Raw genomic sequence first — 69,281 nt, 5'->3', positions numbered from 1 at the left:
TTGGTTCTTTAAGATTTAAAAAACCGAGGAAGATCAACCACAAAGCTCCAACATTGGGGAACAAAAAGTCTCAATTTGGAGAGGATAATGGACTGCCTGGATGTAATCACACACTCCCCAAGAAACGCTGCATCTTTGAGCCAAACCAGGGTGTTTGACTTGAATTCATTAGTACCTTTTGTTCCTCCCACCACTATTCTCTCTGCATTTGTTTACACAAAGAAAATCCCCCCCTTCCCATTCTCCAGCTCTTCTCTCATGTTAGAGGAACATTATGGGATATTTATAGCTCAGCTGAGTTTGCTAAATGCCTTCTAGGAAAATAGTTCATCAAACTGTCTATTTTGACTCTTTGTTTAATCTCTCTTGCCCATCTGTTCCCACTGCCATTGCTGGAAGCCTGGCACCACAAGAGTCCAGAAGAACACAGCTCACCTTGTGGACATCACCTGGGTTTAGCAGGGTGATCTCTACCCCTACAGCTGGCTTTGTGGACATCCCTTTGCTGTCACTGCACAGCAGAATGTCCTTGGTGCCACAGCACAGCAGAACCTTTGCTGCCATTGCACACCTGCAGCCATGCTGGGAGCTAAACCAGTCCCCAGGTAACCAGGGCCACCTCAGCTGAATGCCCCATTGCTGGGACTTGGAGTGGCCACAGGGCAGCTCACATGGGAATAAAGGGACTTTCAGATACGTTTGCCTCATTCTGAAGGAAATTCTAGTTGCTTGGAGCAGTTCTGTTTGGAGAAGAGATGATGCACCCTCTCTGCAGGAGGGGAAAGGAAATTTTTGCTGGCTGCACCCATTTACAGCACTCTGGGCAAGGCAGAAGCAGAGCCCTCAGTGTGCCACCAGCCAGGAAAGAACAGCCCCTGGCACAGAGCACTTCACTGCACACCTCCTTGTTCATTGGAAGCCTGGCAAACTTCACAAACTTTGAAGAAAACTCCTGGTGTTTGCAGGCTGTGGGAGCCAGCTGTAACACTTGCAAAGCAGGGAAGGAGATTCCTCCAAGAATCCCACAGCAACACAGGAGGAGCAGCCTGATGCTGGAAGCCTCTGCTTTTCACCACCAGTCATATTCAGACAGTTTTAGAAAGGTGACAGCAGTGCCAACCTCCCTGTCCCCAAGGTGGCTGCAAACCACATCTGTGCCAGAGCATCTGACTGGTGCCCCTCAGAGCAGAACTTTTGCTTGCCACCTGAGAACAGGGCTCCAAGGCACCTGCCAATCTCCCCACATCCCCACCTATGACCTGAAACCTCTGCTCCCCTTTCTCTTCCTATACAGGAGGGAAACATCTGAGATCACTGTGGGTTTATTGTCAGATTTGGCAGCCTTTTCGTATTTGCTTGGATTGAGATAGAAATTGAATTTGGTTTTCTCCCGCTGACTCAGTTATTTGTTAAAGGAATAAGCATGTGGTAAAGGATTAGAGAGGGTAAAGAGAGTTCTCTTCCAGGCCTTTGCACGGGTGGGATTCACCATACCCTGCCCCATGTTTTTCTGGTGTGGCTTTGCATCACCAATGACTTTGCAAGCTTGTTCTCCACACTGTCGGGGCACAGCTGGATGAGAGATTTTTTTTTTCATGGCAAACTTGTGCTGCTTCCCCCAGACTCTACAATCTTTTTGTGCAGAGGAAATCTAACCAACAGTGAAATAATTTTCTAAATCCACTCCTCAGCCATATCCTTCCCCATCCCTCAGTCCCCATCAGTTACTTTGCTGGCAACAGTGCAAAGCATTTCTGGGGCTCCTCAGCTGTGGCTGCAGTGATCTCCCTGCCTAAAGAGTTGTCAAGCTCCCTTCACCCTTCTGTCTTCCATTGTGCTGACCAGGAGCAGTACATGATGCTCTTTGCATCCCAGCAGCATCCCTCCCACCTCCCTGCTCCCAGAGGCACCATGCTGAACCACCATCAGCCCCACAGGGACTGTGGCCAGGGAAGAGGGCAGCACATCTGGCATTAACCCCTGTATATACCCTCCAGATCTATATTCCTTATTCCAGAACTGCTACTTCATCCAGGATCTGGAACCCTTGGCTTCCTCCAGTGCCCCTAGCCCACCCTGGGGGCAAACCAAGCTCCCCTCAAACCTGAAACATTCTGCACAAAGCAGAGCCCAGCCCTAGCTCCCTAATATCCCTCCTCCATGGCACTCAAGGCAAGTTTTCACGGAAAACCCATAAAATTTTCCTGTCCCTGGCACTTGACAGGGGCTGCAGGTCCTCACAGCATCCCTGAAGCCACAGCACACTCTGCAGGCACTCACACTGCAGCACCAGCCCCAAACCCTCCACCAGCTCCAAGCCCTGGCCATCCCATGTGTCCCCAAGGATGGTGGCACTGGGCTGAAGTGGGGATTCATGTCCACAGCTCTGTGCAGAATCAGGGGCCACACAGAGGCCATGCTCCCAGGTACCAGTAAAGGCATCAAACAGAGCCCATTGCATCATCCTCCCACCTGCCCCCACAGTTCTGCCTCCCCACTGCACCCCTGATGTGCAAACCACTGGGCACTCACTCCCCACAGCTCCCCAGCAGCAGGATCTGCCCCTTCCAGCACTCACCCCAGCTGCAGGGCTCCAGCACAGCTCCACTAATTGTATCACCACAAACATGGTTTATAGTGATGCCACTGCCGTGTGTCAGCTCTTCTAAATCACCCTACACAGCAGGCTCCATCCCTTACCAGTGCATTAGCCCCTCTCCCAGCCCTCTGCTAGGGCTAGAGGTGCTGGGACATCTCCCTCAGCAGCAAACAACCTGGGAGGGAAGCTTGCAAAGAGCTGCCTGGCAGGAATGGGGCTGGAGACCAGCTTCCAGCAAGGAAACCTCCACAGCAGCCAGACAGGAGGTCAGCCCCTTCACACATCCTGAAACAGGTCATTTAGGAGGAGGAAAAAAACCCAAACCAAACCAAACCAAACAAATGAAAAGCCATCAAACGCACACCCTAAGATAAAAGAAATGAAGAACTTCACAGTTCAACAAACGGGAGAAAAACAACAGGCACGCAACCCAAAGTTCCTTTCAACTCAGCTGCCACATCAGTCCCCACAGAGTGGTGGGTTTTTTTAATACGCTGCTCATCTCTTCCAGGACATGCCCAGTTCATGTTCCCAACTCCTTCAGGCAGACACCCCACTTAACAAGCCCACATCAAGCTGGATACAGAGCATCTGTGGCTTCCAACCCCCTCACCTGACCCAAAATGTCCTTACATCTGTGGTTTCACCTGCAGGAACCATCTAGCATCTCCCTGTTCCGGTGCCATACGCCCTGGTGCAGGGAAGGAGGCCAGAGCTTGCCAGAAAGTGGCAGCACTTCTGAGCAGAGCTCCTGCAAAATCCCCATCCCTTCCCGCATGATGTGCAGGAGGAGCAGCCGCAGCCTTCCCACCTCGGAGGAAAGGAGCCATGAGGCAGACAGAGTCTCAGGGTGATGAAGCACTGCAGTGCAGGCTGCCAGGACTCAGCCAGGGTGCTCCTGAAGAGCATCCAGCAGCCTCAGTTGTGGGAATCTGCTGTTGAAGCCCCAGGCAGTGGTGAAGCCCTTGGATGCAGCTCCTATGGCCAGGAGAGCCACTGTGGGGTGTCCCAAGGCTGGACCCATCCCACTGATGGCTGCTGTGGGGTCACTCTTAACCTCTGAGGAGCCACCTTTCAAAAAAAAACGTGTGTGTGGTTCCTGGGTAGAAGGGGGATGATGTGGGCCCTGGGGAGCTGGGGAAATCTGGCTCCAGCAAGTGCAGACGCAGCCAAGGGGGACACATGGGATGCCAGCTCACTGCCTGCAGGGCCTGAGCCTTCATAGGTGCAGTCATGGGGCTCAAACCCACTGCTCTGGCAGTACTTTGAGGTGCTGGGGTCCCCTGGGCTGCTGCATCCTCCCTGCTGGAGATGCACCCCATCCACAGCATCAGTATCAGCATCCCTCCCCAGAGGTGGCCCCATGCTGCCCACATCCCAGCCAGCATCACCCAGAGGCATCTTCAGGGCACTGTGCCTAAAATCTGTCCCAGAAATGGAAAACTAAACAGCTAAAGCAGCACATCTCAGCCACTTTGGGACTGTGTTGCTAAAGCTGCTGGTTGTGGCCTCTCAGCTGGCCCTGTCCACCCCTCATGTCTCAGCTGGGCTGAGCCTCCATTCAAGCACGTGTGCCTCTCACAGGTATTTAAAAATAGAAATAATAATAACAACCTCTTCTCTCTTTCCTGCCTGGCTGGAGAAACAGCATAATGAGTTAATAAGGGGTTTAATTTGCTGTGTAGCTGTGTGAAAAACTTCCAGAGGGCAAGTTAAGTCAAAGCAACCAGCCTTAGAGGTAGGCTGAGAGGGTGGTATCCACACTATGTCCAGCCATATCCCACCAGCCCCACTCTGCTTCCAGCCTTAGCAAGGATTTCCAGGCCAGGCCTGAGGAGCTTCTTTTGGTGGGAAAATAATTGTGTCCCAGTGGAAAAGCTGAGGGGAAAAATCAACATTTTCTGGTCTGCCAAACAATTTTTGCCCACTGTAGAAGAACAGCCGGACCTCAAGCAAGATGCTGCTGGCCTCAGACATGGGGATCTCCCCATCTCTGCACCAAGATGTAGGGGATACTCCCAGTGTTCTCTAGCCCTGGGGAAAGGCAAGGATGGTTCACAGACACTCAAACACAGTGGCAATGACTCCTGAACATGCATTCCAGAGTTTCTCCAAGTGCACTGGGCTTGTCCACCTGGGGAGACACCCATCACCTTCCACTGCCTGTCTCTCCTGCACCCCTGTCCCAGCTGTAGCAGCAGGACCTGGTCCTTCAGCACCCAGTTCCTTTGGCCAGCAAGCAACTGCCCAGGGCATGCACTGTCCCAGCAAGCTCCTTCCTGATCTAAACCATCCTGGCAGTTAGGGTTTATCCATAGCAACATTTCAAAAGGCACAAAAGGGGCCTTTATGTGGGGTCACTGCCACACTGCAGAAGAGGCTTCAGCACTCCTCATCCCCAGGACCCAGGCAGGGGACAAGGACCCTGTCTGTGATGGCAGCAGAGCACAACAGGCTGGAGGACAAACCTGCATCCACACAGATGGGCACACAGACCACACCAGCAGGTCCTCTTTACTGTCCTTTACTCCTTTTCCACCATCATGTTGGCTCTGGATCATATCACACAGCACTGCTCAATTTAATGCATGGCTCTACCAAGCCCTTGTAGACATATCTCCTTGACCCTGCTGAAAACCAACTGATTTCCCAGGAAGAAGGGTCAGTGCTGGGCTGCTGATGGCGCCAGAACCCAGGGGAGCTGCTGGAAGATGCCAGAAGAGCCAAAGTCTTCTCCCCAGCAAACCAAGGCAAAGCCATAGCAAACAGGTCTGTCTTCCCATATGGCAGCTCTCTGAATCCTGTTTGGGTGTCACTATAGGTAACTCCCTGCTTGACATCTTGTCAGAGATGGAGGAGGGAGGCACCATTTCAAGAAAAGACAAAAGGGCCCTTTCTTCATCAGCACTAACCTCAGGCAGCTCTTGAGAAAAATTCTGGGCAATTAGTCGAGCGTAAGAAGATTTATAATTGAAATCTAGTTTGTAACACTACAGGCAGCTCCCTCGAAAGACATTCTCAGAGACCAAAAAAAAAAAAGGGGGGGGGATGGTGGTGGAGAAAGAATAGAGAGAGAATAGAGAGAGACAGGAGGGGAGAAGGAACTGGTTAAAGAGTTTTAAAATCTTGCCGAAAACTCCATTTAGTTTAACATTGCATGATAGCTTTCATAATTCAGAACAAAGTGCAAAGCTCTTTAATGAGGCCATTAATGACCCTTTAATTTACTCCACCAGGGCTGAATTCATAAAACATTTATGTTCCATTTACACAGGATTTTCCTGAGACTCTTTGGGGCAAGTCATCATCATAGAGCAGGCAGGATAAACCAGAGGGCTCTTCTCTTCTGTTCCCTCTCTTCTTCACCCTGGCACTGAAGCTCCACATGGGTCTTTTAATTCTGCTGAAGAAGCTGTAGGGACCCAGGAGGGAGATGAGCCACTTCTGACCCTTCTGCATGGTAAATAGATGCAGAGCTCTCTCCTCTCTTTCTGCTTTAGGAACAATAGAACCTTTTTAAGATCTATCTGGGGCATTAAGCCAGCCTTAATTTTTTTTTTTTTTTTAATCATTACAGCCCAGCTCCAGTTCATTGCTCACTTGCCCACTGGGAGAGGTCTCATTTGCTCTTGGGGCAGCACTTTTGGCATAGGAGCACCTGAGGAAGAGATGTCCCACCAGCTTTCCAGGCTACTTCCCACCCCTTTGGGTGGTGATGGAGGAGGCTCAAAGGGAGGTCTGGAGGAGGTTGCTGAGGCTGGAAATGCTGCCAGCCCTATGTGCCAGGGAGCAGGGGTGCATGCTGGGCTGCTGATAAAGGTGGGAGCTGAGATTATTCCAAGATCTCCTGTCCCTGCAGCTGTGGGAAGATCAGAGAGCTGTCAAGGCATAAATGGGACTGAACCCTTGGGTGGAACAGGTCTGGTTCATTGCCCCCATTCAGCAACCTGTGAAGGCCACACATGATCTGCAGGTGATTGCTTGGTCTGTCTCTTGACCCAAACCAAGCTACCTGTCTCTCAGTGGTTCTTCTGTTACAAATTGCAAGCAAGGAGAGAAACCTAGGAATGGGTAACTGCTTGTATTGGCTGTGATGTCTTTCATTAAAAAACAAAACAAAAAAAATAAAAAACCAACCAAACCAAAACAAAAAAAGCAACAAAAAACCTCTTCCTAGTTTATTCCAAAGACCTCACACACATTCTGTCAGAAAATGCCACTTTCAAAGTATCTTCAGATAAAAAGAACCATTAATCATTGCAACTGTGTTCACAGCATCTTAGGTTTGCTTTTACCAGCCTTCTTATCTACTTACTCAACTTCAGGATGCTTAAACACTTCCAGTCTGCTTGTGTCCCTCTAAGGAGGGTTTTTTGCACCAGCAGACACAACATTCATGGCAAACTCAGAACAGAGGTGCCAGATGGCAAGACTCAGTCCCCCAAAAGCCTCCTCAGAGAGAGATAGGGAAAAAGTTCTCAGGCTATTGGCAGAGGAAAAATTTTGAGCCTGTTGGAGAGCACCTCAAGAGACAAGGTTTCCAGTATCTATAAATGGCAGGAAGAGTCCATGCCTGGAGGTCTGCAGAGCTGGGTCTCCCTGCAGCATGTGTCTGGTAAGGAGTGGGGGACACAGTCTCAGGGGAAGCTTTATTTTCCACTTACCATCTCCCTCTCAAATTCAGGCTGGGTTGGCATTCTCATTTCCCTCTTCACCCCTGACTTTGCTAAGGAAGGTCGGGAACCTGATGGACCATCAAGGTACTGACACCACTGTATGGTTCAAGAGTCATCCTTCTCCTTTCACAGCTAAAAGGACTTCTGATGCTGATGCCCTCAGAAAGGACACATCATGAGGAGCATCAATATATTTGAAATCTTGTCAGCACTCATCAGGAGAAGGCTACATGCACACTGGTTTGTTATTGTAGGGTCTCTTGTGTGCACCAGATTCTCTTCACCAGGCCTGTGGTTGTAAGGTCATTTTTTACTTCAGGGAAAGGAACCAGAGAAGGAGATTGCTTGACCTACCTGGTTTATTCATGCAGAACTGCTTTTCAGCATAGGGTCAAGTTTGTCAGAACAAGTACATCACAAAAAGAAATTATGGACAAAAGAAATTTTAAACATGGACAAGAAAAAAATAACAGGAAACCCACAGACAGACACTCCAACAGTGAGAAAAAAAGACACTATTTTTCATACATTCCAAGTGATTTTGGACTCTCACACTCAGAAAAGATCTGAGCACTAAAAGCACTGGTCCCACCCAGTTCAAATCCAAAGGGCCCAGTGTCAGTGAACACGAGGGGACAGAACCTGCAGCAAGATGAGGCAAAATGGAAGGAGCTGCCCAAGGGACCAGCACACCCAGCACTCTGCCTGCCATAGAGAGGTGCTCTCCATCCCAGTGCTGAGGTGAGATGTGCCCAGAGGGATGCATCTAATCTTTGAGGACCACAGAGGCAGAAGAAGCAAAATTCTCTTGCTGAAATCACCTCCCAAAGTAAAATAGAGGCAGGAAGTACAAGAGCAGCAGCACTGAGGGGATCCTATGAATGGAGCTGTCTGGCCCCTCGGCTGGGGTCATTTCTGGGGTGCTGTCCTGCTCAATGAGGGTTGGCTGACAGACAGCAGGGACAGGAGCCAGGTCTGAGCAGCACAGGAACCTCCTGCTGTCAGGCAGAACAGAACTGCCTGCAGACCCAGATGCTCTGGGGGCTCTCATTCCCTTTGGCTCCATCACCAAAAGCTCTGGACTGCTCTAGGAATAAGTTGCCTCAGCTGAATTGTTATCTTATTTCCAGAAACATTAACACAGGGATCCCATCCAAACTGGACCCTGAATTGTTTACTAAGTATGCCATCTAGTTAGAAACACATGGGCTCTTCTTGTTACATTTCACTGGGAAAAAAAATCCAGAAAACAATGCCTTAAATTAAAGAAAAAAATAGTCAGTAAAAGTCAGACATTGCACTCACACACATGCAACGCTCTAACATCTCTTAAGCATTCAGTTCCCTCCTTCTCCATCCAGGTTTCCAGCTCAGCACATCCCTGCTTACAAAGACCATTTCTAAGGAAGCCCACAGCCAAGGGCTTTGGTTTGCCACACAGGTCCAGAATTGCAGCCTGTGAAGCACAGGCAGGCTCTTCAAACTGCCTACATCTGCACCAATTTCTTAACACTTCCAGGTAACTCATGCACCTCCTGGGCTCCAAGAGCTACTGCCCTTGAGGGCATGCAGTACTTGAAGCCAAAAGACACACTACCTTTATGAGGATCTTTTTTTATTTCAGGAAAAAAGCAGAAATCCACAGTTTCAGCCACACTGAAAGTCCCCTGTGCATGAGTGACCTCAGCTCCTCTGAGCAGCCCAAGATCTCACTCCCCCCCTATACCTGAGTGCACAGACACCTGAGGATCCTCACGCATCCACTTTCCTTCTGCTCCTTTAAAACCCTCGGGAGAGGGCAGCTAAAACATTTGAAGTCTCATTTTGATTCACTTTGACAGGTCCCAGGAGGTGAGCCAATGCTCAGGAAGTGTCTGTCCTCCTGGTGGTGGCGATGCTGTCTGAAAACCAAGGTGGTTTCACAGCTCCAAACCCAAGAGCAGGCCAGTGGGAAAGCCCTGTTTTCCTCAGCACAGCTGCTGGATCTTATAATCAAGACTATCTGATACACTGATGTCATGCTGGTAATGGTATAACTCTATATCAGCCTAATGGCACAATGGGTTTACAAAAGGAGCAGTACACACAGAAATACGCATTCATGCTCGCTAATCCCCCGTAAGCCTGTAATCCTGATTCTTTCCATTTCAAATAATAAGTGCAGATCTATTAAGACCCTATCACTAGCTGCATGCTAAATTCCCCTCTTCCTGCTTGGAATCTGGTGCGTATTCTACACATAGTGGGGCAGGGGTAGACTCACCATCCCCAAAAGCCCTCAGCCCCTTGGAATGGTCACACTGCACACTTGAAAATCTCACCCTGGGGTTTTTCCCTCACCTGTAACAGAGGGTGCACATTGAAGCAGCCACAGCTTTTCTACCAGTCTCTTTATGGAAGGTCTGAAGATGCCTTCTGGAGGGTATTTCTGCATCAAAATGAAACACACTTACTCACAGGTATGCCTGTGAGCAAGGTGATACCCCATGTCAGTATTTAACACCTTCCTTCAGCCATCCCTGGAAGAGCTTTCACCCCCTTCTTGCCAGCTGTGTCCTAGCACTACCAAATCCCCACCTCCACCAGCATCCCCAGACACAGATACTTTCAGGGAGTTTTGGTCTCAAACAGCATTTTAGAACCATTCCTCAGCCACCTCATACACACAGCCTGGAAATAACCCTTCCAGGAGTGATAGGGTAATAGTCACTAATTACACAATTAATTTATTCTTTGGAACTAATAAAAAAAAAATGAACCTGTGTTAGAAAGGAGAAAAAAATCTAATGATTCGTTTAACTCAAACTACAACATCCTGAAGAACCAGGTAATTTTAAGGATACAGACAATTCTGAGACTGTATAATCAGCAATTAATTACCTACAGAAATGACACTTTCTTCTCTTGAAAGTTATTAAATTTTCCTCTTATTTGTGTTACTTGTGTTTTTTTTCCCTTGCATGCAACTGCTTTCAGGGCACACAAATCAGAGGAGCAGATTGCTGCATGGCTGTGTGTGTGATCCCATACCTGCAGGCAGAGGTGCCACATCCTCATCCCTTGCATCTCAATCCCCATCAAGGAGCAACCTCAGATCTCCCTCCCCAGCCTCCTTCTGCCTGTGACAGCCACTGTCTGAACAGACAGCAGAGCAAAAGAGGGCAGCAGTGCAAATTGTGACTCCAGCCACAAAGAGCCACAGGGACAGAGCTGCCAGGCAGAACAGTTACAGCCTTCTGTAGAAGGAGTCAAGGAACAGACTGTTAGCCCAGCACTATATATATATTATGCTTATATATCCTTATGTTAACCAATGTTATATATATATTTTAAGTATTCATGTATTCATAGCTATAAAGCCCTTCTCTCTATTTGAGCTAAATTGTAAAACCATGACCTATTGTCCCAGAAGGCTTTTTATTCATGTTAACTGGGTACTGAGATTATTGCACTCCTTGGTAGTAGGTGCAGAAGCATTCTGAAGGAGACAGGAGAAGACAAATGGTCCTGTCAAGGCTCAGCAAAGAAACCAAAAACCAAGCAGCTCTGCAGCACTGTTGGCTTTGCATCTGACTTTTGGGAGAAGGATGGAGTGTCTTTGTCCCCTCCAAGGTGCTCTTCTACCCTTCCCTGCTCCCTGGAGAAAGCGTGCCTGTTCACCTTGTACCCTGCAAACAGTGGGACTTGTCACTGGCTCCCTGGTACCCACAGGAGCCTCCAGCCCCACCAGAGAGCCCAGTTACACCTTGGCAGCTGCCAATTAATATTCAAAAGAAAGCACAACTTCCTTGGAAAAAGCTCTATGCGAGAAACCTGGCAGGGAGCTCCTGCAACTTTGTTCTTCCCTTCCCAGCTAGGACATCACTTCAAATCATGTTAGTGAGATCAACAGGCCCCCTGCTCAGATCTTCACCTTTCTCTGAGGCCTGGGGAACCCCTCTGGCTGCTGGCTTCAAGTCTCATGGTCACACTGGCACAATCAGTAGGATGTTCCCAGCCTGTCTGTCTGCATTCCCAGTACACACTAAGGAGACCTCCCAGCTCCTCAAGAGATGTGTTACCTCCACACTGTGTCAGGAAGAAATCAGGACAAGGTTGGCCTGGGCACTGGTGCTGGGATGCACAGTGGTGATGAGAGATGATGGTGTCCCCTCCCTGGCTCTGGCACTTTGATGCAGGCAGGGTGGAAGCAGCAGTGAGTTGGCTGTTGGCTGTTATGCTGGTGCCAGATGGTGGATGAGATTAAAAGAATTTCATTTTCAAATAATCCATAAACCTGGCTGAGCTAATGTAGTTTCATATGCATTATCTTGTAATCCCAGGGAAGAGAATGTTTCAGAGCAAAGAGCCTTATTCTCCCTCCCTGCAAGGACTCTAACAAGCTATAGATAATCCTCTTTTTGTTGGAAGGTGCTTACAGCAGACCTACAACACCCAGAGTGTGGCACAGGGGCTGCAGCTCTGCACTGGTGCCTGGGAAGAGGACAGCCAGACACACAGCAATGCAGGGGCTGCATTGCCCTGAGCTTCATAGGAGTGGGAGCAGCACACAGCAAAGCCCAGGGACACCTTGAACTCAGACCCCTGGCAAAAAAGGGAAGATAAAGGATGGATGTTGCCATTCCTTCCCCTAACAGTGCGTGGGAGCTCATGCTGCATCATTGGGCTAAATTGCACACATCCCTTGTAACTAAACCCACTTTTATACCAAATCTGAGGGAGAAATCCCCAATGTCCAATGCTGTGTCACCCTGGGGAGAGGATCAGGGCTGAGTCCAAGGCTCTAGCAATGTGTGGTTCTCACAAGGTAAGTGACAGCACAAGGCTGAAACCTGCATGCTGCTGTTAACCCCTTAGCTGCCCTCTCCAAAGCACATGCTGCACAGCCAGGCCATAGGAGATTCATCCCCTGGGATTTCTTGACTCTTCCTTGCCTGGGTCAGACACCTGCAATCACTTTTTGTCCCTCTCACTATCCTATACAGATGCACCCCTTCTGCTAGCCCATCCCTCCCTGACCCTTGCACAGCACCCTGGGCAGCCCTCAGCACCTCCCTGCCAGCCATCTGCAGATGCTGCCTGCCTGCTTCCTCCTTTTCTCTGGTCTAGGGACTCTTTTGAGCCTCCAGATACTTGTTAAGCCTCCATGGAGCAAAGACAACCTTCTGCAAATCGGTGGGATCATACAGTAACCATGGTACTGAGCTTGGGCACAGTGGCTAAAAACTGGTGATCATTATTCCATGCTCCAGGTTCCTATGGTGGAAGATGTGAAAGCTGGAGCAGAAGGTGATTCTAAGGGTGAAATGGAAGGAAAGCTCCACGGACGGGATTTCCCAGTCACTGCCTGCCATCTAGTGCTAGCACCAAGCTGCTTCACAGGCAGCAAGCAACAACCACCTCCAACCTCAGGGGAATTCAGCTCTTAAACTGGAGTCAGCATCATTTGCTCATCAGGCTCCCAGCACTGAGGAGTTTTCCACTGTGCTCCTCACTCTGAGCCAGGGCCAGGGAGAGGTTTTGGAGTCAAACAGCCCAAATACTTGGAAAAGCAGTCCGGGGAATGAGCAAAGATGATGTTGTGTTGCCTGGGTTGCAAACGTGTTGTCCAGCTTCAGAGAGCTAACTAAATGCAACGCATCTTGCTGCGTGGCACGTTGTTACCTTCAAGGTTGTGTCGTTGCCATCAGCAGCTCTGATCAAAGTGGTGCACACAGATAGGCTAAAAACAGGGAGACAAATGAAAGCATGAGGGGAAGGGGTGAAGGGTGAGGTTTGTCATCTGTGCAGACTGAAAACCCACAGAAAAACAGGAAACAACAAAATCAAGTAACAAGGGCTTTGTGAGTCATTCTAGTGTCTGGAGACACTTTTGGATCTCATCTGGTTCAGCCTCTGGGCAACCACTGGAGCAAGAGCACAGTCCCTATAAGACACTTGTAGACATTGGGTTAGAACCAATAGCAGGTGATTTGGAGGGTTTTATAGGTCTTCAGGCAATCTCAGGGGGCTGATGCTTTCCTTCCTCACCCTTCACTTGGAGCATACCCATACTCACAGCCCTGTCAGCTTTTAGCACCTCTGAAAGGGCTCTGATACTTACCTACTCACAAGGGCAGGAGACAGCAGGCAAGACAGCTACAGCTCACCACAGTCCTGTTACCAGCAGGGGAAATGAAGGAATCTGAAATCCAGAAGGATCTGGGATTAGCAAGGTCTGTCCTGCTCATTGTGTCCAGCCTGACAGATCAGGAGCCTCTAGCACACTGATAGAAGGTCACCTTCTGCTGTGCCACATCCCCTTCTTCAGTGAAGAGGACAAGACTGGACATTGAGCTGTGAGTAGGAGTGCTCCCCATGGGTGCCCCCTCCAGCAGTCACCCATCCTGCACACTGAAACAGGGAACTCACTGCTATTCCATGCAGGGCACTGGTGGGATCAGACACCAAATTCCGAGCCTGTCTCTTCACCAAGACCCTTATCACTTGGCTGCCCACTCCCCATCACTGCTTTCATCCATTTCATCCCATGCCATTTGCTAACACCATGGCCTGGGAAACAGCTGCTGCTTCACAGAGGGGCATGTTGGGTCTGACCCAAATGGGCTGTACTCCTCCTTTGGAAAAGGCAGGCAGGGCAGGGCAGCAGCTTACAAACAGGCAGAACCAGATTTACTGATTAGCACATGGCTCCAATTTCCTCCAGTGCTTCCAGAAAAGCAATAGGCGACATTAACAAAAGGATTACTCAGAATTCAAAAGCAAATGGGATTTGTGACCCATTATATTAACTGGGGACTAGGGAAAGCTCTACAGAGGGAGAACACTGCCAGCAGGTCACCAAACCAATTATTAAGAGCTCACAGATCACGAAGCTAGATATATACACACATCAAGATAAATTTCTATTCGCCTGCAGAAGCAGGACACAGGCTGAGCCGCCCTCCGAACCCCGTGTGCTTTTTCTATGTGCCCATTAAACCTGGATTATATCTTGTTACTTTCCCCAATAACTCACTTCTCCCACAGGTTTAATGCTATGGAATAGCATTTGGGAGGGTAAAACCTGAAAGGAGAAATATAATGGGCATAATTACTTTGATAGATGAGAGAGAGCAGAAAGCAGGCAGGCAGCACGCAGGGCAGGAGCACTCACGCTCACCCCTGACATCTCTCACCATCCTCCCAGCAGCAGCCTGGTGCTCCTGCCCCAACATCCCCAGCATTCTTCTGCCCTGAGTCTTGAGAGAGACAGAAGCCCTTAGACATGAGATGACTGGCCTCCAACATCAGCTCTCACCCTGATCTCCAGCAGAGATCAGCTCAAGCTGCAAACTGTTGGCTGTTAAATCTTTTCCTAAACTTCTGTCTTGGTAAGATGTGATAGTGGATGTTCATGGCAGTCATGTAAAGGCTCCTGCTAGCACACTGTCCTTCTTCTGTATGTCCTGTGATGGTGAGCCCTAAAGCTTTATATACACTGCATAAAGGCTTCATTGCCTTGTCTGGGTTTTGAAGGAGCTTCATTTTAAAGTTGCTGACTAACCCTTCACATTTCGATAGAGAAATGCCCCCGGGTCTCCAATCATTGCCTATGAAGTCCTGCCAAAGGGTTTTATAACCTCCAGATCTGTTAGGGAAAAGTAGCCTTGACAGCAAATCTGTATCCAGGACTACCTGAAGGGGCTTTCTGCTGTCAGCATTTTGTACTCACCTCACAAATTCTTGGCTTTGCTTGTCGAGGGCTTGGTGTTAAGGACTGCATATTATCCGCAAAGCTTCTGGAACAATTTTACCCCGAGTCCAAAGTTCCTCCTATTTTAATATTCATTCTCACTTTTGCAGAGATTCACCCAAGTTCTGACTTCTGCCTGTCCCACTCTGTCCTTCCAGTGTGCTGGTTACACCAAACCAGAGTGATGATTTCACAAGAAAAGGAAGATAAAAGGTATCTTCAAACCAGAAGAATGAGACCTGACACACTCATAACACTGGTGATCTCAGACTTCCTACAATGTGTTCTGCTGGGTCTCCAGGATGCCACAAGCAGGCACGGGCAACTCTTACATAAACACCAGGCACTGCCAGGAAAACCCTCTAAACAGACAGATCCCTTCCAATCCAAACACAGAAGCTTGAATAGAACAAAAGCAAAGTGACTGATGCTGCTGGATACCCCTTATCCTCCAGGATAGGGATTGAGTCAAGAGGCTGCCCCAGCTGGAACTCCAACCCACCATGAGCCAGGCCACACCTTGCCCTGGCAGAGAGGGATGCTCCAGGGTGCTCACTGCATAAGAACATCTCTCCTGCTCTAACAAGCTCATGGTTGTACAAGGGAGCAATAGCACCTCTCTTCCTACAGGTTTTCTGAGAGCAGGAAGCGTGCCCATGGCTATGGCAGCCTCCTCTGCCTCTGTATGTATTTATCTTCCAAATGTTGGTTGCTCAGAGCCAGCCAGGGGCAGCAACAAATAACAACATCCTATTAGGGGAGAAAGCATGTGATTCTGAACAGTTCACAGAGTTACTGTACCAGCAAACAGGAGCAGGGCTCTGCTATGAGAGCACTAATCCCAAAAACTGCAGACTGGGAGGGATATCAGCTAGGGAAGATACTTTGTAGGGGAAATACAGGAAAGCTCAACCTGTGAAGCTGAAAAGTGGTTTCATTAGGACTTGTTACCTCTCCTTCACTGAAGGGGAGTACTAGCATCCAATTTGTCACAAAGAAAACCTTCATCTCTCTCTCCTGCCATGGTGGCTTGAGCAATTACTTAGATACAGGACTTTTAGACTGCAACTGATCCTTCCTTTTGTTTCTGCTCCTGGAGGCTTTTAGCAGCAGCTGCTGGACTGCATCACACTAGGGAAAGGTCATTTTGATATGTTTCCTTCCCCACTTCAGGGAGGAAGGATCTGGCTTCTGTGTAGCACAGAATGGAAGTGTCCTCTGCTGAAAAAGGCTTTGAGGAACAGGGAATCCTTGCAGGCTGACTGCTCTGCAACTTCCTCCCCAGTGTGTGCAGTCAGGGGAAGAGAACACTCAGACACTGGCAGCCACAGCACTGATCTTGCATTGGAATTCTTAGGTGAACCCCACAGTGCTGCTCCCAAAGTGAGGAGCCACAGGTCCTTTCCAAAACACCTCTCTCTGGAACACATTTCAGGAGAGCTCTTTGACTGATCTGACTGTGCCTTGCTCTGAGGAGCCACAGCAAACTTGGAGCCTTCCCAGGAACTTGCTGCGGCTTCAGGTTTGTGTAGAGAGATGTCACAAGAGGAGGCCTTTATCAAGGTGAGAAAAACCCTTCTGGCTTTGGGTGCAAACAAATTCCAAACTCCCCCAGCACCCAGGCAAACACTTGCCTGGTTCTCAGTCACGTTTGGAAGTGGAGTTTTGTGCTCAAGACAAGTGAAATGCTCCCTCTGCTCTTTGTGCTGGACCACAGGAGGCAGACTGCTGCTGCATCAGCTCTCTCCCAGTCATGACTTGACAGGCTGCTTCTGATCCAGGAGACAGAAAAGCTCTCTCTGAAAAGGTTTTAAGGCTTTGTGCTATCCTTTCAGTAGTTTACAGTCAAAGTATATCCCACCAGCCTGCCTGATCAAACTTCAGCAGCTCTGCAAGGAGTGTGAGTACAGGTTTGCACTGAGTGGAAAGACAACCACATTCCCAAAGGAAAGTACCAGCATCATTGATCTACCACAGGACCTCTGGGAGTACTGGGGAGATGAGAAGGTATAAACCATCCTCTCTGCTAGGAAACCTGCATGATATCCTCCTGCTTTTTCTCTCACCAAAGCCAGAGCTGGAGGAAACAGGCCACAGAGAAGAACCAAGAAAAAGCTTGCAGGATCTGGGATTATTTGCTATCGCTGGCTGAGGGTTTTTAAATTAAATCAACTGCAAGTGAAAAAAAAAAAAAAAGCTACAGCCTGCAAGTAGCAATTTGTGTTTTAAGTGGTAAGAAAACAACTTCAGCTTCCAGAAAAGACCAAGCTTCTGGCACACCTGTTACCTGCATTTTTTTTGCCTTGACTTGAGCCCAAAGAAAAAAAATTTAAAATGTAGGAGGCTGTTGATTCTGATCTTTCCACTGCTGAAGGGAGCTACACCTCCCACAGCACAGACAACACCCAAAGACTTGTAGCTTGAGCTAGCCAGAGCCTGGCTCTGCAAATAACAGCCTTTCAGTACAGCCTCTTCTCCTGGTTTTGAGAACAAGTAAGCACATATTGAACAGCATTTTATATACTTTGAAAGTTTTGTCCCAGCAATACACAAACTGCCTCTAACATGGAAAATGGGGCAGAGGGCTTGGCAAAGGGCATGTCCTAAGCCTGTGCCTGCAAAGCTCTGCTCAGGGGCTGTGTGCTACAGAGCCAACAACAGCCTGAAGTAGGGAAGCAGAGAAAAGCCTAATCCTGAACTCAGCCCCAGCCTGAGGGGAAGGACTCCCCTCCAGAGGAGCTTCCAATCCTGGAGAAGGCAATAGCCTCTCCTCTGACAGTGCTGACCTCAGACTGGAAAAAAAAAAAAATCTTCAGTTTTTCAGGCATGTATTCTGCTCTGGATTTATTTCCTCTTCACAAGTGCTCTCAACTGCAAGCTCAGCCTCCTCGCCAGGCCTGCAAGGGTGCTTCAAGAAACCAAGTTTTGCTTTGTTGGTAATCTATGGCAAGCCTGCAGCTCCTAAACTGCCCAGCATCAGAAAACAGAAGGCTGTTTATCCCAATAGCTTGTGGAATGATTAAGGATAGTTTTAATTTGATGCCTGCAGCTCAACAGCTCCCAAAGGATTGATAAAAAAATATATAAAGCAATCTTCAGTTCCACCTCTGGAGGCTGAACTCTCCTCCAGTGATTAACAACAGCTATTTCCTCCTCTCTCCTTGCTGCTAAGAAGCTGATTCTACACAAGGTCTAGCCAGCATCGGGCCCACACTCTGTCTAGCAAACAGTGACACAAGAGAAAAATCCTCCAAAACCAGAATAGGCTCCAGGCAAGTGAGATAGCATTGTATAAGCCCAGGATGGATATTCTAACAAAGAAATTGGGATTAAAGGGTCAGGCTACCTGAAGCAGACGTGGCTGGGCTGGGTTAGCAGTGCTAGCCTAATGCAGCCTAACACAGCAGCAGCAGGAGCCAAGATCTCCCCTGAGCTTGAGGCTGCTCCCAGGAGGCAGCAACATTGCAGCAGCCTTCCCCCAGCAGCCAAAGTTTGCCTCTCAGCCCAGCGAGAGAGAGCTGCTGCTCAAGCATTCCCCTCTTTCAGTGCCTGTTGCTACAGCTTGAGGTTGAAGAGGAGGGCAGCGTGGGTGAGGAAGCAGCACTCATCTGAATAAAGAGCTGCTGCCTACTCCTCAGGCATCTGTGTCTTCCACAGCCTCTGCACATCATGAACTCCAGGCCAGAGGCAGCTACAACAGAGATTAAACATAAATTAACTGTGAATATCCCGACTTGCAGCTCCCCAGAAACCCACGTGGTGTCCAGAAGGGCCTGTTCCCACCTGGACACACAGATAACCCTCTAGTGCTGCTCTTATGAAAGGTGCCAGAAAGAAGCATTAGCTGCTGCTTAGAAGAAACCACTTGAGCTCCAGACTATGACAGGAGGCTGGTGAGAGGAGTGAGCGTCCCAACTATCACAGCCCCAGGGAAGTGCACACTTGGGAGAACAAAAGATCATAACACATATTTCCAGAAGAGGTTGAGGAGGATTCAACAAGAGCAAAGAAATGCCTGAGGAAAGCTTCGCTTCCTAGTTTAAGTTTTAATATTTATTTAGTACAGGCCCGGTGAAGAGAACTCAGAAATGAGGCAAAGGCAAATTATCCTCCAGAGTCTAAGTTAACATCTCATACACACAGACCATGCAAAACAGCAGCTGTGCTCCTTCTCCCTGGAGTGATGTTCCCACATCTTCCCCACCTGCTGGAGCACAGCCTATTGTTTATAAATCCAGAAGGAACTTATTGACTTTTTTCAGGTATTCTGACTTCAAGTAATCTCCCAGCTCATCCTTTGTGACCCACAAGTAGTCTTTCTTCAGCTTTGCTTGTGACAAATCACTGCTCTGGAGGAAGGCTTTGAAGAAGAATACTTTGGCTCCCACGTTATCCTCAGTCCTGATGGCCCTGGGGAATTTATATTTGTAAATCCCATATGGTGCATTCCCCAGGATTTTGGCTTGAATGTGATCTCCTGCAAGACCCCAGCAACACAAGAGAAAGAAAACAGAAAACAAGATGTAAGAACACAGAGCAACAGCAACTGCTCTCCTGTAGTAACAGACAAGACAGCATAAGTCACTCCTTGTATCCAGTTCAGACTGACTGTTCCCTCTTCTGAGCAGACACACTGTCAGTTGGAAGCCTTTTCTCATGAAAAAACAATTTGTCCTGGAGTCCAGTGAGTCCTCTGAGTGACAGAGGGAGGAAAAGGGGTATCAGGCTTTGCCACCTCACATTGAAAACCAAAGACGTGGGTTTGCCATCACCCATCTGCCCCAAAAGCTGCTGCCAAGACACAAGACAGAAAGAGAAGCCATGCTCCAACCTCAGACCACCAGGGCCAGACCTGGCACCACAGCTGCTGGCAGCCACAGATCCCAATTTACAATCTGCCAGCCCAGTCAGCCCCCCCCCACACTGCAGTCACCCTGCAAGGGTGCACAGTTATAGAGCTGATTACCCCACTTCTTGCCAGAAAGCCCACCCTATGAGGCTCCATCTTTCTGCCATGAAATGCCTCTTCTCAGCAGACAGGAAGTGATTTCAACACAACAGATGGCAGCTATCCCTCAGGTAGGACAAGGGAAAAAAATCAACTGGGAATAAAGGAGAAAGGACCAGACAGACAGTGAGGTACCCACCCAAAAACGTAGCCATGGCTCGCTCAGCTGTGTTTCGCAGCGTCTCTCCAGGCTGCCATTCCACTTGAGGCAGGAGCCACAGCTCCTGGTTACCAATTTTCTGTTTCACCAGAAACATCAGGTTCCTGTCCAGCCTCCTGTTCAACGACATTCGATTGTTTTTTTTATCAGCATCTGCAAAAAATAAACAAATGCCCTGTTACATTTCTGAATGAAATTTATAGCAAGCAGCCTGGACTTCTAGCTTGGCAAAAATTAACAAAAGCATTAGGGAGATTTTGGGAAAGAAGAGACCAAACATTTCTTTTGCCTGGAAACAACATCCATTTTCATCATTTTGCTCTGGTAAGGTTGAACACACACATCTGCAGCATGACAACATTAATTCCTTTATCAGCCAGTTAATTGCTCATGTGCCAACAGTGCTGCCAGAGTCAAGCCTCTCTTTAAAATAACTAAAAAGTCAGCAAATACCTTCCCTCCACTGAATTGCACTCCGCTTTTTATGACACACAATTGGGGTGTTCTCATCCACCACAAACTTCAGCCTGTACCTGTTATCCGTGGAGCAGCTTTGAATTTCAGCAACTTTTGTTCCCACTTTTCCTCCAGATCCTGAGCCATGATGACCTTTCTGCCAGGTGCTTCATCATCGTAAGGGCTTTCCTTCCTCTTCTTGAGCAGCTCTTCCTCCTCCAGCTTTCGGATTTCGTGATCTGAATAATGGCTTTTCTCCACCTCGATCTAGTGGGCCAGCAGAGAGAATCACAGAATGCTTTTAGTTGGAAGAGACTTTAAGGACCATCTTAACTTCCCAACCCCTCTCCATGGGCAGGGACACCTCCCTCTGGACCAGGTAGCTCCAAGTCCCACACAACCTGCCTTAAATTCTACTTAACAAGCAGAATTAAATTATTTCTCCATCACTGAATGCAAGATGACAAAGAATTCTCCCGAGAATGACTTCCCTGCTGGGACAGAGCCTCGGGGACACCAACAGCACTGAGGAAGAGCATAAAACATGACTGCCAGAGCAACAAGGACGGCATCACGGCGAGAAGAAACATCACCCAAGGTGCCTCCAGAGGGTCGTAGCGTTCCCCAACCGGGGCTGGTAGTCGTGGCCGGTCCCCGGCAGCGCCTCAGGCCACGTCTACCAGCCCCAGGTGCTCTCCCCTGAGGAGGCCATTTTTCCATCCTCATGCCCCCCAACACCCCCCTTCTACCTGCCCCATGAGGGCCGCCATCTCTTCCTCCTCCTTCTCCAAAGGCTGCGTGATGCGGGGCAGCCGCAGCAGGCACATAGCCCCGAAAAGTCGCCAAGGTCGAGGGGCAGCAGCTGTGGAAATCCACCGACCCCAACCCGCCGCCTGGGGCTTCCTGGGCACCGCCATGGCGCAGCCGCGCAACGCGCTGCCCGCCGCCATCTTCCCTCTTCCTCCCTCCCGTCCTCCTCCGCGGTTACCGGGAAAGCACTGAAGGGGAAGCGCCATGAGCCTGGCGGTCGCCTGGCAGCGGCTGCTGGGAGCGGGGCGGGGGTGAGTGGCGAGGAGGGGGGTAAGGAGGGGGGTGAGCGGCGGGGACAGGAGTGAGGAGGGGGGTAAGCGGCGGGGACGGGCTGCCGTGAGGGGGAAGAGCGGTATGGGGCTCCCTCACTCCCGGCAGTGGGGTTCGACATCCCCCCCCTCACACACTCACCCGGGACTTGCGGCTCTCCCCTCGCAGACAGCCCGGGGGAGGCTGCGGTCTCCTCACCGTTCCTTTCCCGTAGGGGCCCTACGGCCGCCCTGTGCCGGGCCCTGTGCACGGGTTCCTCGCGGCTGCAGGAGGTGGCGAAGGAGACGCCGAAGGAGGCGGAGAACCGGAGCGTGCCCGACCTGAGGTGAGGGGCACGGGGCTGGAGGGTGCGGGGGGAGGGGGTGTCTCCTCTGCTGGATCTGTCACCCTTGGGTTTTTCAGCCCAGGAGTTCAAGCGGGTGACCTGACTCAATCACGGGCTCAGTTTCGTGTCTTGCAGAGAGTCGATTCTTCCTCTCCTTCTTCTTTCTTCCTCTCCTTCCTTCTTCCTCTTTCTTTCTTCCTCTCTTTTCCTCCTTCCTTTCTCAATACAAAATAAATCTTTGCACAGTTTACAACTCAGCTGATGAGGGCGTTCTGGAGAACAGTCTTGACTTCTGGAGCCCATTACAGGAAAGACATGGATATGCTGGAGCGCGTCCAGAGAGGGGCCATGAGGATGATCAGAGGGCTGGAGCACCTCTCTTGGGAGGACAGAAGGAGAGAGTTGGGGTTACTCAGTTTGGTTCAGACTGGTTATTAGGAAAAATTTCTTCACCAAAAGAGTGGTGAAGCATTGGAACAGGTTGCCCAGGGAGATGGTGGAGTCACCATCCCTGGGAATGTTCAAAAAACAGATAGACATGGTGCTTCAGGAGATGATTCGGTGGTTATGGCGGTGTAGAAATGATGATCTGAAAGGTCCTTTCCAACTTTTGATTCTATTCTATGATTCTACAGTTTAAAGACTGAGTGCTTTATAACTCTTGTTTTGCTTCTCAGTCCTTCAATCCTGCAGCGGAGCTTCTTAAGATGGGATGGAAAGGTGTATGAAGAGATCCCAATAGCTCACATCAAAGCTACGTACAACAAGTAAGCAATCAAGCCACTCAATCCCTGCTCTCAAGGAGAATAAAAGCTGACAAAACTCCCTGGGCTTCAGCCAGTTACTATTTTTGAGCAATAGGCTCAAAGGAAAAAAAAAAAAAGTCAGGAGGTTGGTGTTAATGACTGGGAAAATAATAATACTAAATCCAGGCCTCAGTGCTGCTTGGGAAGCATAACTGTCGTTATAGGGTTCTTAACAACAATAAGACTGTTACTACACTTTTTTGAGTACATTCCGATGTGAATAATTAGATGCCAACTGCTTTAATGGCAGGTTACTTCCAGCCCTCTGCTCTAGCACTATTACTTTACAGCTGTTGAAAAAATTGCCATATTTTCCAGGAGAGATTGTTGTGTTTCTTTAGTGATCCCTGCTTTGTTGTTTTACTGCTTCTTAAAGCTTTTTCAAGTTCTGGAAATGTTTTGTGCTTTTGTTAACAAATGGAAGAGTTAAAATGCAGCGAGACGTGGTTCTGAAAGGACTGAGCAGTATCTCAGGTACACATGGAAAAGTACACCTTATCTAGAAAGGTGTTGCCACCTTTCCCCCTAGAAGGTCACTGCTGGGGGGTCTGTAGCTGTTTGTGTAAGTGGGTACCTCGAAAGAGAGTGCTGAGCTAGGGTGGCTTGGAGAAGGGAGACAGAGTTCTGTGGTGAGCCAAGCTGGTAAGCTGAATGCAAGAAACTGGAGAATAAAGCTGCTTCTGTCTTGCTTCTTTCTTTTGCCCTTCTCTTTCTCTGTAGCACCCACATCCAGGTGGTCAGCTTTGACAACATGCCGTTTGCTCGTACGTCCTGTGGCACAGAAGGCTTCCAGAATGCCAAGAAGGGAACTGCCATTGCAGCACAGACTGCAGCCATAGCAGCAGCAGTGGTGAGTCCTCACCTGATTATCCTCACCCCCCACTGCCTGAGCACATACCTTGCTTGTTGGCATCACTCCAGAGCTCTGTTCTTGAGCACTCAAGCAGCAGGCTGCTGCTTGCTTGTTTCCCTAGCTTCAACTTACACAGTGCTCATCTTCAGACACAGCATGTTTGAAACAGCAGTTTAAAATGTCCAGTGGGTGACTGAGCTTAGCAGGTTGGGATGGGGAAATGCAACTCAGAGCCAATACTTTTGCACCTCCAGTTTGCATAGCTCCTTTCCAAGTCTCAACCATTTTGGAAATGTAGCCCCTGAACCAGCAGCAGTTCAATTTTTGCTCTGTGGGGGAGTGAGAAGCAGTTGTAATTACTGACTGAATGTTTTGTATTTCCTCTCTGTCACAGGAGAACTGAGCTTCTGACAGCAATTCAGTCAGGTGATGTCCTTGCAGGTGTAGTTTCCAGCTGCATACGGTTACTGTAATTGTTCCTAAATACCATGTAGGTGTCCAGGTGGCAGGAGAAGATGAGAATGGCTGTGTCACAGTTCTCATTAAAGCAGAATGATGAAGCAAGGTTAAGCTCAAAGTCCTTACCTTAATTTAGACGAAGTCTCACCAGCCTTTCATATCAGAGGTGTTTGGTACCACTGCTGGCCAGCAGCTTATTGTTGACGAATTTAATAACATCTTCACTATTAGTCTGTTCTCATCAGTGTCTCTTAACAGCTGCGTGGCTGTGCTTGGCCAGATTTATTCTGTCATTGTTGAAGTTGGTACATTATTGCACCTGAACACAAAAAGCAAGAGACCCCGAGGAGCTCCATCCACGTGGTGGCAGCACTGCTATGCTTTACAGACTGTTTTTCATTTTCCATTTGCAAGCCCATAGAATTTTTTGCACTAAAGGTGTGGACTCCTGGATGGCAAATTTAAAGCTTGCCTGCTTTTCTCATTTACCCTCTAGAAGAAATCCACTGATCACAAGAAAGGAGTCACTGCATTAGAGAAAAGCAAACAGCCTTGAGTTAGTCCTTGTTGGTCTTTTGCCAGTCAAGTCAAGTATCTATGGATGTGTAAATTTCTGCCCTGGTTTTAGGTCTTAGATAGTTTGATCTTGAAGCTTTCCCTGTATGAGAGTTGACACCCTGGCACAGACATTCTCTTGAAATTGCTGTGGCTGTATCCAGGCTTCTTTTTCTCCTAATGTCTTTGTGCAATAATCTCCATATTTTTCTTTCGTATCCATTACTACCTAGTGTGGGGTTTTTTGTTTTTTTTTTTATTCTATGATAGTGAGTCAAAAAGGAATGAAAGACTCCTGGGGATGCAGAGCAGCAGTAGTTACATCAAAGAGAACTAACCAGCAGTTCTTTTCACAGAAAGCACGTGGGAAGGGTGTATCGCACGTACGAGTCATGGTGAAAGGACTGGGACCAGGACGTAAAGTAGGTGTCAGTTTCTCTTCATGTTTTTCCTTCCCGGGCATCATGCAGTTTTTTAAAATTCAAGCTGGTCTTGTGACTTAAAAACATTAATTTTTTTTTTTTTTTGTGATGTAGAAGAATTTGTAACTTAAGTGCCTAGAAATTAAATTTTAGAATCATTAGAACTTTAGTGTAGTATCACTTTGGAGGCAAGATAAAAGCTGTATTTGGAACTTTCTCATTTAAAGCAGGAAAATCAATGGGCATACTGAAAGGAGTGGAGCAGATAGGTTTAAAGTGTTCCTTCTGGTACGAATTATTTAAGATACTTACGAAGCAGAATCACTGGAACAAGTTGATCATTTCACAGGGGACCAAACTGTTCCCCCTGAGTTGTTTTCCTTCTCTGCTGTTCAGTCTGTTGGTAACAGTGTGTCATCTGCTGTCTTTTGCTTCCAGGCTGCCATCAAGGGTTTGACTATGGGAGGACTGAAGGTCATCTCCATCACAGACAACACCCCGATCCCGCACAACGGCTGCCGCCCACGGAAAGCCAGGCGCATGTGAGAGTGGAAGAGGCAGACAGCTTTCCATGTCAGCTCATGCCACAGGGACTGCTTGAATGTTGCTCCTGAGACAGAGTCTGGACAGCCACCCTCCCTGGAAATACTTGAAGAGGGAAGCTTGAAGAAGAAGGACCATCTTGAGCCTGAAAAGCTCAGGTGGTAGAAGCTGCTGGTAAAAGCAAGAATATGTGTAAACCCTTAGTGGGAAGCCTCCTGTGTACAAAGTTTGTTGATTAAAATGTTGGTCTTTTGACAGCCATTCCTGCTGTGTTCTCAGAAGTATTTTACATTATTACTACTGCCTCTCAGCCGCTCTCTTACCACCATATGTGGCTCTTGTCTAGCCCTCAGTGCTATTATGGCACTTACAAGGTGGAAGGGGAGCTTGAGGACTGGATCCCTTTCTAATCCTCTGTAGTAAACTCTGTGGGGTCATATCATCTTCCTTCCCTATTTCTCTCACTGCACACATGTGGAAATAAGGTATGTGGTAACTCTGCCCCTTCCCCCTGCCTTGCAGAGCTCAGTGTGCTGGTTTAGAGGTGACTCTCCCTCTTAGCACACACATTTTTCCACAGCTTTGTTGTGACCCTTTCTTTCACCCAAGCTGTAGCTGGCCTGCCAGTGATATTGGCAAATGGAATATGCCAGTTCTTCTAAAGAGGCTGGGATCCTGGCAGTTTTGATGATTGTCATCTCTTTAGTCCTGCCTTGTGCACCGTGAACTGGATTTTCTGAGGTCCTGGGTAAAGCAAGCAGGGTGTTAGTAGGCCTGAGGAACAACAAAATGCTGTCAAGGAGATTTAAAACACTTAAGTCCTGAACTGTACCTCAGTATATCCACAGGCAGCATGAGCTTGTCAGGTGCCTGTGATGTATTATTGCTGTCCCAGCTCCATCCAGAGAGGATTTCTGCCAAGCAAATATGTCTGAGGCTCTCTGGAGCATTAACCAGGGAAGGTAACAGCAGTAACTGTCTACAGGATTGATCTCCTGGATGGCAGAGCCTAGCAAAGGGCAGCTCCTTGAAATATACACTGCCAGAGAAGCCCTGGCCATACACAGCATAAGCTGGGCAAGTATTTCACCTGTGAACAGAGTGGGGTTTGCTGCAGCCAGCAGTTCTATCACAAACCCAGAATCTTCCTTTCTGTTATTGCTGTCGTTCCTCCTTAGTTTCTTAAATTGCATAATTAACTATTCCTCTTTAGAGAAAGGGTACCATGGCAACAAGGCAGTGAACCTCCTTCATGGGGCTGAATGGCACACGGCAGGTTTTGAAAGAAATCAGTCTGCTTAGAAGAGGCTGTTGAGTTGCATTTGACAGAAGAAAACAAGATTGGGATCAATCCCCTTACCTTACTCCAACTGTTTGAATTTGTATAGAGGGTAGGTTACCTTAAAGGGAAGTTCCTTTAACTGTCACAGATTTGACAGCCAGGTTCTTTCATAGATGTCTGACACTGGAAGAGCTTCCCCCTTGCTCCAGAAATGTGGCTGAACTTCTAGTGACTTCATATTCCTCTTTTTTAAGAAGACACCAGGTCAGCTACAAACTGCAAAGACCTAATTCTCCCAAGTATCAGGGCAAGTAGCTGGGGAAAGCATGGGTGAACACCAACTGGTTTCTGTGCTGAGCAGGGACCAGACCTGAGAAGAAAGGAGGAGCATCAGTCCACCCCAGCAGCCTTGTCACCAGGGTACTGTCAAACACCTAGAAAACCAAACACTACCATTCTCTACCATGAGCTGCTTGCTGCATCACTGCAGCAGAAGTGTCCATATCAGATAAAGATGACAGAATAAATTGAAAAATAAGATTAGGAAGAGATTTGCAGTCCTTATGAAATTCAAGGAAGAGTAGGTGGATGACTCAAGAGACACAAAAAAAGGAGAAGATGTCTTTGTCTTATTCAAACTCGGAATCAAAGGGTACACCCTTTGAAAAGGCCACTCCTTAACCCTCAGTTTCTGGGCACTTGTGAACATTTTAGGAAGCCTACCAATACACCACCACTGCTTCTACAGGGGGAAGTTTTATCTTAGTTTATACCCAGCCTAGTTCTGGTACCTACCCCTATTTCTTCCCCCAGCTGACATTTTAATAGAACTCTCTGCCCTGAACAGCAGAGGCTGACACTACTTCCCATGGTTCAGTGGCTGGATCTGCACAGTACCATGCAATATTCATTTGTCTTGCAAGCCCCCAGCTCCACCTACCTTCCCTGAGCTCTAGCATGGTGCATCAGCTGTGCCTAAGCCAGATTTTTCTTCTCACCTTCTCTCCTGCACCCCAAAGCCATATCCCACCTCGAGGCTCAGTCTGAGCTGTTTATACCACAGCACTTCCCAGGCCTCTGGGGCAGCATCAGTGAGGAGGGGAGCTGCACAAAGCAAGCTCTCCAACCTCAGGCAAGGGCTCAGTTGCTCCATCCTGCACACGCTGTACAGTGAAAGAAGTCTTAAAACTCTATTGTCATTCATCTTGCAGGGAATTAACAGACACCGATAGCACTTAATGATTTCCTTACCCTTCAGATGAAACTGTTAATTAAGGGCCTGGTTTTAGTCAAGCCGCTGGTGTTTACCACTTCTAATTGCTTTTTCTTGATGCCTGGGTAGAATATTGTTTTCTCCTGGCTCACATTCCTCCTGAGCAGCAATTACTTCACTCCTCAGTGGCATGGCCACAGCATTACCACCCTCATTTGGGTCACATCCACTCCTTTTGGGCTTCCTCGCTGACTTTGGGACATTTTTCTCTCCACTCTCTCCCAATTCCCTCCTCTCAAAGAAGCCTTGTTCTGTGAAACAAGCTCAAAAGCTGCTACCCACCCCAAAGCTTCATCCTGGTTTGACCCTGGACTCTCTGGGGTTTTTCCCTCTGTTTTAAAGTACCACCTGGATCATTTTTCATCATATAGGGGGTGAAACACAAACCAGTGTTCTGACTTACAGATAAAACGCTGCCTGAGGTCTCTTCACCCCTTAATGAGTGCCATACCACCTTGGGGAGTTAGTCTAACTCAGTTACCCTTCCCTTGGACAGGGATGGCACCTGGTGACTTGGAAAAACAGCCTCCAGCCTTCTCCCTAATAGTATATTATTCTGCAAAGAGGAATTATTCCCCTATCCCCAGCAACAAGGTCTTTCTACATAGAGCTGCAGCTTTATCTGCTGAATTGGTGATTTACTATTTCTGATGTGAGCATCTCAGTGACAAGAGCCAGGCGGCCAATTTCGATCCCTTTGTGAGATTCAATTAAACCATTAATTAAGTGATGTCAGTGTCCTTTAACAGCCGACTGTATACACAAGCAAGGAAGGAGAAGGGGACAGACCCTGCAGTGCTAATAAACTGTAGCAGCAGGGGTGGTTTACTGCAGCCCAGCTGCAGCTGTTGGGGACATCTGTGCAGTTTTTGCTGGCTTTCCCTCTGGTATAGGAATACCTGGCCCAAGATGTGCAAAAAGTGGGTCAGTGAGGAGGTGTTTATAACCCAAGAGTACCTCTCGGGAGCTTCTGAGAAGCAGCAGTTAAAGTCAGGTTATGTTTTTGCACTCAAACTTTGGCAAATAATCACTGTGCTGCTTTCACACCTGACATCCCTGCCTAGCCCCTCTCCTCCTCCCAGCTGCCCCTCCAACCTCAGCCCAAAAAGAGATCGAGGACCCTGAGACTGTATTTGTGCTTTTCAGTGTTCTCCTCTCCCCTCAAGAGGCATTAATGGATACTCAACAGTAGAGAGAACTGCTCAGAGGTTGGACTAATGAACTGCCTAATAGCATCCAAGTTCTCCTGCTGATGGTGAAGCAGGGCTGTGAGATCCTCTTGGGGAGCTGCAGAAGGAAGCCAAATCTCAATGTTATTCCCTGTTTCTGAAGCCAATCACCCCTCCTCTGCTGTGCTCTTCAAGCTCACACTGTGCTAACCCCACTTGTCAGTGTCATCTCCCTTCTCTGGAGTTCACAACTCTTTTCTTCTGCCCACATATGCTCAGAGCTGGAGGCTTTGCACAGATCCAGGACCCAGACTCAAACCTCTCAGCAGCTACAAAGCCCTAACAACCACTCCTTGGGATAGCTGCTCCCAACAGCAGCTTCACTTGTTTTTCTGGAAAAAGGAGGTGGGAAAAAGGATTGGATGTGAGGGACTGAATGCAAAGTGAGGATGCAGGCAACTAAATGGTAGATCAGGAAAGGGAAAGAACGAGGAGACAAAAATGCAGGAAGAGAAAACACATTAAAAAAACCCCCAACATTTCCTAAGGCTAAAATCTCCCACCTGGTGGTCCAAGAGACAGCACAGATTAGGAGAATGCAAGGAAGGGCTCTCCCATAGCAGGTGTGTTTCAGCATCATTCCCCTTTTCTGCTCTCCCTGCCAGACCTCCACACCAGAGGCATGGGGTGGCCTTGTTCAGCAGCCCTCCCTGCCAGCAGACCAGCTCTTGGGGGCTTTCACTTCACCATCTGAAAGAAGGCACAAAGACCACCCTAAAGCTGTGTTTAGAAAATGCTCCAAAGCCTCTTCAAGTGGCAGTAACAGTCCTTGAGACCTTCCCTTTTCAAGCTGGCTCCAAAATTCCCTCCTTTGTGCTTTGCAACTTAATTTTACAAACCAAACTTTAAGCTGGAGTGGCTGGGATTGATGTCCACTGTAACTCCTGGCCACATCACTTAAGAATTCCAGCTTTTAGCCCCTGCTCCCTCTGTGCAGCAGGCCAAGGCTTCCCACTGCACATAGGACTCTAGGTAATAAATAAACCTTGGGGCCCTGAGCTAGAGAAAGACACATATTTCATTGCCCATCCCCTTCTACAGGTCCCAAGATGAGGTGGTGAAATAGGACTTACCTCTCCATGCACCAGCCTTCAGGCAAACAACAGGCTCTCCTAATTGCCCACAGTGGATCTCACACAGCCCCTTACTGAGATATAGATGCTGCCTTCCATTTCTGTTCCTGCTGAATCCACAGAAGCACATTACTAATATCCTGAGCTGCCAGGGTCAAACCAAGGAATGTAAGTGACTTTAGACAGCCCACCCCCCGGGGCTACTCTAGAATGCCAACAGCTGGGAAGCAGCCTGCTGGGAGATGCTCTGAAAGGATCTACCTTTGCATATGGCTGTAAAACCACCCCTGTTTACTGAAATCCCTGCAAGAGAAGTGCAGCTGGCTCAGGAGATCCCCTTCCTCACGATCCTGCAGCCAAGGGTGGTTGCACTTGTCACCAAAGGGCCAGCGTTGAACTGGGGCAAACCCTACGGGGTCACAGCCATGCAGCAGAGCTGCTCTTCCCAGCCCTTGAAGCCAGCGGGTCAGCACCAACACCTCCTTCAAACCTGAGCCCTCTCTGGAGAAGAAGCCAGCGTGGGCAGAGCCACTGTCTGGGGAGATAAGGGGTAGAAGGCAGGAGGAGGAGGAGGACAGATTAACTCAGACTTTGTTGCTAAAGCCAGCCAAGCTGCGCTGCATGATTGTGTTGTTGAAACAACATTTGTCTGCCCTATGTTACAGGAGACCTTGTTTGGCTGCCAGCTGCCCCTTCTCCTTTACAAAGGGGGGATTTTATTAGCATTAAGGACTCACTGGTCAGGGCTGAGCCAGTGACCTACCTACACTGCCACAGGTATCAGCACGTCTGAACCTTATCCTGGCCTCGGGCCCCAAAAAATAGGGCAGCAGCAATGAAAACCATCCCTGACAGCCAGAGACACGCGAGGGGGGTGACGCCAGTGTTCTGGGAGATGTCCCCACTGTGGGGACAGCGCCCACGCTGCCAGATCCCACGGGATACGGGTCCAGCCCAGCAGCATGAGCCAGGGCTCCCTGCTTGTTGCCCCTCACTCCACATCTCCACACTCGCTATTTGAACCTTTTTCCCCCCAGACCAGTTGCTGGGCGCTGCAAGGCCGTTTCCATGCGGACGGCTGCTTCTCCCGGTTGCCGTGGCGACAGCGCTGGGCGCCAGCCGGCTGGAGGCGGGAGGGTGAGGACCATCCCTGCCTGGTGCTCTCCAAGGGCAGCGGGTACACCTAATCCAACACTGCTCCATTTTATGCCTTTGAGGAGCACCGAGGAGCTACCAAATGACCAGCTCTGCAGCAGCAAACCTTGGAGGGATGCCCACTACTCTTATTAATACCCTAAAATGATGGGGAACAGCAGCCGGCTGGCTCTGCTGGGGCTTCCCTGCCACCTGCCTGGCTTTCACCCTCCCCGGCCCCCCTTAGAGCTGGTCCCGTGTGTCCCCTGGGTCCAGCATCCTCCTTCAGCAGGGATCAGGCCTGGGGTTGGATATTAGCTCCGCCAGCACATCCTCACCAGCCCTGTCCAAGGTAACCAGATGCTGCTACCCAGTCCATCAGGCACTGGGGGGGGAGACAACACCCAACTCCCTTTTGTACCACTCTGCCTCTACCTGAGGCTGTCACAATGCACCTGGATGGAGGAAGGATGCTGGCAAAAAGGAAGAACCTGCAGAAGAGCATCTTCCAGAACGAGGGGTACATAGCCAGGAGCACCAGTCCTCTGGACAGAGCTAGGGCTGCTCTGGTCCACACTTTGTATGTTGCACAGCAACTAGGGAGAAAGTCAGACAACCATGGAAAGCAGAAGTCACAGGTTCCTGGCTCAAAAAAGGCTGAACTCCAGCTCATTTTTTCACCTACAGAAAATAAACTCCTCCAAAGGCACCAAGTTCATACTTGGACAAAGCACTATGCAGAAGATGCTGAGGGCTTTGCAGTGTCACCCACAACTTTCGACTGCCCTGCTGCAGTTTTCAGCTGAATAGCATAGGGGTTTCATCCCCAGCAGCCAAATTGTGTTCTGGTCCTCCTCCAGTAAAGTCTCCTGGGAGGCACCTCTCCCTGTGGTCCTCTCTTCTCTCTGGCCTGCCAAGGGACCTGGGCACCCACAAAGCATCTCCTTGCCTTGCTCCTCAAACCTTTCCCAAATTTTCAGATGCATTTGGCATCCTCACAAAACTGAGGACAGCAATCACCCCACCAGCAAACTGCAACAGCTAGAAGGTGCCCTAGGAAAGCGTTTGACTTCTGGGAGGAAAGAAACAGGAGACACAATAAAAAAATACCTCTGCCCAGATACAGCAAAGCCTGTGGGCTCCTACAATGTCCTCCACTTCTTGTTCACCACCCAAGAGCCAACATGTTACCCAGATACTGCAGTACAGCGTCTAAACAGCTGGGACCAGGGGCACGGTGCCCCTTTTGTGTTCTCCTCACACACAGGACCACAGTAGTCATCCACAAATTACTGGTTTCCAGATTGCTAGTCTAAAACCAGTGCTGTACTTTTATGTTCAAAACATCAGGAAAAGAATGTGCAGTTCAGGGTTTTACCCACATCAGAGTTTTTCTGAGAACTCATTTCCTCACGCAGTAAGTACAGCTCTTCCCTGAGAAACACAAAGGCAAATCAGCCCTCAGCCAGCACAAGGCTCTAGCAGGGGATGCTGCTGCCTGATGAGCAGTCAGCCTGGTGGGCAGGTAGTGCCAGGCTGTTACTGCTACAGTGTCTGGCTGCACAGCTCAGCCCACATCCCCCACAGCCCTGAAGGAAAAAAAAAAAAAAATAAAAATAATAAAATTAAAAAAACCCTTTCACAATTCCCTCCTTCTGAGGAGTATTTCACCAGAAAAGCTTTTACAACTATATAATAAGAGAGGGAAGCACAAGGCTGCAGGCACAACAACAACCTGGACTCTGAAACTCAGGAAGCAAGGCAAAAAGCAAACCCATAAAATCCTGTCCTGTTGCCTGCCCACAGAACCATGAATTTTGCAGAGTGCACCAATCTGACAAAGGTTCACACAAGGACAAAAGCTGTCAGAGGGCCACATGTCCCTTTGCCATCCAGCCTTCACCCAACTCTCTGCCCACAGCCTGAGAGATCCTGCAGGAAAAGGTGGCAGAAAAGGAGAAAGACAGAGGACACAAAGAAGAAAAAGACTCTAAAGCATCCAAAATCTGATTCTTCTAGATGGGTAAAAAAGGACCATAACAGACAGCAGGACCAGAGGGTCCCATGAGTACACAGAGAACATCAGGGAGCTAAATCAGGGCCAGCAGGTCAGTGCTGGAAGGTTAATAGAAAGGAGCCTTTAGGAGGGACACACCATAGGTTTGATTCTAATGGGATTTCTGTGACTCACTATCTAGTGCAGTTTATATAAGAAATACTGCAAGTGTCTGGCTTTGACTGGTTTGAGGTTTTGGTTTTTTTTTTTCAGAAGGCAGCACAAGAAATAACAAAAAATGGCATCCTGCTCCCAGTCAAACATGGTTTCCAAGTCAAGCATCTCCTTGTCACTTAGTGCCTATCTGAAAAACCATGGGCTCAAGAGCTTTCTGATATGCTCAAGGTCTGCAAAGGAAAGCATCAGAGAACTGCACACAAAAATCCAGACGAAGGGTTCAAAGGAAAGTGGTTTTCATGCCCAAGATGTGGATGCTTAAAGGAACTAACACTAACAGGGAGCTGCTAGGTTGTTACAGAACAGCAGTGGATTACAAGGCTTTGGGAAAGTCCCGTCTGCCTGTTCTCAGCTACCTTGCTCTGCAAAGCTGCACAGCAGCTGGAAGCAGCACACAGTGGAAAATCCAAGTGCTTTAGCCCTGCCTAAGCAGTGGACAGGCAATGGCTCTCCTGCCAAGCAAGGCATCTTCAGCTTTCATCTCTTGATCATGGACCATCAGCAGAAAATGGCCACAAGGTCAGACAAAAGGTACAACCAGAATAAAGGAAGGGTCTCTGAACACTTGTTGGGATAGTAATAATATACAAAGGAGAAAACTTAGCTGAAAGCCAAGAACTCCTGCCAAGCATAAGGTCACATAGACAAGAATTTGGTAAATCTGTAGTAACTACAGAAAGCCCTCAGGTAGGAACATCCTCCAGCACATTTGTATTCCACATGTGAGGAAGAGACAGCAAACTCACATGTGATAGGCCTGCACGTCTGAGACACAACCCTGCTGTCTCTTCTTAGCAAAGGGATTCCCATCTGCACCATCAGGATTTTTGGAAGACAAAGACAGTAAATCAGGCTCTTAAAGCAAATTCTGTTTATTCCATTTTTGTTTTGTGTTGATAACAAATGTTCATCCTAGCCTAGGAAAAATATCAGGTAGAAAATATCTCCCATTTCCTCCCACCCTCCCCACCACATACACACACTTTTTGTTTCTTAAATAAAAGAATGAAAATTTCAAGCATGAGAGACTTTTCTTTCAATACGTTTCTGTAATAAAATTAACTCTGTTGTAGATATAAAATGCAGCAGCCAAGACCCGAGGATCTGCTATGCTACTCCAAGGCAATTAGTACCCAGAATGATTAATCAGTTTGTCTGCAAACACAATAAGAAAATACTTAGCACTTATCCAGCACTTTTTATCCATGAATCTCCAAGTGTTTTACAAAAGCTGAAAATATGTTTTTGGCCTCATTTACAGAGAAGAAAACACCAGCTGGAACAGGAAGAGATTTGCCCCCAGTCACAGAACAATTTAATAGCAGAGCTAAGAACAGATCTCTGGTCTCTCAGCCTCAAGTCCAACCATGCGTGCCATGCTCTCTGCTTCACAAAGGACAATCTGAATTTGGCAAAAGCCCCAGCTGCAGAAATGCTGAAGTGGTTTGTATGGACAATGAAAAAGAAGTGTAAATGGAGATCTGACAGCTATCTTAGTAAGGCCTGACCTCCCAAGGCTGTGATGCCAAGGAACAGACCTAGTCTTGGATGGAGCTGCTGAGAGCTTTGAGAAAGAAAAAAAAAAAAAATCTCACACTGGAAGTGTGAACAAATGTGAGTGGTGCAGGAGGTAAATCCATGGTCTACATTGTGCAAATGATTCTCCACTTGGAGATTTAATTGGATGTTTGAGGAACAGATCACAGGATAAGAACCTAAAACCTTGACAAATAGTGTTATTAGATGGAGAGGAACCTGGAGCTAAAGCATGCCTGGCCTGGCACCTCCTCTATTAGCAGTCTTCTGACCTGAACTCATTCCTGACAGACCTGAGAAACCAACAGTGCAAACAACAGGAAAAGAGCAGTGAAATAAAATGTCTTGCCCTAGAAATATGTTTAGCAAGGCCAGGAGAGAAGTGCCATGAGACAGAGAGTAAAGGCTGATTCAAGGACCCCAGGGCACCCTCCATTATGAGGTCCACTATTCATGCCGTAAGTAGGCACCAGCAACCCACACAGTTGTTTTCCTGTGCATTACCATGCAAAACCAATGCATGACTTCAGCAGTGTTCTTCACAGGCATGTAGCCACAACACATCACCCACAGCTCATTTTGGTCCCAAAAAGACACCCATACAGGGTCCTTTAAAGTACAGGGTCTCCCATGTATAAGCACCAGTTTTCTAATGCAATCCCTGCAGCTCCCATGGGAATGGGACAACAGCAGGCTTCAGATTCTGACAGAGCCCCTCATGATGCTGGGATGGTCACACTGCCTGGCAGCATGCAGTCATACACCAGCCTCTGTGCAGAAAAATGCTGGCCTACAACCAAAAACTCCATTTTTCAGAGAGAGAAGGGCAGGCCAGCAACCTCACCAGCTCACAGTGGCAAGGTAATATTACACCCAGGAGCTTATTTCATCAGCAGCACAAACACTGCAGTGGCCCAGTCAGCATGGAAGCACCAGCCAACTGTGCTTTGAAGCCTGGGAACAGCAAATCGGGTTCTCACAGAGAACAGTGTATCAAACAGGGGTAGGTAAACAACTTAAGTCAACAAGCTCCTCTCCTAACTGCAAACATACAGCAATGAACATTAATTCCGGACTCCTCCCTCTTTTCTGAGCAAACCCAACTGCTAATTAATAGCATCATAATCCCAACAGGCAGGGGGGTGCTGGCAGCTGGGTCTCCCTTCCCCTCAGCGGCAAAACCTGCAGATGGCTGTGAGAATTCACCCCCATGCTGCAGAAAAGGCCTTCTGATGTGAGCAAGGAGCTGCTGTTGCTCCCCACACCCTTTCCAGCCACACATTTTCCTTCTGTGCCCACCTCCTCGTGCATTAGAGACACAACCAGCTGCCCTGGCTTTCTGGAAAAACACATCACCTTTTACTTAGGAGCTTTCACAAGATATTAAGGCACAAAGATTAAGTGACTTGCATAAAAGTCAGGAACACACCTCATGTCTCTCAATGTGACTGCTCACACCTTCTTTCCCTGGCCTCTTGCATATTAAAATCACCAGAGCAGATGCTGTGGATGAGAACAGGATTCCCTTTCCCTAGTCACTCTGAAGACACAAACACAGGTAGCTGTATTTCTAAGCCCTTCCCATGCCTCCCATCCACTCTCTCTACAAGAGGCTGTTTGTCTCAGCACGGTAGGAGAGCACCAGTGCAGAAGGGAGCTCTACACAAACGCGTTGCAAAGCTCCATCTTTGCCACCCTAAAACCTACAACCAGAGAGAAAACAGGGACACGCCCCTGAGAAACCAGGAAAGGAACCTCAGCTACACTTGGCTCAAAAACAGGAACAGGGAACAGCGGTGCTTAATGCAGCACGACCTCCACAGTACAGAGAAGAAGCACTCACACAATTAACTTGAGTGGATTTGCTTTCCACAGCCAAGGGCCCTGCGAGGTGCCGGCTGGTAGGAGCTCCCAGGTCAGGTTTCTTGACAGTTTGGTTTCCAAGAAGGTGCCAGCACCTGTCTTTGGTGCTCCTGTAGCAGAGGCTCAGAGCTCAGGAGTGCCTTGTGCTAGGTGCAGCTGTGCCTCATGTGGAAGTTCACCACGTACTCGGCGTTGGTGCGCTGCACCGAGATGGCAAAGGGCTCGAAGGGGTGGAAGGTGAAGGCAACCAAGCGCCGCACCGTGTGGTTGATGGGGCGACCCAGCAGTCCCGCCTGGATCTCAAACTTCAGGAGGCCAGAATCACGAGCATAAAACCTGAAAAGAAGAAGAGGCTGGTGAAGGGCTCCAGCACAAGTCCTGTGAGGAAGGGCTGAGGGAGCTGGGGTTGTTGAAGAGGAGCCTCAGAGGAGACCTCATCTACAACTCCCTGAGAGGAGGCTGGAGCCAGGGAGGGGTTGGTCTCTTCTCCCAAGTAGATACCAGTAAGACAAGAGGGCATGGACTTAAGCTCTGCCAGGGGAGGTTTAGGTTGGATATTAGGAAGAAATTCTTTACAGAGAGAGTGATCAGGCATTGGAATGGGCTACCCAGGGAGGTGGTGGATTCTCCATCCCTGGAGGTTTTTAAGAAGAGACTGATGTGGCACTCAGTGCCATGGTCTGGTAACCACAGTGGTAGTGGATCAAGGGTTAGACTTGATAATCTCAGAGGTCCTTTCCAACCTGGCTGATTCTCTGATTCTGTGAAAGTCAATTCTTACTGATCCTGACTGTTGACTTTGCCATTCAGGCTCTTCACACACAGAGAAAACTTCAGTCTGTGAGCAGGAGTCCCTCAGGTGGGTGCCTGGTTTTTGGCTACACAGCAAAGTCCCTCCTGGGGCAGCTAGTTTTCTTCTGTTTAACAAAGCTGGACTTCATTTTGGTATCATCAGTGAGAGATCTCTGTCTGACATTTTATTTTGGTGGATGTAGCTTACCTCACAAGACAAAATAAATCTGGTTGAGACCCCACCTGTGCAGACTCTCCATCCTCTCCCCTTGATCCCTGGGGCAGATACACAGTACAGAGCTGAGCTCACATCCCTTAGCAATGGCCTTCACTCTGAGTGGAAGGCTGCTCCTGCCCCTTCCCTCTCCTGCTGCTGCCAGGTAGGCTTTACTCTGCTGCTCTTGTGCCTCGCTACATCCCCATTCAATTGAGCAGGATGAACAGCTAGATCCAATTCTCCTCAAGGGCACCAGGCTGTATTTTAAAGCACAAGCAAGGCTTTGCAGATCCTTTCAGATTTCCATCAAAAAAGCATTATCAAGATCAGTTTGGCAGGAAATACCTGGTGGATTGCATTCAACAATCACAGCAAAGGCAGAGGTCAAGGAAAACCTCGTGTCCTACTGCTGACATGCACAGATATGCCTGTGGGTCAAGTTAATTTGTGTCTCCAAAGAGGTGAGCTCTAGAACACAGCCCCAGCACCAAGCAAAGATTGCCAAGGGGATGAGGCAGACAGCACTGAAGAGACTGGTGAGCCTAGGAAGCTCTTGGCGTCCTGAACTATCTTTGCATACCTTGCGTAACCAGCATCAGCCTAGGGAACGTGCCTGCCCTGTGCTGCTGTGGGAACAGGGGACTCTCTGCCATGACCCCGCCCTCCCTAAGACTTCGGTGGAGGCTTCTGGATGTGGCACCTTCACAAAGCAGCTGGGCTCTAACTCAAGTCCTCACCCTGAAGTTGCCTCAGTTAGTAGGATCATTTTCTCTGCTCTTTCAGTTTCAGACACAGAATTAGCACTTTGCCTCCCAGCTGTTTCCTTTCTCACCATCACTTAGTACCATGTGGGTATTTTGCATTTTCCTCTGGTTTTAACTCAGATAATGCTTTTAATCTTGGAGCACATTCTCCCTCCCCCCCCTCCCCCCAGCAATACAATGCACTCAGCTCTCAGCCTGGAAGAATGATGACAGATAGAGGCAATGCTGTCTCAGAAGCAGACATACTCCACATTTTAACAACACAGCCTATTGAGAACCTTGTGTTCTTCCTGGAGGGCCACTCTCTCCCTTCCTCTGACTCAAAGTGCCAGCCAACCCTGCCTGAAAATTGCACACAAGAACCAAGTAAGAGTCACAATCTTGGTATTTGGCTTTTTAAAAAGCCCTTTCCCTCCTACACAAGGCTGCGTATGCAGAGGGTCATTCTTCAAATAAAGCACAGTCCCCCGTCTGCTCCCCTCTCTCCCCAATTCACAATAATTTACTACTCAAGATGAAGCTCCCTGTAATCTCAAAGATGTGCTCAGTTTGGTATTTTTAAATCTATTTTTAAAAGTGCTCTGCAATCAGAGGCCATTTCCATGGGCTCTTACTCTGGGGATAAATTAGGCACTGCAATATAAAATTGTATGTCAACAGAAGCAGCAAGACAAGCCTTTTCAAACTGTATGAAAATGGAAGATTTATCTGCAGAACAATTTTTTGGTTAAATGCCTCCTTATTAGCCATCTAGATGGATTTTAGAGACCCCCTACTATAGGTACAGCTCTGTAGAAGCCTCTTCCTCTCAAGTGCCATCATTTCACCCAGTGAACATCTCTTCAAGCCTTCTGAAAAGACACTGGAAGATGGTGGTGATGGGGAATCTGAAGTCCTTCCCGCATGAGAGCAAACAACCACTGGCCTCTCAAGTAGCCAGAGTCAAGAGTTGAACCTTTTGGGATGCAGAAAGGCACTAAAGGTTAAAAGAATACAGTGCAGAGAGGCATTGAAACCGATGTATTGAAAGCCTTCCTATCTCATACAGAGTGCCAGGAAACTGCACACAGACTGAAACACCCTTCGATGATGAAGGTTTTTGCATTACAGCCAATTACAGGACTTCCTTACAAATCCTGTGGCCTCTCATTTCCAAGCTCTCTGCCCACAACAGGCAGCAGCAGTATTTTATAAAGCCCTTTGTTTTGAATGTGAGAAACATAGCAGCACCATTTCAGCTACTGAATGGTTAAGGTTAGTGCTTCATCTTCTGCTTATTCTCCAAAAACCAGGAGCCCCACAGCTCTCAGCCCCTATTCAAGTCCTAATCGACTCTGTAAAGCTTTGAGCTTTAAAAGCTCTGGCCCTGAAAGGCCAGTTTGCTCAGGGGAGGGAGGGAAGGTGGCACTTTGCTTTGTTTACTACAAAGAGGTAACCGCAGCAAACAACTGCGGTTTTGCTCCCTTTTGTCTGCCGGAGCCATGGGCAGGTTGGTGCTGGCAGACAACTGCCAGCCCTGCAGTTTTCCCAACATCAGGCACGACAAAGGGGAAAGGGCAGGCTTTCCTCTGTGGATAGCACAGGAGCTGGAGATCACATCAAATCATAGAGGCAGAACATTAAATATACATAAGCTGGGAATTGAGAGCGCAGGGATAATCAGAGGGTCCCCGCCACCTGAGTCAGGGCCAGGGGAAACATAAAACCACCTGTTGAGAATGGATTGATGAAAATAAAGTTGGGAAAGTGGCCAGAAAGGTCTCCCCAGGCTCAATGAACCCCCAGCGCATGTGCAGTCACTAAACAAAGCCCTCAGGCACTGAAGTTGTTTCTCTTTGTTTTCAGAGCAGAGGTTTGCTTCTGCAGTACTGTAAGTGGAAAGACAATTCTGCCTGAAAAACACAGCCTCCTCGAGCCTTTCAGGCCAGAGATGTTGGATTTTTTTTAACCACGACTACTTGCAGCTGTGGCCGCAGCCAGTATAAAGAAATGGACAGTCCTGGTGTTGCTTCAAGAGGCGTTGTAAGCCTCCTTGTTTCCAAGCTTTGACTTACTCCTTCTGCAAGCATGGAAGACTCAGACAGAAGCACAGAACAGCCCTTACACCTGCCCAAAACTCCTATTACAGACACAAATTTGCTACATATGACAGAAATAAGAGTGGGTTATAAAGAGGAGTACAGCTCCCAGAGTGTTTCCTTGTAAACAAAGGAAGTCTGAAAATAGCTAAATCAATAGCACAAGCATTCTGTGTAACACCAAACCCAGCTGCTATTTTATTCACAGGACAAACCAGATCATCCTTGCCAGCTAAACCCACATGCTCAGAAGGGATCTTTTCAGGACAGAAATCCAGAACCATATTACTCTGCAGCCCAATCAAGCAGCAGGACTGTGATAAGAGGAGAAAGAACAAGAGAATTCATAGGGAAAAGGCTCAGGCTTCGCTACCCAAACTTTCCCCAAGGCAGCTGAGCAAGAAAGCCTGAAAATCCCTCCCACACATACAAGATGAAGCAGTTATAGCAAGGAGAGAGGCCGAGCTTTGTGGCACTGCTGAAATGAACCCTCGGGTGCAAGGACGTCACAAGGGAAAGGCTTCGATCTGACCCCTTTTTCTGCACACCTGATGCCACGTGGCAGGGGTGATTCAGAGTGACTCTCACACTGCTCTCCTCACATCCAGCTTCTTGGCCTGCTCCATACCTTATAGGGTGATCCCCACAGGTCTTGGGCCGCTCCATGACTGACACCCACTTGTCATCATAGCTGAAAAGGGAGAGGTCGAGGTAGGGGCTGCCACTGTAGGACTGAGCGCTGATGGGGAGCTGCCCCAGCAGCCTCCGCACGGCCTCCGTGTGCCCTCCGTACTTGGCATTCACGATAGTGTCTTTGAACCTGGAGCAAACCAAGAAACAGCTTTTACTCACAAAGGCCACAGGTGAACACCACAGCTTTAGCAAACGAAGGAGGAAAACCCATTGGGAAAGAGAACGGGCAGCAGTGTAAGAAGGAAAACAGTTCACTTCCAAAGATGTATCACAGCGATGCAAGCACCAGCCAGTTCTGGTGACCTTTGTATCCTCCCTCATCATTCCTGTTCTGCTCTGAGAAGTCCAAGCTGACAGAAGGGCAAGACTGTGCCTACCCACAAGGTCTGGCTCCAGCTGCGCTGCAGTACAGGAAATGAACAGCATCAGGAACAGGGAGAGATGGATTAGCAGTTCAGCAGCCAATCCAAGTTTTACCCTGAAGCATGGGAACAGCATAAGCAAAAGCCAAAGGGTTTCACAGTTGAGCCCTTAACGTTGACTTGAGAATCCCCTTCTCCCTAGCCACTGTTTTAAATGCGTAAAAGGAGAAACCTTAGATGAGGAATAACCTTGATGAGAAGCCTAAAGCTCTTCAGAAACTATGGTGAGCTGAAAATTCATCCTGGTACAGAGACTAACACAGCCTGGATTTCTCTTTCCAAGTAAAATTTGAGTTTTCCAGGTGCAAGAACAGTCAGATCAGCTGTATGGGATGTCATGCATTAAACCTTTCCTTTTTGACCAGAAACACTCAGCCAAAAGCCAGCTTGCTGTGGATTATGTTCTATTACACCCTGCTATGGAAGCTACATGTTCCTGCTGCAAGCCCTTTTAGCCAAGGGGATTAAAAGATTCTCCTCTCTAACACAAGGCAGGAGTTGCTCTTCAGCTGTCTGTGGTGAGCTCTCTGACTCTCTCTTCCACGAAGTGTCACGGATTTCCTGACAAGCAGCTCTAGAAAGCTGCACAGTCAACTTCCTCTTACTTACATGACATCAACCTAAAATCAACAGAAGCTTCATGCCCATAAGTGACTGTGAAGCACTATGGATGATGTGAAACAAGTCACTGGAAGAACAAAACACCCTGAGTCACATAAAAATATATTCCAAGAGAAATAACATGCTCTGTCTCACTAGAGTAGCATTTGACTGTTAAAGCACATTCTAGAAACCCAGGTTATTTTGGTCAGCTTTCACAATAAGTCTAGGCAGATGTTTTCTTTCTCCTAGCACAGTTTGATAGGAACCACGAGTTTGTGTCTCATGTTGGAAAAAATGCTACAGAACCCAGTCTGATGCACCCTAAATTCAGAAGGCCACTTGGCAAAATATGTCCAGTTAAGCTACTGGGCAGTAACACTTCAATAACCTCCAGAAGAGTTACTGCTCAAGAAGAGCTGGAAACATCTTTTCCTCAAAATTCCTTTTCCTAAGCACTGGATTGCCAGTGCTTTGCTCATGTAACAAGAGAGATGCTGTGGAATATAAAAATCAGATACACGAGGCTGCAAGATGAACCAGGTACAAGCCAGACAAGCCTTGCATCACTCAGCAACTAAAGGAAGTGGTTTGCTCAGGGTTGCCATCACTATTTGATTTTATCTTTAAAGGTGATGGGGGTGAGGGTGTCTCTAGAGTACAAAGCATGCTCCAAATCATGGCTCACCGGCGCTGGATCTGCCTGGCAAAGTTGTTGCTGGAAGCTGAGCAGGGGAACTGGACTGCCTCACTGTGCAGGGTGGCATTCCTGAAGAGGTCACAGAAGTTCTCAAACAGCTCCAGCAGCTCATCGGATGTATTCTCAAATACAGCAATAACTTCTGTGGTCACCATGTTGTACACGACGAAGAAGGAAGGCTGGGGAGAGAGGCAGAGGCAGTGGTTACCCAGGAGAGCACAGCTGGGGAAGCTTTCCCTCCTTTCTCCTCATGTGACACCACAGACCCTACCCAAACTTCTCAGCAGCACAGGAGAATCCCACATCCTCACACTAATCCATTTTGCTATTCAAATGCCTCAATAGGTACCAAATTATCCACTCCTTAACTGTGATTACATATGAAGAAAACTTAATGGGCTTCCAATTTTTCAGCTCAAACTGGATGTCAATATTTCTGTTTTCCTCTCTGCCTTCCACCAAAGCCAAAATACTTTCTAAATTGCCAAATTTAATTTTCATTCCTGCTGACAAAATGATTTTAAATCCAGCACTAGCTGGCCACCAATTATTTTCCCCTTTGTGTAGAGACATTATTTCCTTCCCCTCCTGAATATTTCTTAATACTTCCATCACACAGAGATGAGCCTTTTTAGTGTACTGTGCACTACACCACTGCCCACAAAAAGTTGTGCCCTCCAGGTACCCTGCTGGCACAGAAATGAACATCTGAAAGACATGAATGACCTCTTTTTAATGCTGACATTCTCCTGCAAGACGGCCCAGGTGCCAGGCTGTGGATTAGCAGCAGCAGTGTTTCATGGCATCAAACCAGAAACAGGGAAAAAAGGTGGCATTGTGTCAGCACAGCCACATCAAAAGGAGGTTACATTCCCATCCCGTTGGGAAGGGGTAGATTAATCCTTGGTGATCACCTGTAGCTTTCATTAAGAGACAGGAGTGCTAACACCCCAGCACCCCAAAGAACCTGTCCCTACTTCAAAGGTAACCAATTCCTAGGGTGTATGCACATATCTGGCTAAATCTTCTGTCAATAAAAGCCCCCTCCCTGCTCCCAAACAATGCTGAGGGATGACGGCAGGCACTCTGCCCACCCCATCCACCTGCAAATATCACAAGGTTTGTTTGGTTTACAGCCCCAAAATAAGCTGTGATAATACAATCCAGCCCCCACACGTCCAAACCAAGCGTGAGAGATGAGGTTACTCACTGCTCACTACTGCCTGAGGAAAGGGAAGCCCTTCTGAAACACAGGGTTGGAGCAGACAGAAAATAAAAGGAGACAGCACAGGGAAAACTATTTACGTTGTTGAAGACTGCAGGGACTATCCTCCAACCTTACATAAAGAAGTTCTTTTGCCAGGTTACCACCACAGACACATCTACAGGATGCCCTTGGCCAGAGAAACAACCTCACAGGTAAAACCCTGCCACACAGGAGTGGCACAGGTTGAGTTTCACAAAAAGCATGTGGCAAAGATGTCAAGTTTATCAGCATCAGCATGTCATGAAACATCTTGAAGGATTCAGTGCACACCCTGACAAAATACAAGCAGCCCACAATCACAGAGGCTTCCTCAACCTTCTTGGCAGAGAAGCCAGGAGGCTGAAATTGGATGAAGCCTCATGTTCCTCTCTGACAAAAGAAAAATGAGAGCTTTAGGCATTTTGTGAGCCAGTTTTTTCATTAGGAAGCCCTAATACACAGCCTACATTCAGGCAGGTCTGCAGAGACTGCTCCACATCTGGAATTATCTCCTGAAAGAACTGAGAAATGAGATCCTTTTCCTCCAGCAGAAAACTCCGAGCCACAAACAAACCACAACCTGCATCTGAAAGAAACCCTCGGGTGCAGCAAACCAGGCAGAGAAGCAGCTTTGGTAAGCACAGCAGGGAGCAGAGCAGAGCCTACCACAAACATTTACATCAGGGTCAGGAGCACCATTCCAGATACCAGCAACGAGCAGAAGGCTGCAGGGCACTTCCACAAAGCTTTCACAGTTCTGAGACAGTCACTCAATTTCACACAAATGGGTAAAATTGATTAGATGAAGCCTCACCTGTTCCCTCCCAAAGCAGCTCCTCCCCAAAAAACAGCACATAGGAAAAATCAACCAGAGTCATCTGCCAGGAGAATTAGGCTAAGGCAACACATGGCAAAGATGAGGAGGAAGAGAAGGGTGTGAACTAAAACCCAATGTCTAGGGAACAATCACACCTACTGGAGATTCATTACAAATTCCTGATAAATACTTTCAACAGAATAAAACCCAAGTGAATTAAAGCAACAGAACAGGTTAAGAAAACATCCTTCTGACCGCCCCCCTAACAGTAGTGAAAAAAAAATGATCAGCCTGCAGGATGGTGAAATGTCTGGAAGGAACCAGCACTGACTGAGCTACATTTGCTCTAATTCGACTTCTTTAGTACTAAACTGAATGGAGAAGCAATTGGCACATTAGCTACATCTAAGAGCTGCAACTCCAGCTTAGAGAGATCATAAATACCATCTCTGACAGAAGCCTGAAAGAGTAAGTATGTAGGCAGAATAGAAAAGGTAATTCTACTGGAGAAAATGAAGACTATTATAATTGAAAAGCAAGCCTGAAGATACATGAGAAGAGAAACCACCTCTACAAGAGATGAAATATCAGCTAAAAGAAAAAGTCAGCTGGGGATGTGGGAGAGGAAGAGAATTGTACAGCATCTGTGGGCATGGGGAACAATCCCTGGAGAAAGGGGATTCAATAGCCACATCAGATCCCTTCTCTCTCATTTTTAGTTGAGAAGGAAGCGATGAAGTTATGGGAGCTAATTCAGTACCAGAGGAATCAAACATCCACACAACAGTGAAGCACCAGAGACCATAAACAACGTTCTCAGGCTGAGCTAAGAATCGCTGTACCTGCCCCAAAGCCCTGAGCAGCTTGAAGAGGCAGTACCTGGGAAGGATCCGTCACCCTCAGCGTGACCACGTCTTCACTGGTGTATTTGATAAAGAGATGGTTCTCATCCAAAAGCTGCATCTTCCACATCCGGAGCTGCCTCAGCTGGTCAAAGTACTGGAAGAACCTTCTTTTGGCGATGGCGCTTCCGTCCTGCTCGGCCCTTCTCCACAGGTACACCATCAGCCTGTGCTTCAAGGAGTTGATGAAGGGCTCTTTGTAGGGGTTGGCCATCCCCGTCTGAGTGTCCCTCTGCACCTCGGGGTAGACAGCAGACAGGGTCAGGAGGTCGTCCTCGTAGCAGAAGCGTCCTATGGTCCGCACGTCGATGAAGGTGCCGGCGGGGGTGACCTGAAAGACGTGGATGGTCTGCTGCTGCACGGAGAGGATGGCCAGGATGTTCTTGTAGAGGTAGAGCCCCTGGTTGTGGGACAGGATGACCTTGTCGCACTTGAAGGTCCGCGTGTCGCAGAGGCGCCCGGTGTGGAGGTCGATGATGTGCAAGGAGTAATCCTCCAGGGGGGACCTGGGGTTGGGGGTGACGGACTCACTGTTGCGGTAAACCTCGAAGAAGGGAGGGTGGGGCTCCTCGGGCAGGTAGGCGGCGGAGCCGACGATGACGTAGCGGCAGTCGTCGGTGAAGAGGCTGCACTCGCGGTTCAGGTGCTCACCGTTGGAGGCCACGTTGGTGATGTGGAGGAGGACAAAGAAACGCTCGAAGAGCCGCCCCCGGATGTTGACGGACCTCTGGTCATTGCCGTTGGCCAGGATCTCCCCCTCGTAGCCCTGCAGGAGGTCTTCGGCCGCCTGGCAGCCCTGGTACTCGTAGATCTCCAGGGAGGTCTGGTCAGAGGAGAAGGCGATGAAGTAGCGGCCGTCGGGGGAGAACTTGCGCAGGAAGCAGGGAGGCTTCTCCACATTGACCACAGTGAAGTTGGGGAAGACGTTCTGGTGGAAGACACGGACCTGGTGCCAGTGGGTGCCGGCTTTTCCCGAGCTGATCCGGCGGCGCTCCAGGCGGTGGATGACGTTCTGGTTCTGGATGCGGCGGGGTCTGATGGTGGGGGCGTCATCGTCCATGGTCAGAGCTCTACTTCATCTTCACCCTGCCAGGGAGAGAGCACACAGAGGTGGCACTCGCTGAGACACTGGGGGGGGATTCAGGGCACTGAATTCAGGGAGCTGCTTGCAGGGGTGGGGTGGGGGAAGGACCCAGAACACCCTGGGAGGGTGAGGCGTCAGCTAGGAAGTGCGAACGTGCCTTTGGAAAGGGGGGAGATGACACAAGAGGACACCGGGGAAGAAAGACATAGAGGAAGAAGGGAGACTGGGAGGAAGAAGACTTCTGTGGAAAATACCAGGGCAAACACGGGAACCAAGAGGGAAGCGGTGTTGCCAGAGGGCGATGGGATCCGCAGGTGTGGGTGCTGCTGAGAGACAGCGGGGCACCGGGAGGGGACGGAGGGGGCCGGGAATGAAGGCAGACACAGGGGGGCACCAAGGGAATGCGAAGAGGGAGGCCCCAAGCACCCGAGAGGGAGTGAGGGGAGCCAGGCATAATCCGCAGACTTGCCAGCTGACAGGAAGGCTCCCGGGGAAGCCCAGAGGAAGCTGCGGTCCCGCCTGACGATGGGAGCGGGGCCCCAAGCTGCTCTCCAGCCGGCCCGGAGCATGAGGGGACACGGAGGAACCGGCGCCCGTGGCGGCCTCCTGGCCGGGCAAGAACACGGGGGCCCGCGAGGGGAGGCCGGGCACGGGAGGAGGCCGCGGCTTCGCTCACCGCCCGGGCCCGCCGCTGGGGCCCGCTGCCGCTCACTCTATGGCCGCCGCCATCTTCCCGCCACAGCGACGGGGGAACGGTCTTGTCCCTCCACTTCCGGTTCCGGCCGCCGGGACAGCGAGGAGGGGTGCGACAGGACAGAGTGTCAGCGGGGCGGGGAGACCGCGCCTCCTGGCGGCGGGAGGGAGCCCCCGCGCAGCCCCGAACCCCGCGCCCATCCCAGAGCCCCGCACCCACCCTACACCCCAGACACCCCCTGCACCCTATCCCCGCACCTCTGCATCCATCTCCCCCCCTCTTCCTGCACCCTGAGCATATTCTGAACCCTTTCATCCCCTTCCCCCACCCTGCACCCCATCCCAGCACCACGTGCACCCCCCCATCCAACCATCCCCAAGCCTGCACCACCCTTCACCCCCATTCCCACCCCCCAAACACCCTCTGAGCCCCTCCATGCCTGGAGCACCCGAGACTCCTGCATCCCAGGCAGTCCCTTGCACCAGGACGCTCCAAGGGACATCACACCTGCTGCGTGGGACATCGCCAAGGACATCACACCCCAACACCTCAACAGCGGCGGCAGCCGCAGAGATTGGGGTCACCTCGAGGCACCCCGCTGGGCTTTCCTAGGGTCTTAAAAGCTTTTTGCCCACCCCGGCTTTTAACATCATCCACCCACCCACCCGTCCATCCATCCCTCCTGTGCATTAGCAGCACGGGCAGCTCCAAGGGCACTTGTCCTTCAAAGGGAAGGAAGGAGGAATGACAGGGGGGTCCTTGAGATCCATTTGCAATCCTCTCAGCGAGGCCGAGACACCGCTCCCGGCTCTTGGAGCCACTCCACCGGGGAGAGGGGGAGCCGGGAGCGGGGGGTGCAGGAGGGGATGCTCAACTCTGGGTGCCCGTGCTCCCCCCCCCCCCGCTGGGACCTCCGGTACCCAGCACAGGGATGGAGGGGGGGGGCTGCTCCTGCTGCGCCGAAGCTCTCCCCGTGTAAATCCCCAGGGATGCTCCGTGTTGTTTTGGAGCATGTTTTTGGGGAGGAGTGGGATCCCGCTGCCCCAGGGGATGGGACCCTGTGGCTCCAGCTGCCTTCCCACAGGGATGAGGGAGGGCAGCCTGCTCGGCACTCCCGGGTAGCAGGCAGAGGACTTTGGGGAACCTTCGGGGGATCCCGCTGCCATCCCACCTGCCTGCCCTGTTCTCATTTCCCAAGCCTCTCATGCCCTGTGGCCATATCCCGTGTCCCTTCCCGCTCTCTCGCTGCCTCCCGGCTGCAGCAGGAGCGATGACAAGACTGAAATGAATGGCCCCAGCGTCTCCCTTTGTCTCGCTCCTCCTGCCTAATTAATTGAGATCCACCTTAATAGGATCAAACTAAATACCGAAGAGCATCCAACCACACAGCAGCTGTCAGGAAAACAACCGCCCAGCACACACACCGAAAGGCAGCTTGCTGGACAAAAGAGCCATTAATACAGCAGCAATTAGTGCTTCTGGAGCTAATAACTTCATCATCCAACCTTCCCATGGCTGCAGCCCCCTCCCCAGCTCTGGTTCTGGGGATGGGGGTCAGGGAACCCTCACAGGAGAGGTTTCATCCATCCGCAGGGATTTGCATCACATGAAATAAATCCCACTGGGGGCACAAGGCTGAGGTGCAAGGTTAATCCCTGTTTATTTTGACCCCAGTGGAGGCAGAGGCAGAGGAGTCTCAGGGCCGGACATCCCCCAAGTGGATGCTGAAGGCTCAGAGCTCCTGGGGTGTTTCACTGTCTGGGATTTCCCACCTCCTGCAATGTTTTGTGTTGCTTCTCTGGGGTCTGGCACTGTTGGGATATACAGGGGATATACCATCCTCATCTGCTGGGGGACAATGGGGAGGGGGTGTGCTCATATGCAGGTTCCCAGCCCAGATTGCTTGTCCAGGGACTACAGGGGGACGGTCCAAGGGGTCACTGGGCTCCTCCAGCCTTGCCGAACAGCTGTGGATTCATGACTTTGGGTCTCATCAGGCAGGTTTTGGTGGAAGAAGCAGTGTTTAAAGAGCAGCCCTGCTCTCTCCCTGGGTCACAACCCACAGCCTGGGTAGTCAGAGGTGTCCCTTGCCCAAATCATCCGTTGTCCAGCTCTTGGCTCCCTGCTTCAGCTGATCCCGTATGCAAATTCACTTTTCCCATTCCAAATGGCCTCGAGTGTGCCCCTTCCTCCAGAAATGAGGAATTCCTCTGAAGGAGAGACAGTCTCTTATCCAGGCTTTAGCAGCATGCAGAGGAGCATGATGCTCTGTTCCTTTGCAGCAAGCCCCAGTGGGGAAACAACATCAACAGCCCCACCACCCTGCCAGTGCCACATCCATCCATCCATCCATCCATCCATCTTCAGACTGTTACTCCAGACTCAGCAGGTAGGTAAAAAAAACCCAAAAAACAAAAAACAAAAAACAATCACAGACCGTTTGGGCTGATTTGGATGATTTCTCCCATTTCTGTAGCAAGGACCCTTCTGCTGCTCTCACTTTGGCTGTTTACCAAGAGCATCTCGACTCTGGATCCTGCAGGTGCTTTCCCGGGATTAGAGAGGGTGTGTGAGGAGAGCAGGGCTGGGGAGATCTCAGGAATGAGCTGCTCCCATCCTGCCCTGCCATCCAGATCCACCCCCCAGCACAAAATCACTGTGGGGAAAAGCTGGGCCATCTCCTCACAGGAATGCTTGCAGAGCAAGAAAACCCTCCAGGCCCTGAGCATCACCATCCCCCTCCCATGGCTGCTGAGCAGTTGATTTCCCTCTTGTGCCAAGGGTGAGGGGAAAAAAGAATTTTAATTTTTTTAATATATAAAAAAGAGGGTGAAGTTTGCACAGGAGGCCAGCACGGGGAGGAATGCTTCAGCCCTGAGCAGTGCTTCAATCCTCTGCAAGCCTCTGTGTGTGCAGGGCTGAGTGTGGCTGTGCTGCAGGTACCAGCTGCTTCTGTGTTTTGTTTTGGTTTTTTAGGGTGAAGCATCCTAGTGATCATAGTGACAAACTTCAGCTGAGGAAACTCTTGTTGATGTGAGAAAAGAGCCAAGGGAGCAGAAGGAGACCTTGGATGTCTCTCATTTTCCCAAGAAAATAAGGATTTAATTCAGTATTCAGTTCTGCTCCAAGCTCAAGGGTGACTTTTTTCATGTTTGTAGAGTTTGGGGCTCTCCTTGCATGTGGGTCCACGTACACATTCACACACAGTTTTAAAAAGGGGATGAAAAGGTCCTGATTACTGTGGCCAGGACTTGTGGCTCCTCAGCCCCACCAAGACCTTGTGGGAGCTTCATCCCCTCTCCTCATGCTGGGCAGGTATTGGGCTCTGTCAGAGCCAGGTTTGCAGATTGAACAGCCATGGACCTTCTCAGCATTACAGAAACATTTCTTATCCATCAAAGCATCCCTTGCTCTGGTTTTAACTGGTGCCAGAGGCTCTGAAGTGGAACTGAGTGAGTTTTGCAGGCCAGTAATGGGAGCATCACTGCTGGGATGGGGTCTGCAGGTCTGGGGTCTGTGGGTGCAAGACTGAACCCTCATTTTCTTGCTCCTGGAGTTGTCCTGTATCTGCTTGAAGGTGAGAGCTGCACCTTCTGAAACTCCTCACACTGTTGAGGGGTGAAGTGCCCAGGCAGGACGCCAGGGGCAGGAGCCAGGGGTCACTGGGGTTCCTGGTCCTCCCGGGGTGCCCGTGGAGATGGCTGGCACAGGGTGCCACTGCTGGCTAACTGGGATCCCCAAAGTGCAGGTGACAGGCGTGGACCAGCAGCCTCCAGGGAAGGGGGACAGCAGAACCCACCTGCTGAGGATGCCCGGATTGGGGGGGGCACTGGGCTGCTCCACATCCTCAGGTGAGAGCTGGACCTGCCCACCCACCCACCTTCGGCTCCCTGTGTGGGGTCACAGCCCTGTGCCCGCCGTGCAGAGGGTGACAGCCCTGCTCCCTCTCTGCCACCCAGAGGTGAGAGGGGCAGCCGTGCATCCCCCCCTTGTCACCCATGTGAATAGTAGCCGTGTCCCCCCCATACATCTACATCCACACCAAGATGACAGCCGTGTCCCCCGAGTGCCACCCATGGGGTGATGGTCTCGTCCCCTCCGCATGCCACCCATGGGGTGACAGCCCTGTGTGTCCCCCGTGCCACCCATGGCGTGACATCCCTGTCCCCCCGTGTCACCCTCCTCCCGGCTGATGCGCAGTGACATTTGCAATCTGTTGCCATGGGCGCTCGGGGACTTTTGCTGTGGAGGGGGATCGCGTTTCCCCCCCCCTCCTCCTCCCCCTTCCCTCCCTCCTGATGACGTCATGGATGACCACGGTGGTGACAGGGCCACCTGTGGGCTGGTGAGGGGTTTAAAGAGACAGTCTGCAGCTGCAACAGGAGCCCTGGCTATTGTCTCCGCACCTGAGAACGGGGGGACCAGCAGCCCCTAGACCACCCACCCATCATCCATCTAACCATCTATCCATCCCACCCCACCCCGTCTCATCCATCCCACCCAATCCCACTGCATCCATCCCATCTAAACCATCCAACCCCATTCCCACATCCCCTGCCTCGGCGGCTGCAGCTCTCTTGGGACCGGGGTGCCCCCAAAGCCGGCTCCAGCATCCTTCACCCGGAGAGGCTCCTCCAAGGTAAGGCTGCGCTCCGTGACCCCCTGTCCCACCACCGGGGGCACAGTGGGGGTGGGGGAGGGAGTGAGGGGGTGACGTTCGGGGCTGCAGCCCCTCGGTGTCCCCTGGGAATCCAAATCCTAACAGAGCAGCTCCGGCTGGGACCCTGCCGCCTTCCCTGTATCTCCAGGCAGGACAGGGATTATTCCAGAAGACAGGACAACCCCTGGGACAAGAAAACCCTGAAGTGACAGCTCCCATAAAGGGGTTGGGATGCTCCTGCCCTGGTAGTGAGGGTCTTCATCCCCTGCCAGCTGGCTTTCCCAGACCATCTTGGAAGATGGCCACCACTGGGCACCTGCCTTCCTTCTTGGGTATCTCCGTATCCCCGCTGTGGTCCTCATCAAGAGGATCCTCAGAGCTGGTACCATGCTCTAGGCACCTGGAACCCACAACAGCCAAGCCCCGAGGGGCTGGAGGTGATGTCAGAAGCCACGGGTGATGGCAAAAGCCACGATGGATGCTGTAGGAGCAGGCAGGAGCAGGGGGAGAGGAGCTGCCCTCCTCGCCTTTGGAGAGGAGAGGGACCATTTCTGACTGGTCCCTGGGGTTTTGTCCCACTGTCCTTCTAGCTCTGATGGGGCGAGTGGCAGGTAAGTGCCTCCATTCTGTGTCACACGGATGTGCAGGCAGGGAACAGGGTAGAAAAAAGGTCTGGGACCTGGGAGAGGCTTGGGGAAGAGCAAGGTGGAGATGTGCATGTAGGGCTGGCGTGTGCATTTCGAGCCAGAGGAAAGCTATGTCCTTTCCCACAGGACATACAACCATGCAAGTCACCAAACTCCCCATCAGCTTCCACCAGGCAGCCCTTGCAGGTCCTTCTGAGCCCATCACTGTCTGCAGACCCAGATCCACTGGAGCCTGACTGTACTCCCAGCAGGAACAGAGCAGATGGTCCCACAGGGGTGGCTGTGATGGGAGCAGGGCAACTGAGGCAAACCTCATGGCTAGAAGTAGCCTGAGCTGCATCTGCAGCCTTCCCAGGGTCAGATGGCATGGGGACATGGGGCAGGCAGGGTAGGGGACCGTGCTCCAGTGACTCTTTGGTCTATTCATGAGAACCTGGGTACACCCAAGGATGCAGCTGCCCCTGGCACCCTGGGAGAGAGGAGCCTGCTGGAGCTGGGCTCTCCACATCCCGTTCCTGCAGTGCTGGGAGCTGAAGGAATAAGTGGTGGAAGGTTTCTGTTATCCATCCCTCAAAAGATGGAGAGGGCTTGGGCTGGGGCTGGCTTTTGGGAGGAAAAGATAAAATACAAATTAACAGGTAGAAATTTCGGGGTCCTGGCATTTGTTTGCCCACCTGGCAGCAGCCAAAGTGCAGGGGCGCAGCCTGCACCTCCTGGCATATGGCCTGGGAGATTTGGGGGAATGCCCACTGTCCCTCCGTGATGCTCTGACACCTTTGCACCCCTCACTGCCCCAGGTGCATTCTGCAGGCACAGCCAAAAAGCTGAGGGAGCTCTGGCTGTGCCCTGCACCCCAGCATGGCATGGGATAACCCTGGCTGCACCCACCTTGCCTTTGGGGGCTGTGGGGAGGCTGAGGCTGCTGTTCCACAGGCAGGTCCCAGGGAAAGGCTCGGAGGAGGGTTCAGAGAGTTGCTGGGGTGGGTTGGCTCCCAGGAGTGCATTCAGGCTCATGTCCCCCCACACTGTGTGTGGGACAGGGGCTGCTTGAGAAAGAAGGAGTTCATTTAATACTAGATGGGCAGGAACACTCCCTGCTGTTTCAGTGATGCTAAAAAGTGCAAATTGAGATGAAGAGACCCAAGGTGTGGGGTCTGGTCTGTGTGAGGTGGATACGTGGAGCAGGCAGGGAAGGTACAGCATGCGGGAGGAGTTGTGGAGTAGCGTCTGGCTGAGACGCTACATGGTCCAGGGATGCTCTACCTAGCAGATCTTTTATTGCTTCAAAATCCTGCCAGAGCATATAACCAGAAGAGAATTCATGCTTGTGTGTGAGGGTACCCAAATATACATACAAACACACGTGTTGTACCCAAATACGCAGTGGCGCTGGGGAACACCAGCACAAGAGATGGTTACACTCCTGGCTCCCCCCGGCAGGCACTTCCACTTCCCCCCATTCCCACAGGGGAAACTCTTCCAATGCTGGTGACGAATAATGCTGCTGTGCACAGGCTCCTCTCCTGACCCTCCTTCTGGCAGCCTCCAAATTCCCTTTCCCAGCTTTGGAGGCTTCAGTTCCAGATGGTGCCTGAGCTGGAGGCTAAGCGCCTGCTTGCCTTAAGCAAGGATAGGGGCTCCAACAGGGATTTCTCTGCATGATGAATGAGGTTGGGACCTTGCTCCAGTGGCAAAGAACACAGCCCTTTCCCTGTAAGAAGCTGAGTTAGGGTGAAGGCACTAATCCCACCTTCAAGGCTCCTCCTGGGTCTGTATTTTCCCACTGGGGATGAGCCCACCCAAGGCTCAGGCTGTCACAGTGTGCTAGAGCGAGGGCTCCCTCCAGTCAGACACTGAGAGGGGCTGAAGGTGGTGGCTTCACTCTGCCCTCGGCATGCTTTGGGCTGGACTTTGCCCCAAGCCATGGAGGGGAAGGAAAGGAACCGATGCCACCAGGCAGTAGCAAGCATCCCTCACCTCCCAGCCCAGCTCAGTGTGTGCACACAGCAGGCAGCAGCTCCTCGACAGCCACACACACAGGATTTCCAAGGGCAGCCTCCTAACCCTGCTAATTCCCTTGTTTTCTCCTGTCAGGACCGCTGTGTCCTTGCCAGGGGTGGCCCGAACTTGCTAATTGCGTTAGCGACCTGCAGGGGGTCTCTGCATCGCCGGGGCTGTAGTTCGCTGGGGTCATTTTGGTGACTGCCATGTAGGATGGAGCAGCAGCACCCCTTTCCTATCTCCAGACAAATTATCTCAATTTTGGATTGATTCCCCTCCTCCTAGGTTATGCTGAGACAGGGTCTCACCGGGGATCAGGGTGATCCTCAGCGCAGCTCAGTGCTTCTCCCATCTCTTCTTCCCTGTCAGAAGGCACCCAAGGCACAGTATGATCAAGCTGAGCTCACCTAACACACTCCCAGCACAAAAGTCTACATCTCCAAGGCTGATGTGGAGGTGCCAAGAGTTGAATCTGGAGGTGACAGAACTCATCCCTGCACCAGTTCCCTGCTCTCCTCCCCTCCTCACACGGGGGAAGCTCAGGGCACCGGGAGAACCTTGGAGCATCCCTCACCTCCCGCCTCCTCATCCCCACCTCCCATCCCCAGGCCATCTGGCCACACTCATCCATGTTAAACAAACACTGGAGTCTATTATCAGGCCTTGCTTCCCCCTTCCCCCCCGGACAGATGGAGGCTGAGTGCACCCGGATCCCCAGCCCGCAGCATTCATGTGTGTGAATGAGAAAATTGAATTATTTATGGCCATGCGAATAAGGCTGATGGCTGCAGAGGCCGAGTGGAAAGGACTCCATTAGGTGGCAAGTACCTGTTGCTATGGAGCTGGGGCTTCTTCCCCATGGTCCCCCTGTTTACAGCTGCATCCCTCCCTGCTCCCCATCCTGCCCTCATCCTTGCAGGTCTGGGGTGGAGAAAGGAGCTAAGTACTGGGCTGGCTGTGGTGTCCATAACCATGGGTGGTTTTGCCCTTGCACTGTGCTCTCTGCTTCCTGGGACAAGCTTTGGGGTCACCCAGAATGTCCCTGCATTTCTAAGCAGACCCTCAGTGCAACGTGGGGATGATGGGCTGATACTGAGGGCTCCTCAATTCCCACTGTCTCCCCAGCTCCTCTTTGACCAAAAATTAGGACTTTGTCCCTCTCAGGGTGCAGTCCCTCCCAGTTCAATGCCCCTCCTGGGTCAAGCCAGGCTCCTGGGTACCAGGAGGGGACACGGGACCCAGCATCCCCCAGCCCTGTGCTGCCACTGCACAGGGACTCCCGCTCCCTTCCCTGCAGGGCTAAGAATAGACTCCAGCTCCACTCCTGGCTCTGAGTGGGCTCTGCTGGGCTCAGAGGAATAAAAAGCAGGCAAATGCTTATTTTAGTCACTGCAGTCAGCAGCTGTGACTCTGATGTACCCAAGGAGTGGCTTCACTCCGTGTTTACCCTCCTGCTGCTGGCAGCAGAGGCACCACCCAGACCGCTCATCCAGTCTACAGATGCCCCTGCTGTGCTTCCAGCACCAAAATCCTGGCTGGCTCCCAACCCTTCTCCAGCACACCTAGCTGCTCCCCTTCTTCCCTTCCCCACACTTCTGGGGTGAATCAGGGGGATGCAGATGCTTTCACTCATCCCCATGCCTTGGGGGATGCCCTTCCCCAGTTCCTCACATGGACCATTGCTGGAGGCCAGCAGAGCCTTACTGAGATGCTTGGAGCTGGCGTAGAGTCCAAGGCACATCCTGCTAGGATACAGGGTGTCCCTGCCACCCAAGATAAAGGCAGGCTATGGACATTCCAGTGTCCGAGTGAGTGCCCAGAAGGCCACAGGAGTGAGGTGGCTTGTGCCAGCCATGGCTCTGAGTCCAAGGCCAGGAGAAGCACCACCTCCAGGAGAGCAGCTCTGGGTCCCTCTCCCTAGCATCACCCCCGAGGTAAAATCAAGAGAAAGCTAATTGTTACCATAGTTACGTGAAGTGGCCTTTCTCAGGGAGCCACGTCATCACTGCTGTCACAAGGTTAAGGCAGTGGGGAGCGGTGGTGGTGGGGAAGGGGGGGGGAGAGATGTGTTTTCTTTGGAAAAACCATGGCAACAGCTATTTCTAAGGGAACAGCTGTGCACAGCGAGGCCATGGGGAAGGGGCTGGGGCGTCTCAGTGCCAGCCATGCTCTGAAAGCAGCTCTCCATGGCAGCCTGTATCCCAAGTGTCCTTCCCACCAACTGGGTGTCTCTTTACACACCAGTGGGGTGCCATAGGCTCCAGCACACCTAGAAAAGCCACACGAGGTCACTTCCAGTTTGCTCGCCTTGTGCAACCCCTCCTGGCATGTTCCTGTCAGCCAGGGCAGGGTTGGATTCTAGATGTGTGGGATGCGACTGCTTGTTTGGAGTAAATACACCAGGGAAAAATCCCAACAGAGAGCACAAAGTTAATCAATGAGTGACATGAAGTTTGCACAACCAAAATACAAATCCTGGTGGAGATCACAGGCATGGAGTCAATAGCAGCAGAGTTGGTACAGCCTGAGCTGGTGAAATGGCCTCCAGCAAGACCACTTCTGATGGGAGCTACTACTCACTGATTGGGCCCAAGGTGTGGACAAAAATGGGAAGCTGCTCTTGGGGCTGAGGAACACACATGCACCATAGGGATGTCCTGCAGATCCAGGCAGGGATGCCTAATCCCTGCATATGCAGTAGTCTGAGGAACCTGCACCTCAGATCCAGTTTGCAATGGCCAAGTGGACCCAGTGAGAAGAAGACACTGGTCTCAGCCACAGCCTCCACCCTGACTCCAGTTTCAACATGTAGCTGGAAATTATCTCTCTTTGCAAGATAGGCTCTTAATTAAAACCGTTTCCCCGAAGGAAGCAAAGATGGAGAGCTTCAATTCTCAGTATTCCAGCACATTCTGGCATTTGTTTCCACACCAATTAGGGTGCAAATTAGTCATACGGAGTGCAATTCAGTGGCTGTGCTCAAGGGAGGCTCTTCAGCACACGTGCTGTCCTCTTCCAGAAAAAGAAGATGGCAAGTGCAGGCGGGGTGGCCACAGTGGGGACAGGGAAGGGGCAAGCAGGGCTCTTGCAGCACCAGGGTCTGGGTTGTGCCGGGATCCCAGGATCAGGCATGGAGAAGAGTCAGCAAGGGGGTTCAGGTTGTCTCCATGAGCTGTGTGTGCTTCTCCTTTGCCACTGGACTTTGTCATGACTCAGTGGACAGCTGGACACCAAGATGAGGCACTGGGACTAAATGCTGGAGAATCTGCAAATGGCAGCAAAATGGCAAGGGAACAGGTGGGAGGAAGAGCAAGGAGCTGACTGCTCCCCTTCTGCAGGGTGACAGCATCCCACCTAAGGGCACATCACAGGGATGGCTCAGAAGTGAGGTTTAAGGGTGGCTGACACATCAGTTGCTGGGCCTGAAGGGTCTCTTGCTCAGGTGTCAAGATGGGCACGTGGCAGAACCTCTACTGCAGTCATGGCTCTATGTCTATCTGCAGGCAAACCTGTCCTGGTCTGCTTCAGCCTGGTGGCAGAAACATGAGACAGGGTTCCTGAGGAGAAGGGTCTGAAGAGCAAATGCAAAGCCCCTCTGGGCAGTGGTACAGCCACCCAGGGATTGCTGTAGTTGTAAAATTCATTGAACAGAACTTGCAGTGCCAGCAGGGAGCATCCAACAGTGAGGGACAGTTGGGGCTGCTGATGGATGGCAGAGCTGGTGTGTGGTGTAGCAGGCAGCTGGAGAGCTGATGGGAGAGAAGGCATCTGAAGGCCATGGTTGGCTGCTTGCCTCTCCCCAGTGAGCCAGGGAGCAGGGTCTCACTACAGTACCAGGCATTCCCCCTCCTTTCCTTCCTCGCCCTCTTCAGAAGGGTGGGACCCAGCCCTAGCACTGCAGAAGAGCTGCACAAAGCTCCATGCTGACCATAAGAGGGTTGGGACAAGAAGGCACCAGCTAAAATTTCCATTCCTCAGAGATCCTGGTTGCAAAGCTCAGTTCCCCCTTGCTTTTGAACCCATTTTGCTGACCCCGGTGGGGCTGATGCCTTCTGCTCATTTGTGTCCTCTGCCTCCAGGGGACAACCTCAGGGTCACAAGCTTGGCATGACTTTCCCTAAATATTCCAAATTATCATCAAGCTTTCTTGTTTCCCATGGGCATTGCCACCATGCCATGACCACAAGTCTCTTTCTCCTTCTGGGCAGCCTGCTTGCTGCCCACTGCCCAATCCAGCTCCTCCAAAACATCCCCAGGAAGCCTGGGGGGGAGCTGCCAGCCCCTTGGCCCTGCCCTCCAATCCCCCATTAGGTTCGTGGTTGTCTTAAGCACCACAACATTTGTAGCCTTATTCTTCCTAATCCTGCCTGATATAACCGTGGCTGTCCTCATTAGCCACATAATTGTCTAGCAAACACAAAACAGGCCCTGACACGGTTGAAGGAAATTGGTTTAAAAATATGAAGCTGCATTCTCAGATGTTGTTGAAGGGGGCTCTTTTGTTTATTTGTATTCACACGGCGCCCTGAGGAATAATGAGAGAGCGACTCAGCTGCAAAAATACCTGTTTTTCTTAAAGATCATCTCAAGAGAAGATGGGTTTGAAATGCCAGCTGGGGAAATCCAGCCCAGCCCCTGTGCTGGTGGAGGACTCCTGCATCTCCACTTGGCCTCATCTGCTGCACTGAGGGGCTCCCAAGCAGAGAGGGTGGGATCTCTCACCTGTGCCCACACTGGTGTGATTGCCCAGGATGAGGTTTAGCCATCCACATCTCCAGGTGATAGTGCCTGTGAATTTCAAAGGGCTTCCATCCACTCCTGACAGCAGATGACAGAGCTAAGTTAATGGAGGCAGTGGTAAGAAATTTAATTAACCCGCAGTATGTTGTTTAATTTGTGCAAAGTTGTTGTGGTTACTCATCTATAAACCCTGTCCCCAGCTCTAATAATGGTAACTTGCATGGCAGCAGTGGAGAGCATCCTGGAGGTGGGCAGCCACCTTGTGCTCACCCTTGAAGGTGCCCTCAATTACTTGCAGAGCGTTCCAGTGGTTGCCTCCATCTGGTTCTTCCGTGCCATTTGAGACACATTTCTAACTCCAGCCTTTGGAACAGGCACCTGTTCTGCTTCTCCACCTGCTCTGGCACTCAACCCCTGTCTGTGTCTTCCAAAAAACAGCCTTGAGGACCCAGCAGTGTCAATCTGTTGATTGCACTAAAGTCCAGGAGATGGGTTCAGGTCACTGAGTTCGCATGGCAGCTCTTAGGCTGCAATTATGTTCAAGGCTCTTTACTTCAGTTATTTCTTCCTGCTAATTCATGGAGCCTCTACACTGATCTTTTCTTCAAGGCTGACCTTCGTGTAGCTTCCCAGGAGAGAGCCAGACCTGTTATTTAAACCCATTCACAAACCAGCTCCCGAAGGCCAGTTGTCCATTACACAATTTTTTGAACAGCGGGAACCAGCAGGGCTGATGGTGGCCAAGCTCTTATTATCAGTTTGGGGAAAAGCATAGGAAAAGGGATGGATGTCATCCGTTAGCATCTCTTCCCAGGTTAACCTTCCCCCAAGATCCTGGACCATGTGATAACTCCCCTGCAGATCTGCACAGAGGGGTTCTGGAGCCTGCTATGAGTGCAGAAAGGTGATGCTGAGCATCAGCACATCCATCTCACACCAAAGCCCTGTGGTCACTCCAATGCCACTATGAGAGATGCAGACACACTCATATTTTGCAGGAACTCTCTTCTCATGAAGGGCAAAGCTTTAATCCAGGTCCCAGAAGACTCCCAGTTGCCTGAGGTTGCCAAAAAGGTAACCAAGAAGCATGGACCACCTCTGGGGTCCATCAAAGCCAAACAGCCTGGAATCCTGCTGCCATGGGGTTTGCTAAAGCAGAGACCTCCAGCTCTGAGCACCCTGAGGTCCTCACACAAGAGTGCTCTGGGCAGCAGTGTATGGTAACACCAAACCCTGGCAGATCTGCAGCCTCCTCCCTGCAGCCACTTGAATTTTGAGAGGGCATCAGCCTCTCTGTCTGGTGGGGTGCCTGGAGACCTTGGCTCACTCTGCCCTGGACACAGGCTGCTCCTCCAAACCTGTGCCAGAAGTCCAGGCAGTGCTCAGTGGCCATGCCCAGGGGCTGCCCGCTGGCCAAGACAGCATTCCTGGCAAATTGGACTCCCAGCAAACCAACCTGCACTCTCAAACAGGGTTCCTAGTGGACACCCACGTGCAGGGACACAGAAGCATCCTTTGAGCAGGGGCAGCTCAGCCACCAGCGGTCAGAAGGACAAACCAAGAGGATGTCCCAGTGCAAAACTTTTGGCATCCTGTCCCCTCACCGCTGACCTCCACTGCCCTTCCTCTCCAACCTGGGGACAAAACCAGGTCCCTGGGCAGCCCAAGGGACAGGCAGTGGCCACCCAGAGGAAGAGAAGCTCAATCTGGGGTTTTTCTTTTTTTTTTTTTTTTTTTTTTTTTTTTTTTTTTTGTAAGGAATTAAGAAGTGGCAGCGCTAGTGAAGGGTAATTATCCCTCTGTTCCAGCTGAAATACAATTAAGGCAGCTCTCAACGAGCCCCCGGGATATTGTGGTTTACTAATTAACAAGCGGATATGCTGTGGCCCCTGTCATGGCAATTACAGCATGAGACAGGCTTCAGGAGCTCTAATTACACGTCAGCCCCCGACACACGCTGCAATACAAATTAACGAGGGCCTGGGCTGGCGACGGAGGGAATTTACCCAGTGAGAAGCTGAGCCGGGCAGCAGGGATGGGAGGGGGTGGGAGACCTGGTGTGGCTCAAATCCTGGGGATAGCAGTGCACACCATAAAGTTGGAAGGATGCAGGGAACAGACTGAGGGTAAAATACCCCACGGTTGTAAAGAAAAACCAAAAAAACCCGACCAACCAATTGAAAAAAAAACCCCAACCAAAAAAACCAAAACAAACAAAAACAAAACAAAACAAAAAAACACCAAAAAAATAAACAAAAAAAACCCACCCAAAAAATAATCCCAGCCAACCAAATGTGCATCAGAGGAAGGAGAAGGGCTTTTGCTTTGCAGAGCTGTGGTCTGATGAGATGAGTGGCATTTGGGCTGGCTGCAATGAATTGCAGCCTCCACCTTTAATTCTCAGACCAATAAAGCTGCCGTTAAGAAAAGAAGTCAGGTGGGAAATACCCAACAGGGTTTTGACTGCTGACAAATAACTAACAGGGGCTCCAGAGCCAAGAGAAAATTTTTTTGACATTTTTTGTTGTTGTTGGGACAAGTTACACATCATCAGGTTGAGTTCAGCTAACAGCTTTGGCCAGGTCTGGGGGACAGAAAAAAAACAAAAAAAGCAATCAGGATTTTTGTAAATTCAGCTTTGACACCTTGCAGTTAAAAAAGCTCTTTTCTTCAAAAGGTATTAAAATATGTAATTAAGCCAAAATTCAGACCGCACCACCTAATGAGGACATTTTGTTTCGGGCAAAATGAACCTATTTATCCAGCTTTGCCTGGTAGGTGTGTCAGATTTTTTGCCTGTGGACATCAGCTGGTGGCCCTTGGACTGTTGGGTGGTTCTTGCCACCTGCCTGGGCTGGGAATGGTGTTGGGAGGTGCACGGTGGGGTGACTTGGGTTTGATCACCACCATCCAGTCTCAAATGCTGCTGGAGGACAGGGTGGGTCTCAGGCACGAAGGCAGCAGGGTTTGGGGAGGCTGGAAGCAAAGCCCACAGATTTTTGGGGGCTCCCTCCTTAGCATCCCACCAGGTTGGGGTCAAGCCCAGAGCTCGGGGGCCAGCCCTTGCAGAAGCGGGGGTCTCACATGTGAGGGGGTGCAGCAGCAGCCCTTCGTTTGCTGCCAGCCTGTAAACAAAGGGTGAGACATGGCCTGTGAGGGGGGGCTTCAGATCTAATCCCTCCAGGTCTGCTCTCCCCATGTGCCGTGGAAAGGAGACCCTGCCCAGTCCCCGCTGCACACACCTCCTCCCAAAATAGATCTCATTAACCATCACAATTAACACAAGGTGGGCCCTCTCTCCTCCTCCTTGCCCCAGCCAGAGCTGTACATAAAAATAACTGTTTATTACACAGCAGGCAGAGCCCGGCTTATCACTGCAGACGGGAAATTGCTGCGCAGAAACCAGACATTTCACTTTTAATAAGTTTGGCAATAAAATGTCTCGTCAAAACGAGGCCACGACAGTGTGATAATGAAGCTTCGGCATGGCTTATAATTGCTTTGTGCTCTCCTGAGGGGGAGCAAGAAAACGGGGAGCAAGGGGGCAGCTGTATGGCAGCAGCATCTGCCCTCCACTCCCACTCTGGGGACATCCTCATCCCCAGTGCCCCAGCATCCACCCAGGAATGTGGTTGAGGAGGTCTCTCCACGTTGGAGGGTTTATGGGTAATTCCTATGGAGTGGCAGAGGTGTCAAAGGAAGAGGGAGGCTGCTGGTGTTTTTCTGCCTTCCAAGGAGGACTTTTTAGTATTGGAGGCTGGGCAGGTGCTGTTGCACCCAGTCCATCCCTGTCCTTGGCCAGGAGGGGTATGGGCTCCAGGAGGTTTTGCACGAGTTGTCCCAGGATGAGGAACTCAAAACAGCAGCTATGGCTGAAGGGTGTACAGCAGGAATGAGGAAAGCACTCACTGAGCAAAATCTTACAGAGTCTCATTTTTTCACAAAGGTCCTCACTGACAGGTGCTGCAGAACAAAGGATTTCTGCAGCCAGGGTTAACATCCCACAGACTTCTTGCTTCCTGCCTTCAGGTTTAGGTTGGTTGAGCACAATCTGAAACATGTGCCATGTTGCAGCCCAGCTCTGCTGAGCACAGAGCCCAGGACTGGCCAAGCTTTGGAGATGAATTGTTTTGCCCTTTTCGGAGGGCACTGAGGCATGGCAAGGGAGCCTTCCAAAGAGATCCCTCTGTTGCTACCAGAGGGCTGGAGCACTCCAAGAAACCACCACAGCAAAAGCCAGGGAGCACTGTGGTTCTGGTGTCCTCATGCTGGTGGACCTCAGACCAGCAGCTGGTGACATCTGCAGCAAGACACCACTGGCCACCCAAGCTAGTCCCTTACAGCCCAGGATGGTGGTGGATGTTTGTAGGTGTTCCCTTCATAACAAGACTTCCTTTAGAGAAAGGAAACCAGGTCCAGCAAGGCATTGGTCACTTGGTCACTACCCTGACCTTCTTCTCTAGCTCCCCACCTTCTATTTGGATCTAGATGGTGGGGGGACACCAAATCAGCCCTTGCCTGCAAGCCTGTTTCAGAGTGATAGGGGCAGCTCGAGGGAGCCCCTGTTGGGGTGCCCAGTCCATGGGTGGGTAATAGGGATGTATCATGCAGGCAGCAAAGCCCAGGATGGCGACATGGTCCCTCAGCACCCATGGAGGTGAAGCAGTGTTCTTGCTGTCTTGTCCAACTTACCCCTGAGTTCCTCATTCCCTCTAATAATCCCCTATGGCAGGAAGGGCACACAGAGGTCCTGGGGTGCAGCCATCCCTGCAGAGAGAGGCGCCAGCTCTGGCGTCACAGTAATGGACAGAATGAGTTCGTGCCCAGGCTGGGACTGGAAATGAGGTGCTTTGAGTCACAGCAGGAACATGCTGGTGCTGATGGGACTGCTGGCTGCCAGCGTACTCCTGGGTGGATGGGAGGCTTCGATCGCCTGCGGTGCTGCTCCTGGGGAGTTTACCTGGAATTACTGATCCGCAATTCATAAACATGATCACGTTAATTGGCTGCCACGCCGCAGCACCGCTCATCCCAGCACTGGGACTTCATCTCCCTTCCACCCCAAATGTCAAGATGTGCTTCCATCTGCTTGGCTTCTGTGGCTGAGGACAGAGAAGCAGCTGGAGAAAGGAAAGAGGTAGAGGATGGGCAAGTCCTTGAGCCTGGAGCTGATGACAGACACCCAGGACCACCACCTCTGCTTTGCAAAGTGATGCCTTGAAAATAAACCACTGGCAAGCAGACCACGAGCTCTGCAGAAAGCCCCAGTTCACCTGGGGATGAACACCTGGACTGAAGACCAGCTTTTCTTGCAGGGGCCATGGCCAGGTGACAGGAGAGGGACCAACTCCCAGCTGGGGACAGAGCCACCCAGGCTGCTGAGTCTGAGATCAGAGCTTGCACTCCTCTCGCCTGGAGCAGAGCCAATCACTTCTAGTAAATTATTCATCCGACAAATTTAGCCTGTTATTCTAATCATGCTCTACCCAGAGTTTTACAGATTTCGTTATTATCTCAAATTGTGCAAACACTGCAGAAACCTCTCCTGGGCTCTGGCGCGCTCTGCCTTCATCTCAGCTCATCTGCCACATCCAAAATGGGGTTTCTAACATCTGGTGCCAAACCCTCCATCCCCAGCAAGGCCATGGGACCTTGTGGAGATGAGAAGCATCCCTGCGAGGCTCAAGGTTTCTTCCAAAGTGAGAACCATCTACTGAAAAATCAGAGGTCAGTGGGATCAGAGGCCACGGTACACAGATGGACTCATTTAAAGCTACTTGGACCTTTTTCCACCTCCACCCTTGCATCTGGCATAGAGATGAAAAATGACACCACTGTTCCCAGGCTACCATGGCCATGGGAAACCAGAAAAGGCTTTTCCCTTCCCCCCTATGTGCTCATGATTTTTCCTGTCAAGGTTTCTCTGAAAGCAGGAGGATACAGGTAAAATTTCACAGTGCTGAGGGGAATCACACGCCTCTTGCAAAACAGACAAACTGGGAAAGAAGGCGTCACTGAACAAGAACATGGTACAATGGGTGGGTTTGTTATGGACAAGCCAAGACTTATCAGACCCACCAGTGTAACAGCAACATGTCCAAGGAGAAGCTGTTAACCTTGTTCACCAGTAACCATGAAACAGCTGAGGTGCTTGGATGTCCCATCCCCAGGTCAGCAGAAAAGCAGATGAAGATGCCCCCTTCTCACCCACCTGGATCTGGCATAGGAATGGCACCAACACCACCAGTCTATGTCTATCACACTGGAAGCTTGAGTTTTATGCTTCTTGCACTATGCTGCTCCACTCACACCCTAATTAGGGGAAGAAAACAGGGCAAAGATCCCCTGTGGGCCCCAAATGAACCATTTCCAAGAGCTGTGCTGCAGAGTTTCACCAGAAATAACACAAAAAAGTAGAAATTTATACTCAAAGACCTGTCAGGCCTCCCTAGCAAGCTACTGTGGCACACTTGAACTACTCTCATTATGAAAAGTTAATTAGCAGAACATCAGGGATAGATGTAAATTACAGAGTGACAGATTTAAGGAAGAGGTTTACTAGCCAGAAGAAAAACATAGAAGAAATAGAAAAGAAGTAAATCGCAGGGCAATCTAAGGGGTTTTTTTTGTTTTTTTTTTTCCCCTGATGAAGTTAAAGCAGATGAAAAACACTCATCCTGCTTCCCCATGAGACCCTGGTTGGCAGGGAGAGGGGATGCTCTGCAGGATGAGGCCAAACACAGTGCCTGGTTCCCTCTGGAAGACTAGTGATTTTGTTGTTGTATGGCTCATCCCACCACAACAAGTCACAGTCTGCCCTAGGGCGCGTGGCCTCTCCAGCGACACCAAAGGCTCTGGGACAAGCTGGTGGCCGGGGCTGCCAAAATTTCCACTTCTGACCACCTCGGACGTTGTTTTTGTGAATGTCAGGAGTGAAGCAACGAGAGGTCGGTCTGAAACCCCCCCTTGCACCCATGCCCCAACCACCCCCTCCCCACAGCCCTGGGGAGCACCAGGAGGATGTAAACCCCTTGCTGCAGGGCTTCAACCCACTGCAGGAGCAAAGCTTTCCCAAAGGTCCTGGGGGAAGCAGGGCTGCCCAGAGGGTCAGCACCAAACCCCAGCAAACACACAGCAAAACGACAGCACGTTGGGGCGGGGATACCCTGCCGTGTATCCTTCCTACAAACCCATTACCTAGAGAGGTCCCATCCATCTGAGGTGGGAGATGAAAAGTCACGATCAGAAGCCCTTTCCTTTCCTTTCCTTTCCTTTCCTTTCCTTTCCTTTCCTTTCCTTTCCTTTCCTTTCCTTTCCTTTCCTTTCCTTTCCTTTCCTTCCCTTTCCTTCCCTTTCCTTCCCTTTCCTTCCCTTTCCTTCCCTTTCCTTCCCTTTCCTTCCCTTTCCCGCTATAACCGAGCTCCCTTTATAGCGGGCGGAGACCCCAGCACAGCCCGCCCCCTTTTATGCAAATAATCTGCGCCGCTCAGCCAATGAGCAGAGAGGGGGCGTGGCCACGACGGGACTTGCCCGGGCATGTGAGCGCGGTGGCTTCCGGGCGGGACACGTGGGAGCGGCGGCGACTCCGGGCGGTGCGTACCGGGGTTGGGGGGACACCAGGGGCCTGAGGGGAGCAATGGGGCGGGCAGGGGGCTGGGGGTCGGGTAATGAGGCGGGCAGGGGGCTGGGGTCGGCAGTGAGGGCCCGGGTTCTGGGCGGATAAGGCCCTAGGGGTACGCAGTGGGGAGGGGCAGGGGGCTACGGAGCGGTGAGGGGGTGAGAGGCTGAGAATGAGGCAGGAGGGGACTAAGTGAGGGCGTGGGGACAACCTGTCAGTGTCCCCCCTCCCGCTGTCCGGCCGCTCCTGCTTGTGCTGCCCACAGCGGGGTGGGGGGGCACACACTGGGACTCGGGGGTTTCCCGTGGGGTGTGTGCCCTTTTGGCTGCATGGCACTCATTCCCTCTGCCCGCTCCAGCAGGGATGCCTCCCGGCAAAGGGCAGATGACCCCGCCGCTGCCCACCCCAAAGGACACCGTGTCCACCTCCCAGGGCACCCATGGCCCTGCCGCGGGGGGCGGTGCTCAGCCCCCCAGCAGCAAGAAGAAAAGCCGCAAGCACCAGAGGTTTATGGAGCGCCGGGCACTGCTGGAGCAGAAGGGGTTGCTGGGCCGGCGCCTGGGCAGCCGGGCCACCGGGGCAGGGCCAGAGGCACGCAGCACGCTGACCAAGGCAGATGGCACCACAGCACCACGCTGCAGGAAGGTCCCCAAACTCAAACAGGTCGTCACCCCATCCCTGTCCCCATCCGCCTCTCCGGACAGCATCGCCAGGCATCACTCCATGCTGCTGTCCCAGGGGAACGGCAGCTCCAAGGGGGTGAGGACGTCCCCGCCGCTCCTGCGCCCGGGCAAGTACGTGGCCATCGACTGTGAGATGGTGGGCACGGGTCCTCAGGGCAGGCTGAGCGAGCTGGCACGCTGCTCCGTGGTGAACTATGAGGGGGATGTCATTTATGACAAGTACGTTCAGCCTGAGCTCCCCATCGTGGACTATCGGACACGCTGGAGTGGCATCACCAAGCAGCACATGAAGAATGCCATTCCCTTCAAGACTGCCCAGGCAGAGGTGAGGAAAAAGAGAGAAATTATAAAAAAATAAGAATGTTATGTGTTATCTGCTGGCTACAGATGGGGATATTTAGTGGCCTGTGCTGAGCTGCTCCAAGGCAGAGACACAAGGACAGGCAGGGAGTGACCAAAGCCATGCAGTGGGTTGTGCAGTTTACTTGCTACTGCTCCATTCGGGGAACATAAGTTAAAACTGAAAGAACTGAATTTGAACACAGAATAGCTTATTTATTCTTAAGTGGTGGGTTTTTTTGGGGCACCACATCTCACGCTTTCTGACGCTTCCAGATCCTGAA

At 50.6% G+C, this 69,281-nt stretch overlaps 4 protein-coding genes across 6 annotated transcripts in view; 2 read left to right on the top strand and 2 right to left on the bottom strand.

The window, feature by feature from the left end:
- Window positions 1–19,030: 19,030 nt before the first annotated feature.
- MRPL46 (mitochondrial ribosomal protein L46) lies at window positions 19,031–21,657 on the bottom strand. Its single transcript, XM_008492049.2, has 4 exons — window positions 21,384–21,657; window positions 20,712–20,901; window positions 20,158–20,331; window positions 19,031–19,487 (listed from the first exon to the last, which is right to left on the bottom strand). Exons 1-4 carry the CDS (start codon window positions 21,648–21,650, stop codon window positions 19,237–19,239), a joined length of 882 nt encoding a protein of 293 aa, XP_008490271.2. The 5' UTR covers window positions 21,651–21,657; the 3' UTR covers window positions 19,031–19,236.
- Window positions 21,604–25,938, top strand: MRPS11 (mitochondrial ribosomal protein S11). Its single transcript, XM_030457082.1, has 6 exons — window positions 21,604–21,695; window positions 21,929–22,039; window positions 22,717–22,806; window positions 23,566–23,695; window positions 25,069–25,134; window positions 25,573–25,938. Exons 1-6 carry the CDS (start codon window positions 21,649–21,651, stop codon window positions 25,678–25,680), a joined length of 552 nt encoding a protein of 183 aa, XP_030312942.1. The 5' UTR covers window positions 21,604–21,648; the 3' UTR covers window positions 25,681–25,938.
- An 8,954-nt stretch (window positions 25,939–34,892) lies between these two features.
- Window positions 34,893–48,369, bottom strand: DET1 (DET1 partner of COP1 E3 ubiquitin ligase). Of its 2 annotated transcripts, none has more exons than XM_030457369.1 (5): window positions 48,292–48,369; window positions 46,509–47,617; window positions 43,555–43,745; window positions 41,780–41,971; window positions 34,893–37,636 (listed from the first exon to the last, which is right to left on the bottom strand). In XM_030457369.1, exons 2-5 carry the CDS (start codon window positions 47,589–47,591, stop codon window positions 37,447–37,449), a joined length of 1,656 nt encoding a protein of 551 aa, XP_030313229.1. In that variant the 5' UTR covers window positions 47,592–47,617; window positions 48,292–48,369; the 3' UTR covers window positions 34,893–37,446. The 2 variants fall into 2 exon arrangements, with proteins under 2 accessions (XP_030313229.1, XP_030313228.1); XM_030457368.1 differs by lacking the exon at window positions 48,292–48,369 and adding an exon at window positions 48,085–48,285.
- A 19,515-nt stretch (window positions 48,370–67,884) lies between these two features.
- Window positions 67,885–69,281, top strand: part of AEN (apoptosis enhancing nuclease) — a 2,768-nt gene continuing 1,371 nt past the window's right edge. The window contains exons 1-3 of one of the 2 annotated variants that reach the window (XM_008492051.2): window positions 67,885–67,949; window positions 68,337–68,983; window positions 69,274–69,281. The exon at window positions 69,274–69,281 is cut by the window's right edge and continues 193 nt beyond it. In XM_008492051.2, coding sequence (XP_008490273.1) covers window positions 68,339–68,983; window positions 69,274–69,281 — 653 coding nt within the window. In that variant the 5' untranslated portion in view covers window positions 67,885–67,949; window positions 68,337–68,338. Of the gene's footprint in view, window positions 67,950–68,333; window positions 68,984–69,273 lie in introns of both variants that reach the window. The other variant, XM_030457414.1, reaches the window with a different exon arrangement.

This window comes from Calypte anna, chromosome 10 (genome assembly GCF_003957555.1).
Source record: "Calypte anna isolate BGI_N300 chromosome 10, bCalAnn1_v1.p, whole genome shotgun sequence".
NCBI classification, from domain to species: domain Eukaryota; kingdom Metazoa; phylum Chordata; class Aves; order Apodiformes; family Trochilidae; genus Calypte; species Calypte anna.
Note: the sequence above shows the minus strand (reverse complement) of the source record. Positions and strands in the feature narration are given on the sequence as shown.

Coding starts and splice junctions, on each gene's coding strand:
- MRPL46 (XM_008492049.2), bottom strand. CDS start 21,650: ATGGCGCTTCCCCTTCAGTGCTTTCCCGGTAACCGCGGAGGAGGACGG. Junction 20,902..21,383: donor TGGCGGCCCTCATGGGGCAG/GTAGAAGGGGGG, acceptor CTGGCCCACTAG/ATCGAGGTGGAGAAAAGCCA. Junction 19,488..20,157: donor AGCCATGGCTACGTTTTTGG/GTGGGTACCTCA, acceptor GGGGTCTTGCAG/GAGATCACATTCAAGCCAAA.
- MRPS11 (XM_030457082.1), top strand. CDS start 21,649: ATGAGCCTGGCGGTCGCCTGGCAGCGGCTGCTGGGAGCGGGGCGGGG. Junction 22,040..22,716: donor CGGAGCGTGCCCGACCTGAG/GTGAGGGGCACG, acceptor TTTGCTTCTCAG/TCCTTCAATCCTGCAGCGGA. Junction 22,807..23,565: donor ATCAAAGCTACGTACAACAA/GTAAGCAATCAA, acceptor CTTTCTCTGTAG/CACCCACATCCAGGTGGTCA.
- DET1 (XM_030457369.1), bottom strand. CDS start 47,591: ATGGACGATGACGCCCCCACCATCAGACCCCGCCGCATCCAGAACCAG. Junction 41,972..43,554: donor GCCAGGCAGATCCAGCGCCG/GTGAGCCATGAT, acceptor GGTTTGCTCCAG/GTTCAAAGACACTATCGTGA. Junction 37,637..41,779: donor TGTGGGGATCACCCTATAAG/GTATGGAGCAGG, acceptor TCTTCTTTTCAG/GTTTTATGCTCGTGATTCTG.